The sequence below is a fragment of the Panicum hallii genome, chromosome 1, assembly GCF_002211085.1.
Source record: "Panicum hallii strain FIL2 chromosome 1, PHallii_v3.1, whole genome shotgun sequence".
NCBI lineage: Eukaryota > Viridiplantae > Streptophyta > Magnoliopsida > Poales > Poaceae > Panicum > Panicum hallii.
The window spans coordinates 6,562,013-6,626,785 of NC_038042.1; the positions used below are offsets into that span (position 1 = coordinate 6,562,013).

The 64,773-nt window shown below is 46.9% G+C and overlaps 5 protein-coding genes, 1 long non-coding RNA gene and 1 pseudogene across 9 annotated transcripts in view; 3 read left to right on the forward strand and 4 right to left on the reverse strand.

The window, feature by feature from the left end:
- Positions 1 to 2,557: 2,557 nt before the first annotated feature.
- Positions 2,558 to 7,006, forward strand: LOC112878743 (protein NDL1-like). The gene is made up of 11 exons (XM_025942956.1): positions 2,558 to 2,880; positions 4,902 to 5,001; positions 5,101 to 5,198; positions 5,319 to 5,407; positions 5,498 to 5,558; positions 5,642 to 5,728; positions 5,814 to 5,891; positions 5,975 to 6,031; positions 6,119 to 6,174; positions 6,287 to 6,422; positions 6,510 to 7,006. The coding sequence occupies exons 1-11, from the start codon at positions 2,818 to 2,820 to the stop codon at positions 6,729 to 6,731; spliced, it is 1,047 nt and encodes a 348-aa protein (XP_025798741.1). The 5' UTR covers positions 2,558 to 2,817; the 3' UTR covers positions 6,732 to 7,006.
- A 1,950-nt stretch (positions 7,007 to 8,956) lies between these two features.
- Positions 8,957 to 10,232, reverse strand: LOC112895277 (annotated as a pseudogene).
- A 6,291-nt stretch (positions 10,233 to 16,523) lies between these two features.
- Positions 16,524 to 18,083, reverse strand: LOC112903420 (probable F-box protein At4g22030). Its single transcript, XM_025972685.1, has one exon. It carries the CDS (start codon positions 17,939 to 17,941, stop codon positions 16,658 to 16,660), a length of 1,284 nt encoding a protein of 427 aa, XP_025828470.1. The 5' UTR covers positions 17,942 to 18,083; the 3' UTR covers positions 16,524 to 16,657.
- A 20,623-nt stretch (positions 18,084 to 38,706) lies between these two features.
- Positions 38,707 to 40,286, forward strand: LOC112902123 (probable F-box protein At4g22030). Its single transcript, XM_025971057.1, has one exon. It carries the CDS (start codon positions 38,812 to 38,814, stop codon positions 40,111 to 40,113), a length of 1,302 nt encoding a protein of 433 aa, XP_025826842.1. The 5' UTR covers positions 38,707 to 38,811; the 3' UTR covers positions 40,114 to 40,286.
- A 1,400-nt stretch (positions 40,287 to 41,686) lies between these two features.
- On the reverse strand, positions 41,687 to 44,917 carry LOC112891773 (peroxisomal membrane protein PMP22). Its single transcript, XM_025959110.1, has 7 exons — positions 44,506 to 44,917; positions 44,316 to 44,414; positions 43,259 to 43,360; positions 42,643 to 42,718; positions 42,268 to 42,338; positions 42,101 to 42,186; positions 41,687 to 42,003 (listed from the first exon to the last, which is right to left on the reverse strand). Exons 1-7 carry the CDS (start codon positions 44,632 to 44,634, stop codon positions 41,952 to 41,954), a joined length of 615 nt encoding a protein of 204 aa, XP_025814895.1. The 5' UTR covers positions 44,635 to 44,917; the 3' UTR covers positions 41,687 to 41,951.
- Positions 44,918 to 60,692: 15,775 nt separating this feature from the next.
- On the forward strand, positions 60,693 to 62,170 carry LOC112900389 (inorganic pyrophosphatase 2-like). The gene is made up of 3 exons (XM_025969223.1): positions 60,693 to 60,981; positions 61,089 to 61,424; positions 61,534 to 62,170. Exons 1-3 carry the CDS (start codon positions 60,829 to 60,831, stop codon positions 61,939 to 61,941), a joined length of 897 nt encoding a protein of 298 aa, XP_025825008.1. The 5' UTR covers positions 60,693 to 60,828; the 3' UTR covers positions 61,942 to 62,170.
- A 1,513-nt stretch (positions 62,171 to 63,683) lies between these two features.
- Positions 63,684 to 64,773, reverse strand: part of LOC112874428 — a 3,012-nt gene continuing 1,922 nt past the window's right edge. For 2 of the 4 annotated variants that reach the window (XR_003224976.1, XR_003224975.1), the window contains 2 exons: positions 64,227 to 64,394; positions 63,684 to 63,868 (listed from right to left, as the gene is read on the reverse strand). This is a non-coding gene — a long non-coding RNA (uncharacterized LOC112874428). Of the gene's footprint in view, positions 63,869 to 64,226 lie in introns of all 4 variants that reach the window. The other 2 variants (XR_003224974.1, XR_003224973.1) reach the window with 1 other exon arrangement.

A 64,773-nucleotide genomic window follows, 5' to 3' on the forward strand; every position in this document is an offset into this window, starting at 1 on the left:
TTGGGGAGCCGACTTGAATGGAACGGCTCCATTCCAATTTTTGAGAACGGAGCCATTCCATTCTACGTTTGGTAGGCGGAACAGAGCCACTCCATTTTTTGTTTGGTTGGAGAGCGCGGTGGAGCGGAACCATTCCGTTCTGCGTTTGGTTGGAGAACCATCTCATTCAACGTTCCGCGAAGGGTGGCTTCGAGATCCTCCGGCGGCCCGGGCGGCCTGAGTTCCTCCGACGGGCAGGGGGGGGTGCGGGGGCGCTGGGCTCCTTCCGGCGGGGAGCGGCCGTGGGCGCCTGGACGGGGGGCGGCGGCGGCCCTGGGCTCCTCCCGGCGGCGGCCGCGGGCGCCTGGATGGGGGCGGGGTGGGGGGCGGTGGCGCCTGGCCGCCTGGGCTCGGGCGCCTGGATCCCGTCCGCCGGCGGGGGGCCGGGGGCGCGGGCGGCGGCGCCTGTGCCGCCTGGGCTCCTTGGCGCCTGGATCCCGTCCGCGGCGGGGGGCGGCGGCGGCCCAAGGCTGGGCTCCTTCCGGCGGGGGCGCGGGCGCCTGGATTCCGCCCGCCGGGGGGGGGGGCGGGGGGCGGCAGCGCCTGGCCGCCTGCGCTCCTTCTGATCCCGTCCGTGGGGGGGCGGCGCCTGTGCTCCTTCCGGCGGCGAGGAGCGGCCGTGGATGCCGCCCAGCGGGGGGGGGGGGGGGTTGAGGCGGCAGCGAACGAGAGCGCTTGCGTCCGGTCGTTTCGGGCAAGCGCGATCGTTCCGCATCTCACGCGAATATTCCGCACCGGAGCCACTCCGCTCTTCGTTGCTTCCAACCAAACGCGCAGAAAAAGAGCTCCGCTCCCGCTCGCTTCCCAACCAAACACACGGTTAGTTATTATAGCTAGAGATACAGCGTAAAAAAATTACCGGTGCTCGTAATTTTTTAAAACTTGATGGAACTTTGGCGCGAGGTTATTTTTGATAAAAAAAAGGAAGTATGAGAAAAGCAAAAGTGTCTACAATAGTTTCGCGCCCACCATAGGAAGAAGACAACATTAACCTCCACTTGAGCCGAATTGTACAAAACCCCTCCTCAAATGGTCCCTAAACAAAAGCCATTTTGAAACACTCGTGCGCAAAAAATCTTTTTCACCAATCAGCTCTACCCTCTACTAAAAATTCCTCCCTCTTGCACTGCCCCAAATTAATGCACCCGCGACTCGCGGGGGGGACCCTGGGCCCAGAGCAGCCACGCGTACACCAGTGTCCCGCAGACAAGTGGGTCCCACGTCCCGCAGCCCCCCCCCGACCGGGCCTGCCCCACGTGTCTCCGCAGCTGCTCCCTACCGACACCTTGGCGTGGGGCCGTACGCGTGTACCAGCGAATGGGAGGCCGCCACGTGTCCGGAAGCGACACCTAAGCCAACGGTCGTCTGGTGGGCCGGCCGTGGGAAATGCGAGCGCTGTCCGCACGCGGTGCCTCGGTGACATGTGGGGCAGCGGGTACAGGGTCCCACCGGCCACTGCTCCCGAGCGACGAGGAGGAACACGCGGCGAGATCACAGCCGTCGAAGGGGAGCTCCCAACGGTCGGAACCCTCTTTGCATCGGCGCCGCGTGGCGAGGAGACGAGACGAGACCGTCGGTGCCCGTGCCTCCGCTGGCGTCTGGACTGCCTGATGACCTCCCGGTGGATTAGAGAATTTACTTGTGGCCCCCCTGTAGTTTCTTCGAATTGCCACACAGCTTTTAGGGCTTGTAGTTGTAGCTTGTTTTGGTCTCCAATCTCCCCGCTAATCCTGGGTGGTTAGGCCCCGGACCAACACTGAGTCAACAGCAGTGACATTGCCGGGATACCGCCAATGGAGTCGGATTTCACCAGCACTGCTTATCAGTTATCAATATTTTGAGCGGAAAGAGGGTAATCGTAATAACAAAACACACAAGCTTAGATCACACTTATTTTAGCTACGTGCGGTTGTAGAAGCTGGACATGTTTTTTTCTTTCTTCTAAAAAAAGATCACGCTCATCTTTATATTTCTGGGACCATCATGTCTCACCATGACATCGTTGATCCTAAACTACTACATGACATTCTGTGCAACTCAAATGCAATAAATTAGGTTCCCATGCTTGTGTTAACAATGGATATTCGACCGGTAGCTTTCCTGCTAGGTTTCGACTATGATACTTTTACTGGACTCGACTTTTTTTTTATTTTAAGTATTTATTATGTATCTATATATCGTATCCTCCGATATTTTTTTTCCTTTTAGTTGATTTTTCAACATACACAGAGAATAAAATATTCCAGGTGTCATTTAGCTTTTCACCATTTATTTTCATTCTAATATACAGATTTTGTAATAACTGATTTCCAAACGAGGTTAAGACTTTTGTAGCTTCGTATTCTATATTCGGTTACAGAGTCCGCTGACACTCCATGGACTGGCTAGTCATAGGGTTGGACTGCTTTTACACTTCCGGTAACATGCCAAATGGAGCGAGTAATCAAAGATGAACTGGGGGCCGCGCTGCAATTATAGGAAAGTGCAGGAGCAGCGGAGCGAATATAGGGCGGCGAAAGTCGTCCGCCCCCAAAGGCTGGAAGAGAAGAGGGAGGGGAGAGAGAAGGGGCCGCCGAGGAGAGAGAAACCGTGCGCCTGCTCCGCCCTCCTTCCTTTCGTCGTTTATAAGCGACGCCGAGGCAGGCGAGGAAGGCGGGGTAGAGAGAGAAAGCTCGCACGAGGCGATTTATAGGGAGGGGAGAGGAGGGGCCGGGCCTCCTTGAGTAGCCCCGGCCAGCCAATCTCTCGCCTGCGGCGTCGAGCGGGGCGGCGCCAGGGATGGGGGACTCCGGCGGCTCCGTCGTGTCCGTCGACGTCGAGCGCATCTCCTTCGGCGGCAAGGTGCGGGCAACCACCACCCTCCTCCCCCGCTTCTTTCTTTCTTTCTTTCTTCCTCGGCTGTTTGAGCGCTACCTGTGGATTTCCCCCCTTGTTCTTGTTCGCGTGGGTTCTCGGGGTGTTGAAAAGATGCCAGCTTGGTGGTATCTGGAGGTGGTTTTGGGGGAGAAGGGATTGGGTTCTCGAAATTTCTTGGCCCCTGGTTGGATTTGGTGGGGTTGCATTGCGTCTGCGTTCATGTCGCGGCATTTGGCCAGTTCAATCACTTGTCGGTTCGCACTTCACAGTGTTCTTGCTCACCCGTCCGATTCCCTGCCCTCCACTTTACCCCACTCGAATTTGAAGTCCAAACAGAATCCCTCTCAAGTTTCCCAAAGCCCTAATAATCAGCAACCCCCCTCCGTGAAATCCATGGCATGTTGTTTCCACCACTTGCTTTTGCAACCTGCGATTCTTGAAGCTGCATTTTGCCGGCTGCTCAAGCAGTAGCCATCCTTTGGGCTGCTGGATGGGGGACTTCTCGCCGCCGCGTCTCCTGGGGGCGTCGTCTGCCTACGTGCGCCCTTCCATGACATTTTTCTTTAATTTTTCGTTGGAGCTCACGGTTGTTGTCTGGCCGTTTGGTGCTTTGCCCAACCTGGCTGGCTTGGCTAGTTAATTCACGTAATCTATAGCTCATCGATTGCCTGTATTTGTGTATGCCTATGCCCTTCGTCACGCAATTTTAGCCCTAAAGATTCCGGTCTGACGCTCTGCTGTTGCGTGCTGCTTCGGTGTACTAACCACCCTTTTTTTTTCTTGTATCTCCTGTTTGAGCAGGGGTTCTTAAATTGTCTAGTTCTTTGTTTGCTTGGTTTGGCTCGTTTGGTTCTCCATGGAGTACTTCTCTAACTAATTGCTTACTCGGGGAATGACTTGGTGCTTTTGGAAATTGGACGGTTATTTCTCAAAAGCAAAGGGCGTGAATTTTGTTTTCCTTTTTGTTCAATTTAGAGTTTTTACATGCAACTTGTTTGGCATTAGGGACCTTCATGTGGTTCAGATGTTTCAGTTTGACTGTGGACTAGTGTTTGAGTAAACGGGTGAAAAAAATATTAGTGTAGTTTAGAAGTCCCTTTCCATGTGAATTTCTTTAACTTTCAATGGTATGCCTGTGAGCTGGCAGTCAAATCATTCCTCTGCACAATATTTATGTGGCAATCACTCTTCCTGTGACAGAAAGGAACTATAATTTGTGTTGTTCCTGGCATATTCTTTGCTTGAGAAGTATAGTTATAGCTATTGCTTGTGTAATGGTGGAGGAATCATCTGTCGCTCGAATTATGTTCTGTATCACTTCTCTTTGTTGTCCTCGAAGCAAGGTTGTGGAACCATCACTTTAGCACCACTTCATCATAATGAAACTATTATATTCTCCTCCTCTTTTTTGCTAGCATCTTGTCAGCCTTGAGTATTCTATACAGAAAACAAAGATCCTTCAATCATGAAGTCATCACCTTTGCGTCATTTGGGAGAAATCCTTGCCTTGAAGCGTCAGGGGAGGACTCCAAAGTTTTCTCCCCTGAAAGACATAGTCACCTAATTTCTTTCTTGACCGGGTTTAAAGGACCATTTCTCTTTGCATGGTGTTTCTGGGCTGTACCACGGCTACTGCTGACAGCTTAGTTGAGGTATGGAGACACAGAAAGTGCATGACAGCCTAACTGTTAAGCATTAGGTTGGCTTAAATAGCTTTGCTTGATTAACACTGCTGATAATTCTATAATCTACATCCCCATCTCCACCTGACTTGCCATATGGTACATGCGCTAGCCTCAAACAATGGTTGATTTGGTACTCACATGTCTTCTGCCATCATCAGCAGATGCATGGCTTCAACTGTAAATATTAGTTGGTTCTTATTTTCTAGCAAAATTGCAACATGTGAAAATCAAGATTCCTCGTGTTGAGATTTTCTTTAGGAATTCTGACTATCTTTTTCCCATATTATTTGACACGTTCTTTCTCTTTCCTTGTTTATTCAGGAACACCATATACAAACGAATTACGGACCTGTATCTGTTGCGGTGTATGGTGACCATGACAAGCCTGCTCTTGTTACTTACCCAGATATTGCTCTAAACCGTAAGTACTACCCACATGTCTAGAAAGATACTAGTTTTTCCCTGCTAATTATTCCTGCAATGACATGTATTCAATTGCCTCCTTGGTATAACTTGTCAGATATGTCTTGCTTCCAAGGATTATTATTCTGCCCTGAAGCTGCTTCACTGCTGCTTCACAATTTTTGCATTTACCATATTAGCCCCCCAGGACATGAGGTTAGTAGTTTACAATTTACTACTAGAAAATAAAGCTTGCCTTTGACCAACGTGATGCACCTGTTTGTTGTTTGGTGGCCTCACTATTTGCCTTTTCATTTATATATGACAATCATGCAGTTAGGAGCTGCTCCAATTTCGCCAAATGCTCCTATACCATCTGTTGATGACTTGGCAGATCAGGTTGCAGATGTCCTTGATTTCTTTGGGTAATGCTCTATCAAATTGTCTCATAAATCTAAAACTCAAATGATTGTGGGAATAATCTTGTGCTGTCTGGTTTAATTTTCTCCTTCCAGATTAGGATCTGTCATGTGCTTTGGTGTCACTGCGGGTGCCTATATTCTAACTCTGTTTGCAGTATGTGCTTCTTCGAAATAATTTGTTATATCTACTGCTTGTTCACCATGACTTTTTATTGAATGATGTTTTCTTTGTTGCAGTCAAAGTATAGGGAGCGTGTATTAGGTCTTATCCTTGTTTCACCTCTATGTAAAGGCCCCACTTGGACTGAGTGGTTATACAGTAAGGTAGCTTTTGTGCCAATGGCTCTATGCTCCCTGATTTACATATTTATCAAAACAACATGACTGTATTGACAAGTTATATTGTCAGGTGATGTCCAATTTGCTGTATTATTATGGGATGTGTGGGTTGGTGAAGGAATGCCTACTTCAGCGGTACTTCAGCAAGGTAGATGGTTCATTTTCATGTATCCATGTTGTATTTCCTTGGTTACTCTTTCAAATTTCCTTATGATATCTTGTAATCCTTAGGAAGTTCGAGGGTTCTCTGAATTACCCGAATCAGACATAGTGCAGGCTTGTAAAAGCGTAAGCACCACTGGGCTTCTACTTTGTTAATTATTCTGTTTTTATTTGAATATATTAAATGTTAACATCTTCCGTTGCATCTTGTAGTTGCTAGATCAACGGCAGAGCATGAACGTATGGCGCTTTGTACAGACAATGAATGAGTGCGCACACACATCTCACACTTGTTTATTTCAATGGTTATGCAGTGGAGTTTTACCCTGTACAAAATCTAGACAAAGTTACCATACCTAATTGCTTCCAAATGATTTTCAGGAGATACGACTTGACTGAACAGCTGAAGCAGCTTCAGTGTAGAACCCTGATTTTTGTTGGTGAGAATTCTCAGTTTCACACCGAGGCTGTTCACATGACATCAAAGCTCGATAGGAGATATTGTGCTCTAGTTGAGGTAACTAACAATCCCTGCATTGCTCTCTATCATATAAACTGTTGCTGGTTTCTGTATAATGAATCAGGCAATTGGCATGGATTGCAGGTTCAAGCATGCGGGTCACTCGTAACCGAGGAGCAACCACATGCAATGCTTATACCGATGGAGTACTTCTTCATGGGATACGGCTTGTACAGGCCGAGCCAGCTCGACTGCAGCCCGCGCAGCCCCCTGAGCCCATTCTGTATATCGCCGGAGCTCCTGTCACCTGAGAGTATGGGAGTAAAGCTAAAGCCGATCAAGACGCGAGTCAGGCTTGAAATGTAGGAAAAGTGAATAAGGGGTGGTGCATAGGGCTGACATGGTGAGAATTTAGGCTAACCCGTGGGCTGTCTTAATTTTTGGAGGTAAAGTGAAGTGAGATACCTGTTATACTGCCATGTATATATAGGAAATGCTAGGTTGGTGAGCTTTGGGTGGGTTGGGGGCGGTTCTTGTATTCTTTGATTTGTAGACTGATGAAACCTGTAAATTGGTATACATTATTTATCAAAGGAAAGCAAAGGAAATAATAATAGCGGAAGGTGAGTTGTTCCCAATCATTTGCTGTCTCTTCCCCTTTGCCTGTCTTGGGAAGAAGAATGTTCCTGTGAGCTGGACTTGTGAACTCCTAGATTCAGTGTACAGGTTTATGCCATCATTCTGGCTGAAGCTATTAGCATATGGTTGGCCTGTCGCATTGTTTTTCAACAAAGAATGTCCTGTTCAGATACTGGTTCCCAAAGAAGTATATATGCACGGAAGTGACCTGTATTTGTGCGGTTTGTTTGGTGTGGTGTTGATTCCTTTGCCTTGCTTAGGATTTGGACTAGGAATGCATGTACAGGAGGTGCCAATTGGCTTGCAGTTCTGTCATGTTGATGTGTCCTGCTGTAAGGATATGTGCCCAACTATCGGCTAAGTGCACCTGTCAAATTGCTCGGCAGATCACGTCTGTCAAATAGATGCCAAATAAATTCTCAGCCTGTGTTGTTGGAAACTAGCTTGTTCATATATTGAGCATCTTGCAATGTGTCCTGTTGGAAGCTGTTGGTCCACAGAAACAGTTTGTTTTTGTTGGGTCTTATGATGTATAGCCACCATGCCTCCCCATGGCATTACATTGTTGTCCCCAATTCCCCATGATCTGGACCAGATGGCTCCCTCGACGCAAGGCTACTACATGTCCTTGCATGCATGACTGCTGGTGTAACCACCGAAATGCTGCACGCGTGATAAATCGTTGATGCCGCCGAGTGGTGTCACATCGGCTCCAACCTCTTTCTGCAAAGCTGGGCCCTCTGCTCAATCGTGGGATGGTTGCAGGAGCAGCCTCGTCAGCCTCTTTCTCCAACCAGCAGTGTTTGCTAGCCGGCCGGCCTGTTGTTGCTTGGGTTGCCATGTTTGAGACACCATGATTTCAAAGCGTTTGCTGACCTGACCTGTTCTTGATTCCGGGTGGATCACTGCAAGATCTGGTACGGGCATTTGTTGCTCCTAGGAGTAGATACGCCCTATCTAGTGCTTAGGCACCTCCGGATGGCAACACAGTCAGTTCCCAGACTGCATGCATGTTCTTATGTGGCTCATTTATCAGATCCATCTTTTTATGGATAATAGAGATACATCTCCCGGTCTCTGCACTAATTAAAAAGTAGCGTACACAGTACTTTTTTATTTTTTATAAAATGTAGGCACCAGAAGTTGAACATGTTCTGTGGATCCATCTGCCAATTGATTCTTCACATTTTATTTAGAACCCAGGAATTCAGCAGCAATGAATGGGGGTAAGAAAGTGCACATTGCAGAAGCTAAGATCCATTGAAGTATGGATATGACTTTAGATTGACAAATGATGAATGGTGTCATGAGAGACGAATGGCTGACTTATATCACTTCTCATCTATAATATTGTTGTGCTGCCTGATTATATTAGGCTCTAGTAGCATGGTGTTGCATACTTACTTACAATTGGAATCAGAATCATATGATGTGAATTAACCATAGTTTTGAATAGCCGGCTAAGTCGTTTAGCGGCAGGGCTGCCGTTACGATATTTAGGGGGCTATAGCCGGCTTTGGCAGACTAAATGCCATAGCGGCTGCCCTTCCTAGCAGCTATAGCTAACTATAGCCGGCTATTTAAAACCTTAGAATTATCTTTTTTAACTTCATAAGCGGTGTCCATTATGGTTCACGTGTTACTCATAGCAGGGTACCATGGTTATCCGAATCTGTGTGTCCATTATGGTTCATGTGTTACTCATAGCAGGGTACCATGGTTATCCGAATCTCTACTGGTTGTGCAATCGGCTGGGATACTGAATTTCTACAACACAATTAGGTACAACAGTCATGCCCTATCCATGTCGGTTTTTTCCTATTGATAAGAAAACCGGCACTGAAAGGAGTTATGAACCTACTGAATCATCCCTAATAATGCAAATGTTCACGCACCACCATTTTTTTCTGATAGATTGCATTCATTTTCACATGAGTTCAAATTGTTCAACATCACATCTTATTCCAGACAGCACAAAGGGAGAACACCCTAAAAAAACACACAAAGGGAGAATGGCCGTGGAAGCAGCCGCCTTCATAACTAGGCTGCTGGTGGAATGAGGAATTCGGACGCATCGGTGCCTGGTGCTGACAAGAGCCATGTGGGTGATCAGGTCCAGGATCCGGTTGCTGGATCAAAGCAGATCGAGAAAGCGCAGGAAACTTGAGGCCGGCCAGTTGAAGATTTAACCTTCAACAAACAATGCGACAAGTAGCAGCAAGGTCTCTCTCACCTGTAGGCCCACTCGTTGTCGTCGTACCATGACACAAGCTTCATGAAGGAGGAGCTCAGTCCGGCACCAGCCTTGGCGTCAAAGATGCTCGACCTGATCGGTATCCGAAAACAGAGGCGATTTAAACCACCTTAATTAGGTTATGTACCTGGATTATTCAAGTAATGATCACCTGGAATCTCCAGCAAAGTCACTGGAAACAACGTCCTCATCTGTGTATCCTAGAATACCTTTCAGAGCGCCCTCTGATGCCGCCCTGAAGCAAAGATATGAGAGATGTGTAAGATTTGTTACAGAGTCTGGAATCAAGCAGAAGTAACATGCAGTGAACAAATGAGAGTTGCAGATAGCATACCTGATGGCTGCTTTCACATCATCATATGAAGCACTTTTCTGGATCCGGCACGTCCAGTCCACAACACAGACATTTGGTATTGGAACCCGAAAGAGCATGCTGGCAGTAAGTTTCCCGTTCAGCTCAGGTAGGACTTCTCCAACAGCCTTACAGTATTTTTTTTTGTTTTCTTTGAAAAGAACAGCCTTACAGTAGAGAAGAATCAATCAGCTAAAGGTAGAAGTTTTTTTCTAAAAAAAATAAACATACACACACTGACACACAGTGACAGTGTGCCTTTTACCTTAAGAATTGTTGATGCGTTACATTTTGGCCAGCACCACGTCCTTTTCTCCAATCTTTCATCCAAGGACTGTCAACGGTGTTCTGGCGACCTGGACATGGTGAACAATTGTCATGAGGCCCTCAACGATGCCAAATTCCTCATGACCAACCTGCACGCCGTGGTCTACAAATGAGTGTCATTGGGATGCTGGTAGAAAATGTGAACCACAAGAACCGTTTATCGTCGTTGTCATGTACCGTTGCTCAACAAAAGGCAGTGCTAACTGACCTTGGCAAGTGGAGCAAGAGAGTTGTTCTTTTTTTTTTGAGATTTACAAGAGAGTTGGGGGGTGAGCAGGAGAGCCACCTTGCTCATGGAGCTTTTTTTTTTAAAAAAAAGGATAAAAAAATAAAATTAGGAAAAGGGGTGCCGGTGGGGAAAATTTTGAAAAATGGGTACCTCCCGTCCGCTGATTGGGCGGGAGGCGTGGGGCCGGGGACCTCCCGCCCATCCAGTGGGCGGGACGTTCTCCGAGGGTCTCTTCGCGAATTTTTTATTTGCGAAGAGATCCCTGCCGGGGCAGGCGGGGGCATCTCGCCCATCCAAAGGGCGAGATGTTGTCCTGAGGGGCATCCCGTCCTTTGGTCGGGCGGGATGTCCCCCCGGCTATATAAGCCCGAACCAGCCCCAAAAATTTCATTTTATTCAGCAAAAATCAGAAAAAAAGAAAGAAAGGAGAGGAAGAGAGAAGAGGAAGCGGCGAAGCCCTGTTCACACGTCGATTTGGAGGTATATTCTCATTCTAGCTGTATAATTACTTGAAAATAACTATAATCTAGGAAATATTTCTTAGAATAATTATGTTTTGAATAGTTTTTAGTATTTTCATTTGTTTTTAGTATAATTGATATTCTGAATAGTTTAGAATTTGTAAAATATAATCTGAGAATCGCTGAAACTTAGGGTCGTCGTTGTGTATTAATATGTAGTATAACTAGTTAATTCAACTGTGCGGTATTTTCAGATATGTCTTCCGAGAAGGGTATTTTCAGTATATATTACGGAGAAGGAAATGTGATTTATGGGCCAAATGGGGTAGATTTAAGTGAATTCAACTGTGCCGTCAGAGGAATTACCAGACCGCACGAGAGGACATTTGAATCCCTATGCAACTGGTTAATGAGGGGATTAAGAATTAATCAGGAGACACACACCGTGAGTGTTCAATGCGTCATTAATCGTACCACTCACGCTTTGATCTGGGAGTTGATGCCACTTGCAAGCAACGAGGACTGGTTAAATTATCTGCAAAATGCAAGTCATTGGCAATGGCCACTAGTACTCCCTGTCAGTGTGCACCAGAACCCTTTGATAAATATTGAAGGGATGAAAATATTGATGAAGAAGTTGAGGGGGCAAACATTAAGGCAGATGGGACCGCAGCACCTCAATGCGTGGCTGATGAGGGGGAGAACATACCTTTCATTGTTGAACAGCTGCAAGACGAAGAACGTGAATTGGACGAAGCAATGAATGCCGATTCGTCTGATGATGACGATGATGTGCCTCAAGATTGGGTAAGCAGCGACTTCAGTCATCTTGTCGTAGATGACGGATCTAGCTGGCCTTCGGATTGCAGGGAGAATAAAATTATCCAGGGTGCGAGGTACCACTCAATTGAAGAGGTGAAGGAAGCTGTTAAGTGCTGGTCTCTATCTCTTATGCGAGAGTTTAAAACAGTCGAGTGCAAATCTAGTAAGTACAATATGGTATGTGTGAAGGAGGGCTATCCATGGCGGGTGCATGCCTATAAGGGTAAATGGAAAGATTATTGGGAATGCTCCATTGTCACTCAGCACACTTGTCATTTGCCTGGGGTGCAGAAGACCCATCGCAACCTCACGTTGCAATACATCGCAAATGAGATGTACGGGACGATAGTAGACAACTTGTCATATGAACCAAAGTCTATTATCAGGTACATTCAGGAAAAGTACAAGTATACCATCTCGTACAGCAAAGCGTGGAGTGCAAAACAAAAGGTGTTGGAGATGACGTTTGGTACGTTCGAGGCTGCATATGATAATGTTCCTCGATTGCTGGCCGTCCTATATCAGAGAAATTCTGAAAGCTATTATGACCTGAAAACTCTAGACAGAGGAGAAGGTCCGCCCTACACATTGCAGCGGGTCTTTTTCAGCTTGAGTCCATGCATTAACGCATTCCATCACTGCCGGCCTCTCCTGTGCATCGATGGGACTTTTCTCACAGGAAAGTATAGATTGCAAATGCTGACAGCTATTGGAGTAGATGGAAACAATCAATTGCTGTTGCTTTTGCTTTTGTTGAGAGTGAGAACACGGACAGTTGGTACTGGTTCCTGGAACGGGTTAAGCTTGCAGTCGTTCGGGATAGGGAAGATGTCTGCCTGATTCATGATCGTCACGCCGGAATACTGAGGGCAATACTAGATTTGCAGCAGGGGTGTGTGGAGACCGGAGAGCCGCCCAAGTGGCGTGATGTTCGCAGTAGGTGGTGCATGAGACATATCGGTGCAAACTTTTTCAGGCAATTCAAGAACAAGCACCTTATGGATATGTTCAAGAGGCTATGCAAGGAAACGAATCAGCAAAAATTTAACAAGCAGTGGCAGAAACTTGATGAACTGACCGGGAAGAAAAGAGCCGAGGACACATCAAAAAACATAACTGCACATGATGAAGCAGAGGCTTTGTGCCCTTTGGCAACAGATACTGCACGTACTCGCAGAAGGTCTGGCTCAGTGGTGAAAAACTTTTCTGAATGGATTGAGAATGAATCCAAGGAGAAGTGGGCGTTACTTTATGATACCAATGGTGCAAGGTACGGCATAATGACCACCAACTTCGCCGAGGTTTACAATTGGGTGCTGCAAGGTGTTCGTGGGCTTCCACTGGTTGCAATTGTGGAATTCATCGTTCGGGGGTGTACCGATTACTTTAGGGACCGGTTCACTAAAAATCAGGTATTCATGCGAGATCCTGACAGAAATTTTGGATTCATGGTAACACAATATATGACTAAGAAGGCAGAAAGCGCCTGGTTACACCACGTACGGCAACGTGGAACACAGGAGCTCAAGTTTGAGGTATCTCCTAAAGACAGGGCGCGACATGGCATGAGACGTCAAACTGCTGTAAAGGAGTGCATTCTCAAGTTTGATGGAACTTGTTGTTGCTCATGCATGAGGCCCAAGTTGCTGCACTTACCTTGTTCTCATGTAATGGCTGCTTGTGCGGATATTCGACATCCTGTCGATATATATGTTTCCCATTACTTCAGAAAGGAGACAATTGCCAGCACCTGGCAGTATGAGATCTATGGGTTCCGTTTGGTTGGATCGTTCACTGAGACAGCGAATCCTGTTATATATATTCCAGACCTAAGATCATCACGGGTTCAGAGAGGGCGCCGTCAGACACGGCGTATTCGTAATGATATGGATGAGTCAGAGCTCCGTCCGAGGATACAGCGCTGCAGTGCATGTAATCAGATTGGACACACGTATAAACATTGTCCAAACAATGATGCTGGCCCCAGTTCTGCTGAAGCTGGCCCTACAGGTCATGCTACAGATGGAAAACCTCCGGTTGCATCAAGGAGTGGGAGACGTCGCCGATCGAGTGCTAGTACGTCATCAGGCATCATTTAGTTGCAATTTTATTTGAACGTTGTTTGCTCATGTATAATATTTGCCACGTTGAGATTGTATCACACCTGAATGTGTATTTGTAATATTTGCCGCATTGACTGAAGACAGAATATTTGGATTCTACGTTGCAAAACGTTATCGTTTAACTATCTTCGTACGAGTTTTAGATACCGTAATCTTCTTCGTAAAATTGAATTAAAATTTTATATGCATACATAAGAGTATTGCGAATAAATCTTGTATTTGAAAAAAATCTGAATTTAAAATAGTTTGTGAAACATAAATTCTAAGAAAATATAACAAAAATTATTACCAGGGGACCTCCCGCCCGCTGCCCGGGCGAGAAGCATCCCGCCCACTGGTCGGGCGGGAGGCCTCCCGCCCACTGGCCGGGCGGGATGCCTGCTTCAGGGACCTCTTCGCGAATAAGAAACTTTTCTTATTCGCGAAGAGGCCCCTGAAAATTTTTTTTCGAACCTCCCGCCCATTTCTCAAAATTTTCCCAACTGGAACCCCTTTTACGAATTTTAATTTTTTTTAATTCCCTTTTTTAAAAAAACTCGTTGCTCATGTATATGCTTGCTGGGCCGTCCGGTTGAAGAACCAGTCGGTCTGTGCCATGGAAACAAGCTGCTGATGGACGACGATTTGAAAGATGGAACTGATTGGTTTTGGCCCATAAGCTGACTTAAAGGCCCATCAGTCGGAACTCAACTGGGCTGCATTTGTTTCTTATGCCACGCTAATTCCACTGAAAAGAAGAAGAAAAATGATGTCACCATAAAAGAAGTGAATGATTATGGAGCGTTTAAAATTTGAATTTTTTGAGGAACTGTTTGAGAGTATGGCCACCAACAGCACATTCCCAACTTAAACTAGGGTCTTGCAGGAGAGCGAAACAGAATTAATGCCGCAGGAAAAAAAATGAAAAAGAAGAGCTGATGGGGCATATGCCACATAGCCTTTTTTTTTTTCCTTTTGGAAACGAAATCTGTGGCTAGAACTTGCCATGGTCTAACGGACCAAGCCCAGTCTTTGTTATGCGTTTGGTGACCACTGACCAGAGGTTTGGCTGGGTCTTGGGTCTACCGAAATTTGAGTGTTTCCAAAGAGCAATTTGACTTAAACCCCTCATATCATGGAGGTGTATTTGCCATGAGATGGCATGAGAAACAGGTGTTAGGTACAACAGATAGTGTACGATCTTCATCTATTTTTGTCTCTACTAGGAGTACATGATGATCCATCTATTTATCTAAACATGAAGGCTTTGTCCTTTGTATATTTAGCTTGACTTCTTCAGCATGGTTGCATAGATCTCTAGGATGATAATAACATTATTTTCCTTTTCTTTTCAATCAATGCTTTGCAAGATAGTATTTTTTACGGTTATCCACTCCAATAAATATGCAATTCACATCTTAATTTGGGTGTCTGATATGAAAGTTTACCTTATATCTTAGATTGATGGGTCCACCATATATATGACTATATGAGCCTGTGGCAACCATTGTATGATTTTGGTGTGGCATGTCACTAGAGTGCTTGTTTTTATGCCACATTTATACTTGTTAGGGGCAAATCATTAATGCATCAACCATTCTATACACATACTGTATCAAACTAGTGGGCACAATTAATTCGTGATTAGGCTCGTCCAATCATGTCTTCTCAGATTATTAATCATGTACAGCTGTACGTACAAGGACGAGTCCTTCCATTCCATGCCACCAAAAGTTTGCGTCACTCGTCTTTTAAGTGACAAACTATTAATAGGAATTAGGTGTGACTGTACTGCCAAATTGGATGTAGGTTTAGGATGAAAACGGTTTGCAACTTATCATGGCTTACATAGTAGTATATGTACTTAAGGTTATCCACTAAATATGCACATTTTGGGGTTTCATTTTCAGTTACATCTATGTATATGCAGTGTGGTTTGGTCCATCATAGAATCACCCCATGATTTTAGTGTAATGATAACGCAATTCCATATTGTGTTTATAATAGTGTTATAAATTTACAGATATTCGGTGAAATGGATTAGTTCTAAAAACAATGAAACGATGGGTTTGAGCTTTGTTCTATGCCCTTTATTACTTCCTTCATTCAAAAAAGTTAGTCGTTTTAGTTTTGTCCTTATTTAAACTTACCTAACTTTAATCCAATTTATAAAAAAATACACCAATGTTGTCAATTTATAGAAAAATACACCAACATCTATAACATCAAATTAGTTTCATTAAGTCCATCATGAAAGCATTTATTTGGTATTATATATGGATGTTAATATATTTTTCTATAACTTGATCCTAGTTAAAGATGTTTAGCTTAGAATAAAACTAAAATGACCAATATTTTGGAATGGATGGAGTATTGACCAATAAATGTGTCGCCTTTAAATGACAATAAAACCCCTACACAATGGATATGAACATCTCAGCATTGTAGATCTAGATTTGATGAACCAATTCTATACCCAAAGCAAACAAGTGGATAGGGTTCATAATTAGGGTGGTCCAATCATGACCTGTTCTCAGATATATTAATCATGTCCTCATCTCTGAAGTACATGCCAAACTATATGTCTACAACCGCCAAGTAACCTTTAATTTTTCACATTTTATTTGAGGAAAATAAATATCCACATCTTGTTATATGTTTGCTTTTAGATGCTATGATGGATTGCTCAATCATAGTAGATTTTGCTAAGTAACTTTAGTTCGCGGTTTTATACTACCATCTAAGCATCAAGGATGATTCAGAGCTTGTTTGGAGGAGCTAAAGTTGAATGCTAAATTTTAGCACATATTAGCATTCATACACATGCTAAAGTTCTCCGTTAGCACTTCTATTTGGATAAGCTAGTGCTAAAGTTTAGCACTTTCATCCATTAGCACTTGGATCCAAACGGGATCCTAGTGAGGAATTGTACAAAAATTCAGAGACACATGTCAAGTGAATTATAACACTGATAGGCTAAAACTTTGCTCTATGTTGTTAAATAACCAATGAATTTTGTCATCGTTACATCTACAAAACAAGATCTATACACAGTATATATGAACACTGCTTACTGTGTAATACAGCTAGATTTGGTCAGAATAATCTAAAACAGTTTCCCCGCGAAATCCTTGATGTCCTCGTCCTTGATCGACGGCGACGCCATCTCCCTGAACAGCCTGAGGTCCGACGTGCTCCGGCCGAGCAGCAGCGCCACCTTGGTCTCGAACACCTCGCCGTTCTCCCTCCGGTCGACGTCGGCCTCGTCCAGGCACGCCTCGATGTCCTCCTGGACCTTGCGGTAGAACCCGGCGACGTTGCGGCACAGCTCGAACAGCATGCCGAACTGGCCGCCGTGCTCCACCGTGTTCACCGCCGCCGCCAGCGCGCCGCAGAGGACTGCCGCGCCTGAGGCCCAGGATCCGACCTCGCCGGCGCCGACGAAGGCCGCGGCGACGGCCGCCGTCCCCGCGAGCGCCGGCCCGGCCACGGCGAGGCCACGGTTCAGGGTGAGCACCCGCTTGCCGGCCGTCACGTACTCCTGCTCGTCCTTGGCCCTGAGCACCCTCACGATGCCGCGCATCTCGTCCTCTAGGTCTTGCGTCCAGCCGTTGCCGGCCGTGGCGCCTCGCCGGGCGCCGTTGACGGCCTTAGTCTGAGCCGGCTTGTTCTTCATCTGCCGTTTTGGCCACCACCGGGTGGGCTCGAGGGTCTTGGGGAACTTCTCCAACATCCCGGGGAGCAGCGGCAGCGGGTACGCGGCGTCCAGCGCGAGCACCCGGTCCATGGCCTCCTGCACGTCGGCGTCGGTGACAACCGGCGCCGCAGCCGTGTACCGGACGTCGCGCTCCAGCTGCCTCCAGAGGCGCGTGGCGTTGCGCTGCTCCTCCGCGAGCTGCGACGGCTGGATCTTGTTGACGGCGGCCATTGTGACGGCCGCCGTGGCAAAGAGCGCCCCCGCCGAGGCCTTGAGCGCCACCACGCTAGGCGCGGCGGGCGCGAGCGCAGCCATGACGGAGGCAGCGAGCGTGAGGGAGTTGGTGGAGTGGAGCAGCAGGTGGTTCCAGTTGTCCCGCTGGCGCCCGATGATGTCGTGCATCTCGGCGCGGTCCGCCGCGGCATCCGCCACCGCGCGGAGCTTCTCGGCTGCCCTGTCCTCCTGCGGAGCGACGGCGGCGCCTCGCCCGCTGGCGGCGTGGCCGTCGGCGCCGCCGCCCGCGACGACCGCGTCCCGAGCGAGCCTCAGGTCGTCGATGCTGACCGCCAGCTGCCGGACGCCGCCGCGCACGCTCGCCCGGGCGCGCAGCCGGTTCCCCCCGCGGCGCCGATGCGGGCGCGCGGCCGGGAGCAGCGCGGCGCCGCCTAGCGACTGGAGACGAAGTCCCTCCATCGACGATCGACCGCCGGCGTCTGTGTATACTATTGTGTAGAAACCTGTAGCGTGCACAATTACTACTCTCCCCGACGAGCTCGCGCACACTTGTTGCTTCCTATTGCAGTCTCTGGTGAAATTGATGATCAAGCCGTTGTCTCTTCTTAGTTGCTGGTAGCTGGAGGAGTGAGATGTGTGGGCATATATAGGCGTCGAGGTGAGAGAGAGAGAGCCATGTTGACGAGGGCAAGCAAGGCCAGGCCAGGCCATGCAACTGGTCTCAGCCTCTCAGGCACGGTCTGGCTGGGCTGGGTCTCCGGTCCGGTCCGTGCGCTATTCAGATCATCGAATACGGTTTGAGCGAGCGAGGCTGTTGTCGTGTTGAACGGCTCCAACCGCCGGGTGAAGCAGTCAAGGCCATTGATCAACTGATGTTGACGAGACCCGGCCTCTCTCGCTCTCGCTCTCTCTCTCTCTCTCCCTCCCTCCCTCCCTCCCTCCCTAGCAACGACCATGAAAAGTAAAACCAAGCAAGTGTTCTTGACTCTTGCGCCACAAGGCGGGTAGAAAGTACGATCTTTACCACTACCGCTCACCATTTTACCGGGAGTGGCACGGCAATTCTTCAGTGTTCCACTGCGTTCTGAACTGAGCTGTGCTAGTCTGCCAAGTGCGCGCAGGCGAGCTCGATCTGTGGGTGACAACCAGCTCGCTCCCACAGGTTTGAAGCAGCTTCGATTGGTGGCGAGGATTCCACTTTACCCAGGATTTTCCTTTCGATTGCAGCAATCTATGGCGGCTAAAGCTGATCACCGCGCCGATCTCGATCTCAACGATAGATGAAGATCTCTCTTCTCGGATCCTTCGTCAAAAATAATGACTGAGTGCCAGATCGAACTAGATCCAAACTAGAAGGAACTAGAGGCTTTTATGGAGGAAAAAAAAGCTTTAGAACGAGAGTTTTTTATGGACGAAAAAAAGTTAGATATTCGATATCATACCCGAATAGAAGATGGCTGGAATCTTGATGGTGCCTGGCCCAACCCAGGCGCTGCCCATGGAAGACTCCCCCACTGACAGGTGGGCCTGAGGTAGCCGGACCCACATGCCAGTGGTAGCAGTCCCTCTCCGGTTATCGCAGAGGAACCGCTTCCGATAAGTCTATACGGTTAGTTTTCCATTTAAACAAATAGAAAAATACTACTTCAGAGGGACTTTGGAAATGGTTGGATTCCTGCATGAGAATGGATCTAACTAGAAAAATACTCTCATGTTTCCAAATCAGTTAGTTTAGCAATAAACAAACATTGCTCTCTCAATAACTACTACAGCATCAAGTTGCGCTACCACTACCAATCGATTACAAATCCTAACACATCCCAAGAAAATAAAAATCAAGTTAATTGGACCCCTTCCTTGGCCATGCATCCTTAGTCAAAGCGTTTGCATCTGGTCAAGTTGATGCTGCCATGCATGCACCTTTTCGCACTGAAGATCGCAAGTTGATCGATCGTGCTCGGTCGATCAAACTCAACAACCAGCGTCCAAACGACCACCTCTCCTCCTTGTTGCTGCATGCCTTCGTTTGGACGTCGCCTTGGCACATCAGCTAGCCCTTGGGCGCACGGCGACCATCCAAAGCTAGCCGCACACACGGATGGGATCCGATCCATGGATAACCGGCCGGGTTCCCGGCCGGAGACATGCATTTTGTGATGCATAGACGAAGAGATGGTTACCCCTCTGCCGCGGCAACGTTTTGGAGCACAAGTTACCAACCATTTGTATGTCCGTGCCCTAAGGTCATCATCATCTCTAGCTACCTTCACTGTCCTCGGCACCTGCGGGCCAGCTTCAATATTTCTTGTACGTTTTCCTTGTAGTTTCAGCTATCTATTCGTTTTGTGATCACTGTCGATTTGCTAATCCACCAAATGAGCTAAATTTGTCCTTTTATAGTTGGATGTTGAAAATCGGACTATTGTACTATTTCAATATTGTACTATTTCAAGAGTGAAAATTGGACTTTTCCACAAAAGAAATTCAAGCCAACATATTTCTCTTGGCAAACATCCGGCTTATTGAGCATATAGTTGTTCCGTTTATATTTACATATACATATACATATACATATACATATATGTATATATATATGAAAAATCTATTCTACACTTGTTTGTAGCTACTCCTACATATATATCTCATGATGTAGGACGTATTTGATGATATGAAAGGTATGTACGAGGTGTATGTGATCATACTAGACCATGATATATACGTTGGGTACATCATACACCTCGTACATATCTTTCCGTGTAGAATGAATTTTTCATATATATATATAATACTTAAAACAAACCAACAATTTGTTTTAAAATGACAGTAAACTATTTTTTCTCTTCATTTCCCTTGGAGGAATAATAATCCACACACGACGCCGATCAGCAATCGATCGCGTTGCTGGCTTTCATGCTTTTTGGTGGGTCACGCTAGCTCCTATACAAGTTATAGGTAATAAAGATGATCGATGGCATAATAATAAGCACAAGGTTCTGCTACCTAGTATATGGTTGACTTTGATCGTTGCATTATAGAATTACTTACCAGTAAAAAGTGCTTAATTACATCCACTGGCGTCGGCTTTACACCTAATACCACACACTAATATATATGTTGCGCATTGCGGTGATCTCTGCACCACCAGTAGGCGGTGTTTGACCTTTTGCCGGCTCATGTACAAGTAGGGTAAAGTGGTGTGGGAGCTGCACAGACGAACGTTGACATTGCCCACGGAATCGTCGGGTGGATCCGGCCATCTTTTAGTAGAGATCTCCGACGAGATCGAGCGAGAGACAGGCCGAAAGCAGGGTCTCGGCTGATCCAACTTTGCAGGTCAACGGGAGGCAGGCAGATGCATGCAGTCCGCGCTGGCAATGGCGTTGCCATCGTCAGGCATGGCGTGCTCGATCAGAGAAGTCAACAAAGACAGCGCATCCGTGCTGTGTCGCGACGCAGCGATGCGTTCAGAGATGGGGATTATTCGGGGCCACATTGCAGGCACATGCTTGCCGCGTTGAAGATTATGCTTGGTGAGCAAGGAGAGCTGCGGCGTCGTTGACACACGGCAGTTTCTCCCTGCAGAAATGGGGGCAGCGGCATGTCCCTGGACAGCCAGTCAGAGTTGATTTTTAGTAGCCTTGAATGAGTTGATGAGCAGCCAGATCCCAACATGAACACGTACGCAGGAGACTTTCAAATAAACGGCCGGGGGCCGAAATTTCGCGCGGATCGGACGGTGCGCAGATGTCCAATGAGCATGGTAGTAAAATCTTTAATTTCGCCGTTCTTGTTTAATCTTGCAGCCCCATGGAAGAATTGATGAACAAGCTAGTTCTTTTTTCCTCCCTTCAAGTTCATGTCTAGAGAACATACTTTCACTGTGCACCCAAACCAAGCAAATGGGAAAAAATATCATATATCATATTCAGGTAACATATTCAGGTACTCTTAAAATTTTCCTTCCCTCACGTCATGGCACAATCTTCTCCTCCATGCATCCCGACGAACCTGGGTTAGCGTCACAGTGGATCTAAACTTAGGTGCCGGATCTGGAGGTGGAAAGCCACCTAAAACAAACAAAGAGGATAGGATGATGGAGGGATGAGCACATGGGATATAAGTTTATCAAAGGTGGTGATTAATGGTTAGCACAAAATGGTCGGTTGGATACAGATTAAGAGGACAGGACGGTGGAGGGATGAGGACGCGACTAAGGTGGTGATCAGTGGTGAGCTCAAAATGATTGATCGGATAGAAATAAAGAGGATAGGACGGTGGAGGAACGAGGACGCAATATATAAGTTTGTCAAAGGTGCTAATCAGTGGTGAGCTCAAAATGATTGATCAGATAGAAATAAAGAGGATAGGACCGTGGAGAAATGAGGACGCAAGATATAAGTTTGTCAAAGGTGCTAGTGATGAGCTCAAAATGATCGATCGGATGCAAATAAAGAGGATAGGATGGTGGAGGGATGAGGATGAGAGATATAAGTTCGTTAAAGATGGTGATTAGTGGTGAGCTGGTTGATCGGATACAAATAAAGAGGATAGACTGGTGGAGGGACGAGAACGCGAGACATAAGTTTGTCAAAGGTGGTGATCGGTGGTGATCTCAAAATGGTCGATTGGATACAAATAAAGAGGATAGGACGATGGAGGGATGAGGACAGGAGATATAAGTTTGTCAAGGTAGTGATAAGTGGTAAGCTCAAAATGGTCGACCGGATATAGATAAAGACGATAGGACGGTGGAGGGACGAGGACGCGTCACATAAGTTTGTTAAGGGTGGTGATCAATGGTGAGCTCAAAATGGTCGACCACATACAAACAAAGAGGGTAGGACGGTGGAGGGATGAGAACGCGAGATATAAATTTGTCAAAGATGGTGATCGGTGGTGAACTTAAAATGGCGATCGAATACAAATAAAGTAGGATGATGGATGGACGAGGATGCGAGATAGAAATTTGTCAAAGATTGTGATCATTTGTAGGTCTGGGCATTCGATTCTAACTGAACCGATCAGTTAGGTTTCTCGGTTCCCACACAAGTTCGGTTCTCAAGAATCAGGGACCGATCGGTTCTTTTCAGAAATAGGAACCGAGAAAATTCGGTTTTGGTTATTTCAGTTTGGTTCCGGTTATAACTAAACTAACTAAGTTCCTGTACAGGTTTACCAAGCTAAGAAAAAAAAAGAAAGAAGAAAGAATAAAAAAGGAAAAATAGCCGCGATGCTGTTGGGCTGCGCGCCGTCGATGCGCCGCCACCGTCGCCGCACCCTCCCACAGCCGCACGCTGCTCCCGCTGCCCCATCCCGTGGCCGCGCGCTGCCGCTATCGCCCCGCCGGGAGGAAGGGAGGGAGACGGCGGCCGGGCGTGGCGCCGACTCGCCGGGAGGGAGGGAGGGAGGGAGACGGCGGCCGGGCGTGACGCCGCCGCTTCAGGAGAGACGAAGGTGGGCTGCTGGGTGCCTCTGCGCCGTCCTTTCCCGCAGCCGCGGGCTGCCCCCACCCACCCCCCCCCCCCCCCGGAGGAAGACGGCGGCCGGGCGTGGCACCGCCGCTCCAGGAGAGATGGAGTCCAACCACGCAGGTGGGTTGCTGGGCATTGCCGCCCGCCGGTGGCCAGGTGGGTAGCCAGGTGGGTGGAGGGGGGAGGCCGGGAGGGTGAAGCAGGGGAGCAGAGCGCGCTGGAACATGAGGGTGGGGTGCGGAGTAAGGGGAGGGAGGGGAAATTTAAGGTTTGGTATATTATTAGGCTCGGGCCAAATGTGCTATTGGGCTTCTTTGATATTTCGGTTAGTTAGGTTAACCGAGATCATGAACCGAAATTTAGGGTTATTACCTAGAGGTCTTATTTAGTCATTAGCTCAGGGCACAAAGATTGGTTTGAGAGGTTATTTTAGGTTTTTTATTGGCGAAGTTACTTATTCAACCATTTTTTTAGGGAATTCATCCCGAAAAAAGAGGTTTTCAAATTTACTAAACCGATTTGCCCATGTTCACCATCAAATCTTTACCGTCATATATTGCATTGCATGATTCTTTGGAACCTTTATTTCAAACCTTGGGGATTCGAATTCAAGGCTCAGGGGCTGCGGAGCACGTATCATTAGTGATTTATTTTTTAAATCTGCTGGAAGATAAGGGCAGAAGACTCAAGATTAAATTGACCATCAGCCTGATTCTACGAGTCAACCTAAGGCTCGGAGGCTACTCCATATGGAGTACGAGTTTAATCACACCCCATATAAAAAGAAGATTTGACAACTGCTCGGGGCATGAGCACCTCACAGCCTCCACGCAGCCAAGAAAGTACTCGGAGGATACCTTTAGGATGAAGTTCAGGAAAACTTGAAGATGCCTTCAAAAGTACTCGGATGCCTGCAGTACTCGGCTACGAAGAGCTCGGGGGCTTGTCAAACCCGGGCACATGGGACTGTCCACGTCGCGTACTTCTCCTAGGATGCGGGATGGGATATGGCCACGCCCTACATCTGTTGTAACTACTCGTATAGTAGTGAAGCTAGTCGGACACGGTAGGAAACTACCCGAGAAGTACTCGGGTAGGACTCCTAGGATTGTACCTGACTAGAACTTTCATATAAAACTGTCCCCAAAGACTATATAAGGGCCGACAAGGACCCCCTCGGAGACAATCACCATCAAAGGCAATACAAACCACACAAGACGTAGGGTATTACGCTTCTGGCGGTCCGAACCTATCTAAATCTTGTGTTCCTTGCACCATCGAGTTTCTGATCTCGGCGACACCCTACCTACAAACTCACCACCTGGAGGGTATCTCTCGGTGGGCGTGGCAGTAAAATACTGACACCGCCGCCCGCCGGTGGCCTGGTGGGTGGCCAGGTGGGCGGAGGGGGAGGGGGAGGCCGGGAGGGTGAGGCAGGGGCGCGGGACAGGAGGGTGGGATGCGGGGTGAGGGTAGGGGAGGGAAAATTTAGGGTTTGGCATATTATTAGGTTTGGGCTAAATGTGCTATTGGGCTTCTTGGATATTTTGGTTAGTTCGGTTAACCGAGATCAAGAACTAAAATAACCGGACTAATTGTGGTTCTTAGAAACTGGGAACCGAACAGGAACCAAAATACTACGGTTTCGGCTACTTCGGTTTCGGTTCTGATTGTTTCGTTTTGATTTTCAGTTCTCGGTTAAATTTGCCCAATCTGAATCATTTGTGAGTTTAAAATGGTCAGATAAGTTAGATGGGCAAACCGTTATGCATGTGCTGATCGCTCGTGAGCACCAACAAAACTAGAGGGAAACCGGCGGTGCCCTGGATCGGCGAAAGCTCCGGGAAGCCGGCGACGAGGAGGCCAACCCGCGCCAGAGCACGCGCGGCGCGGTCACCTCACCTGCGGCGTACGCGTACGGCGGCGTCCTGCTGGCGCTGCGTACGTGCGTACAGTAGAGGACACGTCCATGTTGTCGGGGGAGCGGTGTGTGTTCGATCGGCCAGCCAGCCAGCGATGCCACCCTCTATGGCTACTGGCATTTGGACAGTGGACAAGGCATCTGTCGGCGGCAACCTCCGGCAACCACCGTGCCGGCGCAACCCAGCACCCATCTGGCTTGGCGCTCCAGCTAGCCGGAACCACCGGTGGGTTGCATTGCTGCTGAGCTGCCGCCGGCGCTAGATGCCGCTGCATGTTTGTTTCTCGCCTTCTTCACATGACGTCTCGCGTCATGCGCGCCGCCGAAAAAGACCAAGGAAACGGCGTGCGTGTGTCTGCACAGAACAGATGCACAGATCTCAACACATTAACGCCGCCGTCAAGTGCCACGAATATATAATCTTTCCTTAGAAACAAATATAAATATCTTTTCATTGAAAAAAGCGTAAAAGAGTAGATACAATAATCTTTTATGTTTCGAAATAGATACGATCTTTCTGACTGGGACACCATGCATCCTTTAGTAGGAACAAAGAAAGCGTCGATGACAGGACGAAGTGAGACGTTAACCAGCTCCTATGCAGCTACGACGTTGAAATAAACTGAAGCTACGCACGTCCTAGAACGAAAAGTGCTCAGGTGACGCTTTGATCTTCGATCCTTCGCCTTGATACAAATTAGCCTCCATCCGTACAATTAGCTTAAATTTAATATTTCTAATAAGTAAATATTCGATGTAATAGAGACTAAACTTTAATCCTTGGAATCAAACACCCTCGGGTAACCATAGCAAGCAAATAAAGAAACACACAAACGACAAAGAAAAGCGGCGAGCAAGGCCACAGAAAGCAAATAAAGAAAAGCGTGTAGATTGGCTCTGTTTCCTTTAGCCCCTCCCGTTTAGCACACAAGTGGCTGGATTGTTTCACTGACCTCCTTAGATCCACTCCGATTCAGGCTAGATTCAGAGGCCATCTTTCCTTTTTGTGTCGGAGAAACTCTGCAAGAGAAAAAAAAAAGGTCCTTGTTTCCTGTTGGAATATTTGGGCCTAGCCCATGTAAACCCAAATAATTCATGTAAAATCTCAAAAACCCATTAGTGCATAGGTGCATGGCAACAAGTTAGTCCCACCTTGCTAGTGGAGGTGGAGGGAACCTAACTTAAATAGTTGGATGCTCTCCATGCTCTTGCAAGTGTGGGTGAGAGGAAGAAGAAGGAAGAACACGCGTGCGCTCGCTCACCTCGCCGGGCATTGGGCGCGCACACGCACGCACGCACGTGCGCGTGAATGGTCCGCCAAAATCAGGGTCCAACCCTTGCGGGCATGCAGCTTCTTTTTGCCGATCCGGTAATCGGGCGTTCTTCGGTCTCGGGCGAACTGCTAATTTTTGGGACCGTAACCGACTAGCTTTTGGGACACCAAAACCCTAGCAGTTCTCCTGATAAATACGCGCGGGTGCCGGCACAGATGAGGAGAACAACGTAGAGAAAAACCTACAACGCACAATACGCCTCAACCCGCCTGTTGCGCCGCCGTGTACGCTACTTCATCCCGTTCGTCGGCGTGCACCGGCGATCGGGAGAGCAGGTCTCAGGAACCTCGTCCTCAGCGATCCTGCACCGGGAGAGAGCGAATAAGGTTTTTGGGAAGCGCTCTGCGCGACTGTTTGAACGCTTCCACATCGCCGTCCTCTACGTCCTCGTCACCACGGCTCGTCTACCTCCTCGTCAGTGGGGCGCGACTCTGCGTCGTCAAGCGCGCGGAGGTGCTGTCCATCGCTGTCGTCATCTTTGCCTGGTTATTCCAATCACGCAAGACACGTACGACTCTCTGTCCCTAACTATGCTTTTCATACCTAGTATGATCTGGTTAGGCTTGATATTGCTGCTGCAATATTTTATCTTAAATTGCGTTATGAGCATATTTAGATTTATTCGTTTTCTGTACACAACTTTCATCATGGTCATGATTTATCTTTGGATTAATTTAAAACTGAAATTTCTAATTTTTCCAACAATCCAAAAACCTTATTGTAGGAATTTCAGTTTCATGGCTGGATTTGTTGATGCTCTGAGGCCCGAGAAATTCTCTGGCGAGCATTTTAAGAGATGGCAAACGAGAGTGATTCTGTGGCTCTCTGCCATGAACGTGCTGTGGGTGTCCAAAGGCAAACCTGAGGGACCTCTTACCCCTGAACAGGAGAAGGCCTTTACCGAGGCCAACACACTTTTTGTGGGCGCTGTGATCGGTACACTTGTAGATCGCCTACAGGATGTGTACCTTCAGACGCTAAAATGTTGTGGGACGCCCTGGAAGCCGATTATGGCGGCACAGATGCTGGCGCTGAGCTGTACATCATGGAGCAGTACCATGACTACAAGATGACCGATGGGAAATCTGTAGTCGTGCAGGCTCATGAGATACAGTGCATGGCCAAGGAGCTTGAGCACCTCAAGATCAACCTACCCGACAAGTTTGTGGCTGGTGGCATTATTGCCAAGTTGCCTTCTTCATGGAGGGATTTTGCCACTACTCTCAAACACAAGAGAATGGAGATATCAGTGTCTGATCTGATAGCATCTCTTGATGTTGAGGAGAAAGCTCGGGCCAAGGATGGGCGATCTAAGGCTGCTGAGGGCCAGACTAGTGCCAATATGGTGCAAAAGTCTCACGGCAAAGGCAAGGGCAAGGGAAAGAAGACCAAGCCGCAGCCTACTACTACTTTTAAGAAGGAAAAGTTCAAGGAAGGTCAAGACTGTTTTGTGTGTGGATCTACTGATCATTGGGCAAAGAAGTGCCCACACCGTAAAGGAAGAAAGCCTTCACCTGAGCAGAAGAATGTGAACATAGTCACCATGGCTGGAGTGGAAACCAGTGGGTATAATTCTTTACCCTCGGTTTTTTCAGTATTTCAATCTACTAGTTGGTGGCTTGATACTGGTGCAAATGTTCATGTGTGTTCTGATGCTACCTTGTTTTCTTCTTACCAGACCGCTCGGGATTCTACCATGATGATGGGCAATGGGTCGCATGCTACTGTTCGTGGTGTTGGCACGGTCGATCTGAAACTTACTTCAGGAAAGATCGTGCAGCTGAAGAACGTGCAGCATGTCCCTACTATCAGCAAGAATCTAGTTAGTGGATCCCTTCTGTGTAGGGATGGTTTTAAAGTAGTGTTTGAGTCCAATAAATTTGTCGTGTCTAAGTGTGGACAATTTATCGGCAAAGGCTATGAGTGCGGAGGCTTGTTCCGTTTTTCAGTCTCAGATTACTGCAATAAGTCTGTGAACTTAATTTTAGATGGCATAAATGAGAGCGATGCATCTGTTTGGCACTCGCGTTTATGTCATCTGAATTTTGGCTCTATGTTTCGACTTTCCACCATGAGTTTAATTCCAAATTTTTCCATAGTTAAAAGTTCTAAGTGCCATAGTTGTGTGCAGTCTAAGCAACCTCGAAAACCTCACAAGGTAGCAGAGGAGAGACATTTGGCACCTCTAGAACTCGTCCATTCAGATACCTGTGAGATAAATGGCGTGTTAACAGAAGGTGGAAAAAGATATTTCATGACCTTGATTGATGATGCAACTAGATTTTGCTATGTGTACTTGCTAAAAACGAAAGATGAGGCTCTTAACTGCTTTAAAATCTATAAGGCTGAAGTAGAAACCCAACTTGAGAAAAAGATCAAACGACTTAGGTCCGATCGAGAAGGTGAATATTTCTCTAATGATTTTGACCTTTTCTGTGCGGAACATGGCATTATTCATGAGAGGACGCCTCCCTATTCACCCGAATCAAACGGGGTTGCCGAAAGGAAGAATTGCACGTTGTCTGACTTGGTTAACGCCATGTTAGACACCGCTGGATTAACTAAGGCATGGTGGGGGGAGGCGGTATTGACTGCATGTCATGTCCTGAATAGAGTTCCCATGAAGAATAAGAAAAAGACTCCTTACGAGGAGTGGATTGGGAGAAGACCTTCACTCTTTTACTTGCGCACTTGGGGTTGTTTGGCCAAGGTGAATGTACCGATCAACAAGAAGCGCAAGTTGGGACCTAAAACTGTGGATTGTATCTTTTTGGGTTATGCACATCATAGCATTGCTTATAGATTTCTAGTAGTTAAATCTGAGGTGCCTGATATGCATGTAAATACACTGTTCGAGTCACGTGATACTACTTTCTTTGAGAATATTTTTCTTATGAAAGACTCGCATGTTATGAATGGAACAGTGAATACAACTCCTGAATCTGTTGAATTTTCTGAGCATGATGAACACACACTTGAATCAAATCATGAGGAGATTCACAGTGATGCTCCTAGGAGGAGCAAGAGGCCAAAGACCGCAAAGTCTTTTGGTGATGATTTCACTGTCTATCTCATAGATGATTCTCCCAAAACAATCACTGAGGCATTCTCATCTCCTGATGCGGATGATTGGAAAGAAGCTATCCGTAGCGAGATGGACTCCATTCTCTCCAATGGAACTTGGGAGCTGGTCGAAAGACCGTATGGTTGCAAACCGGTGGGTTGCAAGTGGGTGTTCAAGAAGAAGCTTAAGCCTGATGGTACTATTGACAAGTACAAGGCTCGTCTTGTGGCTAAAGGTTACACTCAGAAAGAAGGCGAAGATTTCTTTGATACTTACTCACCTGTTGCGAGATTGACCACTATTCGTGTTCTACTCTCCCTGGCTGCCTCGCATGGTCTTCTGATCCATCAGATGGATGTTAAGACAGTTTTCCTCAACGGAGAGCTGGAAGAGGAAATCTACATGACACAGCCTGATGGGTTTGTAGTAGAGGGTCATGAGAACAAGGTGTGCAAGTTGTATAAATCTTTGTATGGCCTAAAGCAAGCACCTAAGCAGTGGCATGAGAAATTCAACTTGACACTCATATCAGCAGGCTTTAGTGTCAATGAGGCTGATCGATGTGTGTATTACCGCTATGGTGGGGGTCAAGGAGTTATATGGTGTTTGTATGTCGATGACATACTAATCTTTGGCACTAGTCTTGATATGATCAACGAGGTCAAGATATTCTTGTGTCGAAACTTTGATATGAAAGATCTTGGTGAGGCTGATATTATTCTCAACATCAAGCTGATCAAGGGAGAGAATGGGATTACTCTTTCGCAATCCCATTATGTGGAGAAAATGTTGAATCATTTTGGCTATAAGGATAGCAAATCTAGTCCAACTCCCTATGATCCGAGCTTGATCCTTCGAAAGAACAAAAGAATTGGCAGAGACCAATTGAGATATTCACAGATAATTGGCTCACTCATGTATCTTGCGAGTGCAACGAGGCCTGATATCTCTTTTGCCGTTAGCAAGTTGAGCCGGTTTACTAGTAATCCGGGAGATGATCATTGGCGTGCGCTTGAGCGCGTAATGCACTACTTGGTGGGTACTGTGGAATACGGGATTCACTATTCCGGTTTTCCTGCAGTACTGGAAGGATATAGTGATGCTAATTGGATATCGGATCTAGATGAGCTGTATGCCACCAGTGAATACGTTTTCACTCTTGGCGGTGCTGCTGTTTCATGGAGATCATGCAAATAGACGATTCTGACGAGATCTACTATGGAGGCAGAACTCACAGCACTAGATACAGCTACAGTGGAAAACGATTGGCTTCGTGAGCTCTTGATGGACTTACCTATTGTCGAGAAACCATTGCCGGCAATAATGATGAACTGTGATAATCAAACTGTGATTGTCAAGGTAGACAGTTCAAAGGACAATATGAAGTCCTGAAGACATATCAAGAGACGGTTAAAATCAGTCAGAAAAATGAGAAACTCCGGAGTCCTCAAATCTAAGCTGTGTGTTAGGGGCCCGTGGTCCTGTCACTTGAGATTGAGTCCTATACTGCATTGGGGCTTGAGATCTTGGTGCAGTGTAGCTGAAGTTCCTCAGCTTTTGGAAACGGTCCTGTTGGCGGGCCTTACTTTCCAGGAATTTGCGTTTGTTATCCTTCCTCTCTTCGGTTTTGGCCCTTTCCGTAAGGATAGCCTTGTTCATCAGGGTATTGAAGTCAGGATAGATTTGAGGGGTAAGCAAGGTTCGGAGTTCTGGGTTTAGTCCCTTCTTGAACATGTCTTATTTCTTGTCATCGTCATTCACTTCCTCCGGTGCATATCGGGCCAACTCCATGAACCGGTGGGTGTACTCTTGCACCGTCATGCTTCGTTGCTGTAGTGCGCAGAACTCATCCGCCTTGCGCTTCATGGTGGCCGAAGGGATGTGATAACGGCGGAACTCCCTCATGAATTCCTCCCAAGTGACGGTAGAGGCATCCTCGGCTGCGGCACAATAATTCTCCCACCAGGCTAATGCGGTTCCGGTGAGTTGGTGGGCTGCCAGAAGAACTTTGTCTCGGTCCTGGCATTCAAACGGTTCGAGATTCCTCTGAATTACTTGTAACCAGTCATCTGCATCCAAAGGATTGCAGGATCCAGCAAAGGTGGGCGGCTTGGTCCTTAGAAAGGCTGTCAGCTTGTCATTCATGTTCTGCACTCGTGGTTGCCGGTTAACGAGGGCATTGACCAGTGTTTCCAGTATAAGAGTCTGGTTGTGGATTATCTGTGCCAGGTCTCTGAGGGGTGGGGTGGTGGTAGTTGCTCTCCTCCTTGATTCTCTCCTCGGTTCTGGCTTACTTCCAGTTCTCCCTGAGAAAGATCTTGTCCAACAGGCTGTGCTCCGGCACCAGCGGCTGCGGGGTTCCGGCTACGGGAGGCCCTCGTGACGTTTCGGGGAGCCACCTGTTGATTAGGTAGATTGGGGTTATGATTACGTGATGTTTAAGTTGTTTAATTCGTATATAAGGCAGAATCTACCTCCTGCCGGTAGTCACACAAACAAACAGCAAACCAGAACACAACGTCACAAACAACAAGCACAAACAACTTCATTACTGCAAGAGGGTACAGCTTGGGGGTAAAACCAGATCTCGTACTACTCGTCCGGGGTCATGCCTAAGGGCACGACTTAAGCAAAAGAGGCTGGGGGGGTACATCACTAGGGCGGCGTCGGTTATTTTACTCGCGGGGCGTGCCTTCTTCCGGGGCGGGGAGTGTGAGTAATCCTTGCTCGCCGTTTTCTGGATTTCCATTTGCCAAGGGTTGTGCAGCACCATCTCTTCCAATGGCGGTAGCAGAACTTTCTGGGTTCTCAGATGGGGCTTGTGAATTTCCAAGGAGTGGTCCCCATCCTATGACGGGTGTCCCGAGTAAAACATGGTCTTCTCCAATTGCCGGGACTGGTGTTCCACTTCGGGCCCATTCTTGCATACGCCGGTCTCGGGCCTGCCTGAGGCTCTCTTGGGCGACTGCTTCGCTGCTGACCGCAGCTGCGGCTCTTGCCTCGGCTTGGGCTGCTCGGATCTGCTGCAGTCTTACTGCGAGCTCTGCTTGCTCAGCTCGATGGGTCTGCTCTCTCAGAAGGTTGGCTTGCTCATCAAAGAGTTGGACCAAGGCGGCTAGATAAGTGGCCACCTGGTACAGAGGGCCTTCTTGATGGCAACGTCGTTCCAGACTTCTCATGCGTGCTTCCCAAACTGGGGTTCTAATGGCCGGCGGGAAGAACCTCATTGGTGTGGGGGCGAGGTGTCTTTCAAAAATCCGGCATAAATAACGAAGTGCTTTTCTGACGGTCAAAGGGTAGGTGTCCTGGTACCTAAACCCTGTGGCAGTCACTCGCCATGGCTGGATGTCGGGGTAGCGGTTGCTCCTGGCGATGACCAGGATCATCCTACAGCGGAGGGTACCATGGTGTTCGTACTCTCTGCTGTAGTACCTTGGGCGTTCCGTAACGCCAAGGCTTTCCAGGGCGTTGATAAAAAGGCTGGGAAAGCCAGGTGCAGCTTGGCAATTGCCCTGGGTCCATCCTTCCTCAGCCATCTGAAATAAGGACAGGTTAAATAATCTTGCACAGGTACAAAAAGGGAGTAGGTAACATTTATTATTGCAACATGGGGTACTGTTTCCATGGTTACGTGGTTATTAGGGTAGGGTTCTAGCTCGGAGTGCTACTCCTATCATGGGGATTGTTCCCCGATTCTGATAGGGCGCTTCTTTAATGGGAGGCACAGATCCATCACCTCGTCTTCGGTCTGAGTACCTTTATCCCAATGGGTTTCCTCTTCTTCCTCTATCCATCCACTTATTCCTCTGCGGTTTTCGTATTCCTGCATCTGGGCTTGGAGGGCGGCTAAGGAATACTCGGCGCGTGCGGCTCTTATCTGTTGTTCTTCTAGTTCCTAGGTTGCCTTTTCTGCCCTATGGATTAGCTGCTTCAGTTGTGCCGCCTGTTCGCGGTAGAGTTCATCCAAGCCGGTAAGGTAGATGGATAGGTGGGAGACCGTATCTTCTAAGTCTTCTTCTTCTCTTCCAAGTCCTCTCATCCGGGCAATCCAAGTGCGTCCTCTTCCTTCAGTAGGTGGGAAAAATCCCATAAGAGTCCGCTGAAGGTGGTGCTTGTAGATCACACGCAGTCATCACAGGGCTTTACGGGCGGCCTTTTGGTAGGTGTCGGGGAAGCGAAAGCCAGAGGTGGAGATGAACCAGGGGTCCACATCAGGGTAGCAGGTGCTTCTTCCCACAAAGACCATCATGTCGCACCGAAGGGTGCCCTTGGAGGTGTATTCTCGGTAGGCATACTCTGGTGGTTCCATAACTCCGATGCGTTCCAGGCTGAGTATTAATAACTTAGGAAGGCCGGGCTCTGCGTGGCAGATTCCGTCAACCCATCCGTTGTCAGCCATCTGGAACAGGACAAGGACCAGTGATGAGTGTTTGCGCAGGAAAAGAGCTAAGTCAGAACAAGTCCTGGGGCCTGAAAAAGGGTCTCGTTTCTAGGGTCACATCCTACGGCCAGCCTACGGCTCTGATACCACCTGAAGCGTCCCCCCATCAGGGAAGACTTAAAAGTGATGCTTTATCAGTCCCAGGAGGCTGATAACACTTTTATTACATCAGATGGTACATCACCGTACAACTCTACGCGGTAATGGGCAGTGAAGCGCCACTATCGCGAGGATCACAACTAAAACCCACACTACTACACTAGCTACGAAAAGAGGGTCATCAGAGTCTTGTGCCATGCGGAACTCCAGCGGTGGGCCTAACCACAGGCAAGACTGGGTGCAGGACGAAACCCTACTCGACGTCTTCGGGGAGGTAGTCTGGATCTTCTGCTGTAAAAAGTAAGAGTGGGGTGAGTACAAACGTACTCAGCAAGTCCAATCACACCAACGGGGGGGGGGGGGGTATAACAGAAATCAATGCACAGGACAGTCCAAGGATAAGGTTAGGGTTCATTTGCGGAAAACTCGGTTGTATGCAAAGGTTCGTTTAAAAACATTTTTCAAAACAAGTTTTTAAGTACCAAGTAGCACATGATATTGATCCACACAGGATCTAAATTTTAAGCTGCTACCGGACTCCCGTCCGCCGTAGCACACGGCACAACTGCCGGACACTTTCCAAACAACCCACACCAGTCCAACCATTCCCAGAGAGAAACACTAGTTATGTGACCACACCATAACTTGCCCAATACCGTGGGCACGGCTATTCGAATAGATTTTAACTCTGCAGAGGTGTGCAACTTTACCCACAGGTGGGGTATCACAGCACGATCACCTTAGTGTCGGTGCGGATCCCAACAAAGCCATTACCCACCTTAGCTAGACCTGACTAGCCACCACGGGATCCATCAAGGGGTCATTCGACCTATCTCCGAGGTTTAACCAGGGCATAAGTCACACAGAGCTTATCCCTTCTCCTTAATCACCCGTTGCTCTCAGCCCTCCTGATGACTATCAGACTAACTAGTGGGATTTATGCTAAGCCGTTGCCCATACAACGGTCAAGTGGTTTGCACGACAGGATGCAAGGTGAGATGACACATCAACTCGGTTCTTAGGGCTGACAAGATGGATATCTCCCTTCCTTGCTCAACCACACAGGTACGAGCACACCAACGGCAATTCGCACAGAAATGCCATCCATCCCATCTAACTCATCTTTCAAAACCATATTTTATCTCTTCCCACACACACACATATTTTTATTTATAAAACAGGTAGTCAAGGAATAGTCATCACAAAACAAGGGGTGGTTATCACAAAACAAGGGTGGCTATCCTACCATGTTTTCTCAAGCAAAACCATGCATTTTTATAAAACAGGCCAACGGGTTGTGTTCATAAAGACTAGGGCAGAAACATGCATCAAAGGGCGGGATTGAACTTGCCATCTTCAAATCCTTCTGGAAGGTCCTGATCGAAGCACTGTCCTTCGAGTTCGGGGTCGCGAAACTGGTCCTCGTTCGCTTGCTCACAGACGGATTCTCCCTCGTTCACACCGTGTTCTATGACGCATACAAACAAGCACACAATCAAGCGAATGAACTAGAAGCTTTTATCATTGCGCTCGAATCGGAAACAATTGAGTTATAAAGATAGGAGCAATATTCCTGGGCGGTTTCCTAATGACACGACCAAAACTATGCTAGAAAGGGCGTGGTAAAGTTTCATGTTGATCGGAGGTCGTTTGGCGCATGAAATAACGAGTTAAAGAGGGGTTCAGGGGTTGAACACGGGTCCAGGGGCTCATTTGAAAATAGATATGTAGTAGAAGGGTCTTGGTTGTAAATTCTAAAAAAAATATTTGGGGCATGTTAGAAAGGTGTAGGGGTTTATTTGATATTAGGTTTACATGATGGGGGTTGGTTTCCCTAAATAACTAGGAGCAGAAGGGCCTGCAGTTAAAAGTGGCACAAGGGGGGGTTCTTTTGGGGAAAAGAGATAGGACCAGGGTTTTTTTGGCAAACTGCCACCTTCTTCCTCCTCTCCCCACGGGAAACAGAGGGGGAGGTACCGGGCGGTGGCGGCGGTCAGTTCGGCCGGCCCGAGCCCCGGCGGTGGTCGTGGGGGGGGGGAAGAAGGAGGAAGGCGAGGGGGTTTGATTCCCGGCCTTACCTCGGGCCGGGACGGCGTGAGGATGCGGGGCGACGAAAGCGGGCGGCGGCGGTCTCGGGAGCACGGCGGGGCGGCGCTGGGGGCTCAGAGAGGGAGCTAGGAGCGGTGGTGGAGACTGTGGGGGAGATGAGCTGCGCGAGGGGCCGATTTATAGGGGAGTAAGGTGGTGGGAAGGAGGGGACCGAGCGGTGGCGGCCGGCGGGCAGTGCGGGGCGCCATTAATGGCGCTCCAGCTGCTTGCGGCCGTCGTGGAGGGGCGTGTGGGCGGTGGGGTCGGCACAGGGTAGGCGGCGCTGTGCGGCTTGTCGACGGGGGGTGCGGTGAGCAGTGCCGCTCACGTCACGCGTGGGCGCGCGCAGGTGTGGTCGGCGGCAAAGGCAGGGCGCGCACGTGGCGGCGAGGCGGCGAGAGGGATGCGGCGCGCGGCCGTCCTGTCAACGAGCGGCGCGGCGGGTGGTGCGGCACGCGGTGCACGCGGGGCGAGCGCGTGCGCGCGCGACACGGTAGAGAACGGCAAGCGGCGCGGCGGGGCGTGCGCGAGGGAAGGGGGCGACGTGGCTCGGAAGCCGGAGGCCGGGCGGCGCGGCCGTGTGGCGTTCGGGAGCAGAGGAAGGAGAGAGGAGAAGGGAGGAGAAGGGAGGAGGTGGGAAAAGGAAGGAAAAAAGAAAAGGGAGGGAAAGAAAAGGAAAAAGAAAAGGGGAGGAAAAGAAAAGAGAAGGAGAAAGAAAGGAAAATGGGGAAAAAGAAAAGGAAAAGAAGAAATGGTGGAAGGAAAAAGGGGAAGAGAGAAAGGGAGAAAAAGGGGGTGACGCGTGCTGGCGATATTCGCGGCGGCGACCGCGGCTGGTCGGCCACGCGCGCGCGACGTTCGCACGCTGCGCGAGGAGAAAGGGGGGGTGACAGCGGTCGGATTCGGGTGTCGGTTCGGGGTTCCGGGGAATTAGGGCTTCGACAAAAAGGTTTCTGAAAAAGATATTTTTAGCGTATGATTTCTTTGGTAAATTTTTCCGGGATGTCATAGGGAGTACGACCGATATGCTCCAACCGCGAAGTAGCCTACTGGAGCTCAAGTATCGGTTTGACTGTAAGTGAAACTCATTTGCACAAAACTTGCAATTCAAGGCTTAGTCCATTGTTCAAGTTGTGAATGAGTGTAACTTGCTGTTCTAGATGGAAGTTCAACTTAACAGTCTCCATTGAAACACTGGTATATCAAACAACAGTGGGTTGAGGAAAAATCATAATGAGACTTTGAGATCTGGTGGGGGATTGTTGGAATATTTGGGCCTAGCCCATGTAAACCCAAATAATTCCTGTAAAATCTCAAAGGCCCATTAGTGCATAGGTGCATGGCAACAAGTTAGTCCGACCTTGCTAGTGGAGGTGGAGGGACCTAACTTAAATAGTTGGATGCTCTCCATGCTCTTGCAAGTGTGGGTGAGAGGAAGAAGAAGGAAGAACACACGCGCGCGCTCGCCTCGCCTCGCCTCGCCGGGCCGGGTTCGGGCGACGTGCGCGTGAATGGTCCACCAAAATCCGGGTCCAACCCTTGCGGGCATGCAGCTTCTTTTTGCCGATCCGGTAAAGAGCCGATCGGCTCTCTCCGGTCTCGGCGGGCGAAAGAGCCGATTGTTCTTCGGTCTCGGGCGAACTGCGTTCTTCGGTCTCGGGCGAACTGCTACGGCTGTAAAAGAACCGATCGTTTCCATGTTCGGCTCTTCAGACTCGAGCGTAAGAGCCGATTGTTTCCTAAGAATCGGCTCTCCGGTCTCGGGTAAAGGCTGTAGAAAGCCCGGCGGCTTCCTTTCTTTTGCCACTTTGAATCTGTTACGGATTTCATGCGCGGATTTTTGGGACTGTAACCGACTAGGTTTTGGGACGCCAAAACCCTAGCAATTCTCCTGATAAATACGCGCGGGTGCCGGCACAGATGAGGAGAACAACGTAGAGAAAAACCTACAACGCACAATACGCCTCAACCCGCCTGTTGCGCCGCCGTGTACGCTACTTCATCCCGTTCGTCGGCGTGCACCGGCGATCGGGAGAGCAGGTCTCCGGAACCTCGTCCTCAGCGATCCTGCACCGGGAGAGAGCGAATAAGGTTTTTGGGAAGCGCTCTGCGCGACTGCTCGAACGCTTCCACATCGCCGTCCTCTACGTCCTCGTCACCACGGCTCGTCTACCTCCTCGTCAGTGGGGCGCGACTCGGCGTCGTCAAGCGCGCGGAGGTGCTATCCATCGCCGTCGTCATCTTTGTCTGGTTATTCCAATCACGCAACACACGTACGACTCTCTGTCCCTAACTATACTTTTCATACCTAGTATGATCTGGTTAGGGTTGATATTGCTGCTGGAATATTTTATCTTAAATTGCGTTATGAGCATATTTAGATTTATTCATTTTCTATACACAACTTTCATCATGATCATGATTTATCTTTGGATTAATTTAAAACTGAAACTCCTAATTTTTCCAACATTTCCTTGGCATCGGACACGGTGCGAGCCCCCACAGGATCATCCAGTGGAAAGTGCGTGAGAACGAGCCAGGGGCGCGCGTTCACTTGCTGCTCCGGTCAGTGAGGAAACGCGGTGGCACGGGCGGGCGTACGGACCAGCCAGCCTGCTCACCTCCCAGGAAGGCCAGAAATGGTCTCCAGGCTTGGACGCGATCTCGGGCAAAGCGGCCTTCCCCCCCACCCGATCCCGCCCGGTCAAACCCAACACCCACCATTCCCGAGTCCCCGTCCCGCCCCCCCTCTCGTATAAATACCCCTCGCCCCCTCCCCCAGCAATCCATCCTCATCATCACCCAACGCCACTCCGCCTCCCAAATCGACTTCAGTGGACGAGCGATCGCGATCCGCAAAGCCAAGAATTTTTAATCCTCACGCGCGCAGCGACAGCCGATCCCTCCCACCATGGCGGCGGCTCTCCAGGCGCAGCGCCTCTTCCTGACGGCCTCCACCTCCTCCTCCTCCCCCTCCTCATCCTGCACCGCGCGCCGGCCGCGGCGGAGCACCGCGGCTCCCTGCCGCGCCGCGCTGCGCATGCCCAGCGGCCTGCAGGCGTCGCCGGCCGCCACCGCCCCCGCGGACCTCGCCCTGAAGCTGGACTGGATCGACGCGCCTGCAGGAGCCCCGACTGCGGCGGCGGCGCAGGGCGGCACGGCGGGCGAGAGGCTCCGCGCGGTGGCGGACGCCGCGGCGGACCGCGCGGAGATGCATGACATCATCGGGCGGCAGCGGGACAACTGGAACCACCTGCTGCTCCACTCCACCAACTCCCTCGCGCTCGCGGCCTCCGCCATGGCCGCGCTCGCGCCGGTCGCTCCTCCGACCGTGGCCGCGCTCAAGGCCTCCGCGGGGGCGCTACTCGCCACCGCGGCGGTCACCATGGCCGCGGTCAACAGGATCCAGCCCTCGCAGCTCGCCGAGGAGCAGCGCAACGCCACGCGCCTCTGGAGGCAGCTGGAGCGCGACGTCAGCTACAGGGCGGCGGCGGGGGCCGTCGTCACCGACGCCGACGTGCAGGAGGCCATGGACCGGGTGCTCGCGCTCGACGCCGCGTACCCGCTGCCCCTGCTCCCCGGGATGCTGGAGAAGTTCCCCAAGACCGTCGAGCCCGCCCGGTGGTGGCCGCGCCGCCGCCCGCAGCCGCAGCCGCTCAAGAGCAGGAGGTCCAAGAGCTTCGGCCGCCGCGCCGGGAGCAGCAGCAACGGGTGGACGCCGGAGCTGGAGGAGGAGATGCGCGGCCTCCTCCGCGTGCTCCGGGCCAAGGACGAGCACCAATACCTGACGGTGGGCAGGCTGGTCCTCACCCTCAACCGCGGCCTCGCCGTCGCGGGCCCGGCGCTGGCCGGCGTCGGCGCCGTGGCCGCGGCCTTCATCGGCGGCGGCGACGCCGGCGGCTGGGCGTCCGGCGCGGCCGTCCTCTGCGGCGCGCTGGCGGCGGCGGCGAACACGGTGGAGCACGGGGGCCAGCTGGGCATGCTGTTCGAGCTGCTGCGCAACTGCGCGGGGTTTTACCGGAAGGTGCAGGAGGACATCGAGGCGGCGCTCGGGGAGGCCGACCCGGAGCGGCGGGAGAACGGGGAGGTGTTCGAGACCAAGGTGGCGCTGCTGCTCGGCCGGAGCGCGGCCGACCTCAGGCAGTTCAGGGAGATGGCGTCGCCGTCGTTCAGGGACGAGGACATCAAGGACTACGCCGGCAAGCTCTTCTGATCGATCACCGGCGGCAGAGATGAAGACCGATTGAGCCCACGAGAAATGTGCATAGATGCGAACTGTACTAATTATTAGAATTTGGAACGAATGTTCCTAGCTAGGAATTCAATTCAATTCATTCTTTTGTAACAAGTCGAGGAACCGAAATGACAATTCTTTGATTCATCCAATTCCAGCCCATAGTTTGGCAGCCATGATCTGAATTCTGAAACAAGTTTACAGCTCCGTCGCAAACAGCCCCGATGATCTGCCAAGAACATGATCGGAACGGGCTACGAGTTGTCACCGGATACAAGCTGCTGCACACGCGGCGCCGATGGCGCGCGCCACCTACCATGCCATGCCAATGATGCCTTGGCAGCGCGGCATCACCCGGAACGCCGCGGCGGGCGCGCATGGCGGACGGGGACGCGCAGGTCGTCGCAGCGGATAGAGCGGAGACAAAAAGAAAAAAAGGGTTTTGGGGGCAGCGCGTACGTGATCGATGCGACGCGATGGGAGCAGCACCACCGCACCACGAGCCCGTCCAGTCGAGCTGGGTTCGTGACAGTTTCAGATGCAACATTTTTTTTAAAAAAAGGTTCGTTCTCGGCGAGGAGCTCGCCATGGAGCTTTGTTTTCGCGAGCACATTTCACATGGCCTTTGTCTCTTTCTGGGTCTGCTTGCCCTTTGACAGCGTCGTTCGTTCCACACCTGTTTTGGTGCGAGACGAGACAAAACGGGGCTTTTAGTCTTTGACTGACCGCCCCAGCTCCTGCCCTCACACTCTGCGAAACGCGGCCGACGGAATGAATCCTTCAGAGAGAGAGAGAGACGGCAGAGTGGTCAGTCCAACCTTTCATCAAGGTAGTGGTAAGTGGTAACGCTGAGAGATTTTGTGACCGGCCAGCACCAACCCTGACGGTACGCACGAGCCACGGAGCTAATTTCGTGTGTTTCGGCAACGATTTTCAGGCGGTTCTTGTACGGCGAGACAGACTGACCGCCATCGCTAGCAGTGTGCCGGTCCTCAGCGAGATCCTGAATACTTGGTCGACGGTCATAGCGAAGTAATCATGGACCTGTCAAGCTTCTACGCTTGCCAATTACGAGCCTGATACGATCAACCAGCCGGGCAAGGAATTGTTCAGACTACGACCGAGAGACGGCGCGGTCAATTCAAGGTAACGGTATCGACACGACCGCAAAAACGGAAAGACATGACGACGGCACGCCGGGTCGCCGCCGCTCGCTGTCGTGAGAGAAGGCGCGCGATGTCAAAGCTCAAAAGCACATGCCTGAAAATTCAGTGCGTAGATGGTTTCGTCTGCCCTGACGAAACGTTGATTTTTCAGGCGAGTTTTGAAACTCGCTTTGAGTTTCAGGCGGTTCTTGCGCGTAGATTGGCGCGGTAGCCCGGGACTGCAGCAGCGACTGGGAATAGCTAATGTCCCAAGCCAGTCACCCGGCGTGAGATTCTGAATAGTTGGGGTAATTTCTAGCGTCTGAATAGAGCTGAGAGGAGCATCCGGTCAGGTTTGGTTACCAGCAACAGCAGTTGACACTGGAACAATATCATAAGACAGAATGGGCTGTTCTCAAAGGCAGGAAAACTCGTCATACTTCGGTTCCATTACGATTCACAAAAGCTTAATCTGTCTTCACGTGTTGACAATCAAATAAACCGACTACTACTGGATATATAGTCGAAATCTTCAACTACTTGCATGGCTTCAAGAAGAATTTTCCCCCCAGAACAGTATAGGTCGACAGGGTATAGCGTCCAGCATCCTTGTTCTTTGGCAGGTTAGTAGCTGGGTTGATGCTGTGCTGCTATTTGTTCCTTCCATACCATCTAAGCCTGCTTCAGAGACATAGCCCTTGCGCGAAGGTTGAGAAATATCCCCCTGAGGAAGGAATAGAATGGAATGACCAGATAAAAAGTGAGATTTGCCAAGTCGTGTAAACAGGTCTTGTAGAATGTTCAGTGCAAGAGAGCATTACCAACAACACGCAACAAGGCTGTGGAAGATCACACGGAATTGCAAAGGCATGTACTGATGGTTTATCCAGCCAACAATCGGCCAAAACTGCAGAGCAATCGGATTTTATGAATGGTCCATGGTGGGAAATTGAAGGACAAGTACCAGCGCCAAAAGAAAAATACATACCATCCAAGCACTCAATTGCACAGAAGGATACTGTTTCTTCACCCTGATCGTCACCTCCTTCAAAGGCCTCCCTAAATTACAAGATGGAATAAGTACCCATGGACTGACAACATATAGTATAAGATATATGGAAGCAACAATGGTATTATATTTCAGTAGATGGGCATATCATTCAAGATGCACTACTCTGACCTCATATTTCTGCTTATGTAGACATGATATAGTCATATTTTGGGAGACTGGCAATGGGAACGATGCAATATATATAAATGGAAAGAGGATGGAAGGGGTGAATTTTGAGATTGTAACTGGCAATAGTTTAGTATAGCATGATGACAACACTTCATTAATCACAAAAAACCATAACACACTTACTCTCAACAACATATCCATAATAGAACAAGAACAACAAATTGTTCCAGGGAGAAGATGTCACTTGCTCCAGCAAAACCTGAAAAGTGTATCATACATGAAACATTGCATAATACCGATTAAAGGTTGTTGACAAGTATTAGCTTCACCTCAACCCAGAGTTCCAATCCAGCCATTAAATAAAAGGTTGTTATAATTTGGTAGTAGTTTGAACAAGTTAACCAATCTAGAACTATGTCAGTGTCATGCTAGCAATATGAGAAATGAAAAAACTGAACAAGTTAACCAATCTAGAACTATTTCAATGGCAAGCTAGCAATACAAATTGACAAAAATGAAAATAAAACACATTGCCAGAATCCATCAGTAAAGCATATCTTTACTGGCATCAGCAAAAAGAATGTTGCCCCAATCAAGACTTTGGACAATTTGCAAGCAGTACTTCAAGATTATTGCAGTCCAGTTTTCCTTGTCAACTATTAGGCTACTGAAGTCAAAACATTTATTTGACGTTATGTTTGATTTTTACAGTTCCAGGAGAAGCATAAACTATTTAAACATAGCCTGCACGGAAAGAAATGAAAGATATGGTGAAAATTGTCAGTTACAAACAGTATACCTTCTTAGCTATAGTTTTGGTATCCTTCTTCCCTTTGAAGATATAATCCAGAATTTTGTGCAAAAAATGTCCAAATGGGCCACCATGTGCAAAACCAAAGAGCTGCAGCACGACATCAGTAGGTTGTTTCAGACGAGTACATGCAAGTGAGCATGATAAATAGAAGAGCAGAGGCAAATATAGAAAACACCAGTTGGTGAATTCATTATTTTGGGTTACAGACACAATGTATTGGATCAAAGTACGTGGACTAGTAAGACGTACAGAAGCATAGCTTAAGTCAACTGCCAAATCTCTCTAAGTTTCGTTTGGATTCAACTACTGAATGCCCTCATAGAATTTTTATGAAGGCTATACAATGTTACACAAACAACGGCTAGGACAACGGAGACTTGAGAACTCAAGTTTGTAGAACAATAGAAACCAGTGAGCAGCTCTCCTCTCAAAAGAAAAGAGAAGCATCCCAATGCAAGAGATCCTATTAAATAATTGCAATGCACAATTTTTCTGACAGAAGAAAGCAGGCAAACCACCAAACATACAAAGCAAAAGTTTAATTGGTACCCTTATTTTGAGAAACAATCTGACATAGCTCTGAAAACTAGCAACACCTTGATTTGGCAACATACACTAGCAATTCATGTTTGTACTCAACATAAAGAGTCCATAAAGTCCCATCATTCTCTAAAAAATTTACTTGCAACCCCAACATATGGCAACATAAATCACCGAAAATTAATACCAAGCAGAAGCAGACCACATCCACATTGCCATAATTCAACAATGGACTGAAACTACTTTCTAGTAAATGACTTGAATTGAAGCAACACATCTTTCAACTGCAACCCCACATCCTACCAAGTACCAAGAATTTCCCTTAAAACCAGTTGATAGAGAACTATTCACACTCCTACAGAAAGGAAACTACAGTTCAGCTGATGCGACAGCACATTGCATATCAGTATATTATCATCCATTGATCTATACGATTCCACAGCAACTACACTTGCTGTCCGTACCAGAAATGATGAAACTAAATACAAGGCAGCATCCTTACCATCTTGAGGAACAGCCTGCGCTTCTCAATCTTCTGGTACCCGGAGAGCTTCTGCGCCACGGAGTCGCTGACGCCGGCGAGGCACCCCGCCGTGATCATCTGCATCAGCCAGTCAAACCAACTCAGTTCAAGAACTCCCCCTCTTCCGAAAGAGAGAACAAAACCCCAGAACAAGAACGAAAGATGGGACCTTTGTGCGAAGCGGGTGCTGCTGGAGCTGGAGCAGGTACAGCCTCCACGCCCTGTACGCCAGCGACCCCTCCCCCTTCCCTCCTCCTCCTTTCCCTCCTCCCCGTCCCGCTCCTCCCGCTGCTGCCATGGCGGCCGGCCTCCGACCCCTACCGAACCGCTCCGATCGATCTGCCCACCTACTCCTCCTCCGACACCCGCGCACCGCGCACGCGCCCTTTGTACGCTCGCTTGCTTTCTTTTCAGGGGGGCGGCGGATTCCGCGATGCTCGGGTTGTTGGGTCAGCGTCTCGGCGAGAGGGTGGAATCGCGTGGGAAGTGATTCCGGAACCGTGCGCCGGCGGGTCCGCGGGTGGGTGCCGCCGTGGTCCCTCGCCGGCCGGACGATGCACGTGGTGGCCCACGTGTGGGCCAGAGGCAGTTAATTCTCTCTGACCTGACAGCCTGATGGGGTAGCTGCAGCTTTTATTAGGCCCAGCCGACGCTCTTGTGTGGGCCGGGGTTTTGATGGGCCAGTTGAGATACCAGGCTTTCGTTTCTTGGAAAACCAATTGGGCCGGGTTTCAGAAAAAAATAATTTCAGCTGAAAATGAAATTTAAATCAGTGGTTAATGGGAGATCTCAACACGTGTATAAAGTTAGGGATTAGGATTCAGAGATTGTTGGAAAGCAAACCCAACCTCCGTGGCCATAGAAAAAGCGACCGCCCAACCCATGGCAATCGGAACCAAAAGGCCTAATATATTTATGAAGAAGTATGTATCAACCCTTTTCTTAGCATATCACGTTACTGGTACTAATATGATTATATCCCACTAGATCAAGGGCAATGGTGCATTTTTATAGGCCGCACATTTTTTAGGGAGAAGCAGTTTTCTTTACTTGTTGCACATTGTTTGGGACAAAGTTTTCAAAATTGGCACATGAAGATGCCACTTAGGGACCTTTTCCAACTAAGCCAGATAGAGTGGTATTTTCTTCTCTAAAATGTGTCAAGTTCTTATTAAAAAGCTTAAGAAACCCACCTTGGTACTTTCCCTTCCGCCCTTATGTACCGATTCCTCCATAGTCATAGCCATCTCAATCTCTAATTCACCAACTTATAAGGGTGTGTTATTTAGGTCCACGAACTCCAAAAGTGCATTTTTAGATCCATCAACTTGTAATTTGTATCATTAGGTCCATAGACTTTGAAAATATAGGTCCATAAATTCTGAAAGTGCATTTTTAGGTCCATAAACTTATAATTTGTATCACTTAGGTCCATAAACTCTGAAAGTGCATTTTTAGGTCCATGAACCTCATCCACGAGCAGTCGTGTGGCTACAGACGCGCCCACAAAGGTTACCCCGATATCGCTGTCCATGAATATCTTTAATCCCTCACCGAGAACCACTCTGGGTTGACATAAGTCTAACGTCGTCATAAAATTTTTTGCCACAACATCTAGCGCCACTATATCTGGCCACCCGCGCCGCGAGGGACATAATATCCTCTACCACAGTATACATGTTATTGAGTCCCTCCGTGACCTCCTCCACCTTTTCCAAGCCATCACCCCCTCCTCTCCACCCATATTATGAGGTCATATCTAGATCTAAGCTCCAAAACTCACCAATAGCAGTCCGTAAACCCCCCCCTTTTGTATCCTAATACATGTCAATAACCTCCAAGATAAGTGTTTCATCCCTCCTCTCTCCTCTCCCTATGCACTTGATTCGAAATCAAGGCTTAAATTTGACCCTTCCGGTGAAACTCCAGCAGCGTGCGGGCACCTTGTAGATTTATGTTGGTGCGATATCAGTGCATGAAGGTTGCACGGCGGCGTATGGACCTAGGTGACATAAATTATAAGTTTATAGATTTAGGAATGGACTTTCACAGTTTATGGATCTAAGTGACACAAATTACAAGTTTATGAATCTAGAAATGCAATTTCGAAGTTGATGGACCTAAGTGACAGCCTCTTGCAAGTTGATGCACCTCTATATTTTACTCTATTTTATTTTACTTAAGTAATTGAGTAAGTAAATATAATGATTAAAATTTGAGGAAAAAAATTCAATATTATCATATATTTAAGAACACAGGTAGTATATGTGTGACTCTATAGCTCTTGCAAATATTTTACGTACGAATAAAAATATATAAAATTACCCCACCTCAAGGCAACATTCTGGCGGCTCCACCACTACATGCTGCCGTCAGTGTTACCTTTGGCGTCTACGTCGTCGTGGTTTCACGGCAGGTGCCCTTCTGGTTTGGTAACCACCATCAGCGTTCACCAACACCATTGTCACACACACCGGAAAAATGGAAGGGAAAAAACAGCATTGACCAGTGCACGAAGGAGGTGGATGACTTGCCAAGAAGGTGTGTAAGCTCAGCTCTAGATCCCCTGCCGCATGGTGCGTGGCATTGTTAAACCAAAGGTTTGTTAAAGCAGCTCCATATTGATAGGTTGCCTCTTTATCGCGGGACGAAAAGGAGACACACCAAATCTTCGCTCCACTTGTGCTCTATTGCTTCGCCACATGGACGTATCCATGGTGCTCCATCTTTTAGCTAGCTAGCTCTTTGTTTGAATGAAAAAAAAAGAAGAGGATGGAATGGGAGCGTAAATATCAGGATACCAAAGCGAATAATCATGCAATGGCCAATGGACGGGCTGTTCATTTTTATGTGCTAGCTAGTAATATGGTGCATCCAGTGGTGAATCCAGCAGCCAAATGGAGAGGGGGCTCATCTTTCTTGTTTTCTTCTTCCTCCCCTTCTCTTCTTCTTCTTCCCCTCTTTTTCTTCATTCTTTGTTCCAAAATATGGAGGAGGGACTTAGACAAGTATCCATTGATTTGGGGAGGTAGGGGGGCTTGATTCCCCTAGCCTCACTTTAGATCTGCCCCTGGATGCATCATGAGAATCAAGTTACATATATGATATTAAAATCAGCTACCAATTAATTTCTCTTTTACCGTGTATTATTATTTGAATGACGGAACTCCAAAAAGGATCTTTCTTCGGTTATCAGATACAAATAGTTTTTTTCAATATAATGGTGTGGGGGAGTGATTTTGTTGGTCTAAAAATATTGATCTTGGACTCGACTTAATTTTAATATCAACTTTAATTTGTGGTAGCTGATTGAGACACTGAAAGAATGGCATCCTAACCACCCCTTAACGCACTCAACATCAGGCCCTTATTATTATTACATACTTTCTAGGTCAGGTCATGAAATCGATCAAATGACACACAAAGTGCAAAACGCCTCAACATATATGTAGTCACTGTCTCCAGAAAGAGGTTCACTAACTAATGCCGGGAGATCTTCTGCCTGCTTTCTTTGTTATTTCTGGATGGTAAAAAAGTAAACAAACGTCTGTCAACTGCGCTGGCGATATAGCATCGTTGTGCTGTCCGACCTCACTGGACGGAAGAGCAATCATGTTAAATAAGCCTATCGATATCAGCAGACATTTTCCTCTCCTTTACATCTTGATAGCTTAACAAAGGTGTGAGGGGGCTGTGAGGGGGGCTTTCTAGCTTAAAAGATGTTCCAATATTCAATGGTGGTAGCAGCAGCCTCCAAGCCGCTGAACAGGCACTGAGTATAGAAATGGTCTTTGGTCCTGCACATTTGTCTCGCCCGTCATTAGATCCGGGATCAATGAAAGCTTTAGACCCGGATCCAACGGCTAGGGGCCGGGCGAAGGAGGAGGGGCGACATTTAGTTCCAGTTGGAGCCACTAACCGGGACCAAAGGCTCCTCATCTATCCCGGTTGGTGTCTCCAACCGGGACTAATGGCCGTAGGGCTCATTGGTCCCGATTGGAGCCACCAACTAGGATAAATTGGAGGCTTCCGGTCCCGGTTGGTAGCTCCAACCGGGACCAACGTCCCTAGCTCCTTTATCACCTTCTTCCTCACCCTGCCCGAGCCATTTAGCTCCTTTATTTTGGCTATTCTTGGCTCGGGTGGGGGAACTCATGCCCATCTTCTGCATGTTTTGTGAAGGATTTTGATTCCTCCATCCATCCAACAGTTCCAAAGGTTAGAAACTTCATCTTCTCATCTTACATTGTTAGGGTAGCTCCTTTCATGGTTTAGAAATAGATAAATTTGAGATTTTTCTAGATTGGGAAAATGTTGGAGTTTTTTTATTTATACACCATTTCAGCTCAAGTTTACTTAAGGTTTGCATACCTACATGTGATTTACTTGTATTAGTTGATCAAAATGAGTATATAGAGTAGAATATTATTTTTTGAATGGGAGGATATATATAGAGAGAGAGAGGAATAGTATTTAGAAAAAATATGGATATGAAAATGAGTATAGTAGAAATTTTTTATTTTAAGAATGAGAGTATGTGAATTTGAATGTGAAATGTGAATATTTAAATGTGAAATTTCAAATTGAATATTTATGTGAAATGTCAAATTGCATAATTATTGAAAGTGAAAGAAAGATGTATACTTGGTATTTATTTTCTATTATGAATGAATTATTTTGATACTCTGATCTAATAATGTATTTATTCAGGCTCAAATGAAACCATCGAGAAGTAAAAAAAATTTTTGTTTCCGAACACGTATTTGTCCTTAACCTTGACCATGCGGTGATGACACTGCCATTCGGGCCAACATGAAATCGGCGGCACGATATGGTATAAGGACGTGATGAAAGAGTATGGCCTTGGTCCCAATGAAGAAATCCTCACCTTTGAGCGTGGTGAGGATGCCACCATTCGGACCAAGACCGTACTCCTTCACCAAGTTCTTATACCGTACTGTGTCGCGGAATATCAATGATTTCTCCGAATGACAGTGTCATCGCCGCATGGTCAACATTAACGACAGATACATGTTTCATAAAATATTTTTTTACTTCTCGATGGTTTTAGCATATTTCACCTGAAATAAAATTGTGAATCTTGATTGTATCCCATATGACATTGGACGACGAGTGTTCGCCTCAAACTGAAGAGTGTCAAAATAATTAGGGTTTAGAAATAGTGAATGCGAAATGTGAAGTTAAATGTGAATGCAAAGATGTAATTTGAATATAGCCAGTGATTATGAGTATATTTTCATTGTAATTCTAAGAATTTATTCAGTTTTTGATAAGTGTAGTGTTGCGGGAGTTAGTTCTTTTTTATTGTAGTTATATCCATTTTCAATTTATTTGATAAGTGAGTGTGAGTATATTTTCATTCTAATTATTAGGATTATTCAATTTTGTACATTTATTTAATAAGTGTAGGGAAATAACTATGAATATGGTTCCGTAGAAATGACTTTGCAACATGATGCATTGGAGTGTCGTGCGTCCGCTCGGGCGTTGGTGCGCAACTATTTGAAATGCACCGGACATTCCCTTGAATTCCGCCGTGAAGAGCGTCTTGGACTTGTTAGCGGTCGTATTCGTAGTTGGATTAATAAAGCATTTGATTGCCTCGCGCTAGGTAATGTGGATGTCTTGTAAGGGACCACATCCTGATCAGCTATAGGTTATGAAAATCTAACAATACTGATGAGCAAAGGGATGTGGTACCTGAAAGAGAAAAGGAAATGCTTTGGCGAGACCTAACAAAACACTTCACATTTCCAGCAGGATCAGAAGCATTAGTTAAAGATTGGATCATGAAGGAGACGGCTACACAACTGCAGACATTTAAGAAAAATTTGGCGAAGAATTATATCAAGAAAGGAAAAATGCCAGTATTTACTAGAGAGCTAGAAAAGCAGAAGGATCACTGGAATACATTTGTATAATACAAGTGTTCGGAGCTTGGGATTCAGTGGGTGGAAAGGAACAAAGAAAATGCATCGAAGAAAAATTATCATCACACTCTAGGGCAAGGTGGCTATAAGCTCGCAATCCCGAAATGGCAGAAGATGGAGCAAGATTTGATGGCAAAAGGTATCAGACCTACGACCATCGACTGGCCTAAACGTTCAAGGACATGGTATTATGCTCATTGCGGAAGCTTGAACCTAGAGGATGGCAATCTGATCTTTGGTGAAAGAGTTTAGCAAGCAGCTATTAGACTACAGAAGGTAGGGCTGGGCATTCGGGAGGAACCGAACCGATCGGTTCGGTTCCTCGGTTCCTACAGAACTTCGGTTCCCAGATAATTGGTACCAATCGGTTATTTTTAGAGGTAGGAACCGACCAACTTCGGTTCCGAATAGTTCGGTTCGGTTCCGGTACTTACCGAAGGAACCGAAGTTTCAAGATGCATAAAAATAGCTCATTCAATAGCAAATTTTGACAGCACCTCCTCTAATTTTAGCACCAATCCAAATATCAATTCAAACAAGCAACAGTAGCATTATAGTAGCAGCATTACATCAATTCAAATAAGCAACGGTAGCATTATAGTAGCAGCAAGCATTACAATACAACACAAACACATAGATATTTTTGTTGTCTCAAATTCAAATGACCAACTTAGTAGCAAGCAATCAAGCATTACATAGAATTCAAGTCTCCAACTCAGTAGCTCTCAGCAGTCAGCACCAAGACCATTAGACCAACAGGCAACAGCAAACTTCGGTTCTTCGGTACTTCGGGAGAACCGAGCCCAAGTATCGAATATCCCGAGAAACTTCGGTTCCTTAGAGCATGGAACCGAACAGAAACCGAACTTCTTCGGTTCCGGTTCCTTCGGTACCGGTTCTCAGTAACTTCGGGTCGGTTCTCGGTTCTCGGGTTTTTTTGCCCAGCCCTAACAGAAGGCCATACAAGCAGTTGCCCAGGGAACATTCGAGCTTGATAGAGAAAAAACATGAGTTGACATATGCGCTTCAGAATCCAGAACATCCAAGTCGAACAAGAGGCAAAGGCGCCATTCCGTGGAAATATGGGTTCAGCGAGTACATCGAGTCCTACTGAAGTCGGCAAAGAAGGAAGGACGAGCAGCGAGAGCACTTGAGAAGGCTTGAGGAACAACTGTTATCACAGGATGCAAGAATGGCAGATGAGGTTAAACGGCAAGTGGCCTTAGCAATGAGCTAGCAGTAGCAACCATAAGCGGCTCCAGAGTCTACTGTCAGCGCGGATCTGTCTCAACGGAAAAGTAGATCCGCTTCCATGGGCCTCCTTGTCGAAATGGCTATCCCCGTAGTTGAAATGACACAGCGCTATCCAGTCGATGACATCACTCAACGGACACCTTGTGAGCTGCAAAGTCGGCATAAGAACTTAATCTTCACAGTTGCCTTTGGTATCACCTAGCCAGGCAACGTCTACCATGGACAGTAGATTCCGGCTGGATACGCTAAAGTTGGCATGGAGGAGGTGTGCAAGGATTATGAGATGCTCGAGCTCGATATTTCTGGAGGTGATGGGGAGAAGACACTAGCAGAGGCCATTCATGATTTCATCCTATGGGATAAGCGGTACATCATCCTCAAGACTTCAGATCAGGCATCAAGGTCGGCATCTCCTGCAAGGGCACCTACCATGAGTCCATGGTCATCGCCGCTAGCTGCACCACATTACTCTCCTTCACCGTCATCTCCTGGGCAGCCGTCGGCTCCTAGTTCACCTGCATCTCCTACTTCACCTCCTTCGCCGCCAACAAAGAAGCAAAAGCAACCGCCGAAGAAGCATGCATCAGTTAAATAGACTCTGAAGAAAAAGAAGCAACCTCCGAAGAAAGCTAAGGAGGTTCCTATGAAACCGTGGGACAAATCTTATGAAGAATGCAAGAAGCAGAGTATGGCCGAGGTTGAAGAGCACTTGAAACCGAAAGAGCCAGAGTCGGTCTTTTTTTATTGGAATGACCGATGCAAATAGGAAGAGATTCATTCCTCTTTTAGACTATGACCGCTCGATTACCAAGTCATTCGAGAAGAAGAAATTGGGGTCGTCGTCTGATGTTCCACAGCTCGTAATGCTACCAGCAGAACAACAAGGGCTAATTACTTTTATAAAAGAGTCAGGTCTCACGCCGGCTGAGGTTGCAGGGCGTCAACAATTTCCAAAAGCCCAAGTGGTCGCTAGATGGCCATATGAGGAGGGCGAGAGTCTTGTTCCCTCTAAGGTCGTGCCTAAGCTTCCAACGCAAATCCGCCGCCTACATCAATGGTACATGGATGTGGTTTCCCGTGGTGAGTTCATACAGGGCGCAAAGTTTAAAAATGATTATTTCTTTCATGGAGAGAGCGTGATATGGTTGAATTGGGAAGAATTGTACCAACTACACCATCAAGATGCTCTCGAATCTCTCTCGTCAGTTTGTGGCTTCTGTAAGTGGTGTTCTTTAATATTCATTAACATATATAAGTAACCAATCTTATTACATGCCCTCAATCTATTAATTCCTTATTTTATATTGTATCATGTAGAATGGAGATATAAACTTGTAGGAAGAAAGGGTACTTCCACGTGGGCTTCATCGACCCAACCGTTGTGAATTGCGTTAATCTACTAGAGAAACCTAAAGAAACATTTACAAACTTATACAAGTTCTTAGACTTTCAGCATTACAAGCAGAACATATTGTTTCCATACAACTTCCGGTGAGTGTTTTTGGCCGTGTAACCCTTTTACTTTTCTACAATTAATTTTTTTAACCCTGACAACAAGTGGCTCCGATAATCTTGCAGAAATCACTGGATACTAATTGTGATAATTCAGGATATGGGTTTAGCGATAGTTATGGACTCATTGAGGAAAGATCCAAAACTATACATAAACAGGATTGATATGTTGAAAAAGTAATTCCAGTCATACCGCCTCCATCACCATTACTTTGAAATCATGCGACAATAAATATATTTATTCGTTCTCGATCATCCATAGGGTTTGGAAAAAGCTTATTCAAAAGCATCCATGTAATAATTTTAGCGCCGAACTTAAATTGAAAACAGACTTTTCGATGCGTACTGGGTGTTGCTTTGCACGTTTCATTTATTTTATTATATATTCATATGGATATCTGATGACTTCTTTTCTCTTAAAGTGTATGAGGCAGGCCCACAGCGATAATTTATGCGCATACTATGTTTACGAGAACCTCCATGGTCTAGCAGGTCCTTCCAAGTCGTATCCTGCTTGGGAGCTAGAAGTAAGTAAAAAAACTTTTATCAATGTTTCAACTCATTTTGTAAATTGTCGTAATTAATATTTTTACTTTTCCATAGATCGGTAGGATGCGAGATCAGCTCGTACTAGAGGAAAGGATTTAGCAGTTCAAGAAGTCCTGTGCGGATTTATTATGAGCAGGTTGTCAGCAAAGAGGGTGAATTCTATTATGATGGCATCTTGAACATAGATCCCAGGAGTAAATATGATGATATTTACTAAAACTTTGTTGCACTTTGTATGTAATTAAGTATATGTATATATATCGATGTAATCCATTTTGTATGTAATTAGGTATATGTATATATCTATGTATATCTATATATGTGTATGTAAATATATGAACTCCAATAACATATATATAGAGATTCATTTATATAATATTTTCCCTAGTATTTTCCATGTATATAGGAATTCACATATACATATGGAAAATATTAAGGATAAATATTTTATAAATAAATTTCTATATATATATGTTAATGGAGTTCATACTCAGCTTGAATATTAATACAATAATATAATCGAAATGAATAAAAAAGGAAAAAGATCCCCATTTGTCCTGGTTATTTGACCCGACCTTTAGTTCTGGATTGGCGGTTCCAGTTAGAAAACCGGGATAACAAGGGTTTCCCAACCGGGATAAATCAACAATTCTATACTAGTGAGGTAGCATATAGCACAGAGTACCGATCGAAAACTAGTAGTTATAAATGCTGAGACGCCCTATAAACTCGTTGAAAATCCATTAGTCATTAGACTTCAGTGTGGTCTACATGATGAGTACAAGGGTCCCGGGTTTAGGTAAGTGAAATATTTGGAGCCAGATCTTAGGAGCTGGTTGAAGCGTGCTAAGGATAATTAGGGAGGGAATCTGGAATCTGCATGGATATGGAGGGTCCCTATTTGCGGATACTGGGAGCCAAATTTGGGGGGTCGTCTGCAGATGTGTTTGGGGGAGGAAACATTGCGATAACTGCACTTTTAAGTTTTTTTAACGGACAAACATTGTAAAATGCGCTTCATTCGGCCGCTTGAAACTACAATTTACAAGACATATTTAATTTTGTTCCATTCGGATAAATGATGACTGATCCCAGAACGTAATAAGGTACAAAAAAAAGCTTTTCCATTCCACACGTCCCATATCTGATTTGGATGCTCTTAATTACCAAGTCGATCTCAAGGCACACAGTTCGGACATACTGGGCAAAACGGAGGTTCTGCACCAGGCCGTCTAGTGGCATCACATCACATCTATCTCGTCACGGAGGCCGAATAAGCAGCTGTTGGTAAGAAATATGGTCCAATTAATTTATAATTGTAATTTTGGTGATTGCGTGATAATATAGTTAATAGGACTAATAATTTTATAAGCTCAAATTTGTAGGATTTCTAGATCCTATCCATGGAGTCCAATCTATAATTAAAAGGTATCAAAATCTCTGTCAAGGTGTCCAAATGACTGCAGTGACGATTTGAATAAATGCAGCATGATTACATGCATCCCTTAAACCGAAGGCATAAAATTTGAACTAATCGGTGCATTAAAAATTGCAAGGGCGATCAAGTGCAGGAAAACTCAGTACCACCGGTAAACCGACACTATGGAAAGTAAGCATCAGTGCAATATCAGATTGCTCTGCGGTGCAATATCAGATTGCTCTGGTGACGTGCACAGAAGCTCCAGAAGGATTTGGACAAAAGTGCTTTCAGCACCGGTTGAACTGACGATAAAAATAAAAGGCATCGGTGCATTGGTACTTCAATGTTGCAGAACAGTTTTTGGAGTTGGAGATGGTTGCTTCAATAAAAGTCATCAGTACTGGTTGAACCGACGCTTAAACCGATGGTGTGTCGGTTGAAGGCGTCGATCCAATAACGCAAGCAATACAAGATATGGTACAAAGGAGGTAAACGGCTAGCATGCAACCTCAGTTAGTTAAACCAACGCATGTGACCGGTTTAACCGACGCTTGAAGCTTTTCATGGAAAAAACATGCAACGACTAGGAGTGGATCTCTAGCCTATATAAAGTCTCACCCTGAGTCATTTGGGGCTGCTGGAGTTCGTGAGAAGCAACTAAACTCTGAAGAAGTTCTCCAAGCCACCCAAGTGCTTATTGATCATATCCATAGACTTTAGCACATGCTATGAGAGTATTAGTGCTAGGTTAGCTTTGGAGAGAGTGAAAGAGTAAGGTGTTGCTACCTTGTGTTTGGTTCTATAGTGAACCACCGCTGTAATTTTGGTGTGTCAGCCGCTTAGAGTCTTTGTGGCTCGTCGGCAAATCTTCTCCCCTCCAGCTTGGTGTGGAGCGGCAATGATGGCTTTGTGCAGGGGATGAGGAGATCCATCCTTCATGGAAAACTCCGTAGTGAAGGCGGCATCAAGGTGATCGGAGAGCTTGGCTTGAGCCTTAGTGGCCGAGCCTTTGTGGCAAGTCAAGAGGAGTTCTGAAAGAGACTTGGTGATCGAGAAGCAATATTCTTTGTGAGTGCTTCAACAATATAGATTAGGGATGGCTTAGTGATACCATTGGATAAATTCTTGCGTCAAGAGTTTGCTTCCTTTCATCCACTTCTTTACGTTTCCGCATTACTCTTGCAATTTGTGTGCCTTTACTTTCTTATGTATACTATAAAAAATATTTTAAGAGGCGATAAAAAAATATTTGTAGGGGCGGACGCAATACCCATCCCTACTTCTCGCAGCTACAAATGCTGTTTGCAGGACGGGTAACGTGCCCACCTCTGAAAACATATTTCCAGGGGCGGGTCACGCCTTCCCTCGCCCCTAAAAATGGACTTTCAGAGAACCTTAACACTCCTCAGTTTGTTTGGACCTTCAAAGAATCTTAATTGTCAAAGGATAATGGACGAATTTAGAATGTGAAGCACATAAATTCATTCTAAATTAATCTCTTATTCTCGAAAAGTCAAGTTTCACAAGTTTGCAAGGGTCCTTATATACATCATTAGAGTGTCTCGATTTGTTTTACCATTCAAACAACACTTTACCATTCATAAATTGAAAAAAAAAGAAACTAACTATTTTGACACTTCTCAGTTTGTCTAGACATCTAGGGAACCTTGACTGTCAAAGGATAAGGTACGAATTTAGAACGTGAAGCACATAAATTCATTCTGAATTAATCCTTTATCCTCGAACAGTCAAGGTTCACAAGTTTGCAAGGGGTCCCTTATATACATCACTAGAGTGTCTCGGTTTGTTTTACCATTCAAATAAACACCTTACCATTCAAATGAAAAAAGAACTTACTATTTTGACACTCGTCAATTCATTTGGTTGGACTTTCTAAGAACCTTGATTATCAAAGGATAAGGGACGAATTCAGAATGTGAAGCCCATACATTCATTTTGAATTAATTCTTTATTCTCGAATAGTCAAGATTCACAAGTTTGCAAGGGATCCATTATATACATCATTAGAGTATCAAAATATTTGAATAAAACTACGGTTTTTCTAATAAAAAGTAAGGAGATATGCAATTTCACTATTAAAGTTCTCATACTCTTTTTTTTCAAATCAAGGACTACTATTACACTCACTAATCAAATGAATTCATATTTATATTTTCAAAATGACAATGCATCCACATGAAAATGCATCCATTTTCAGAGGCAGGTGATGGCGTCACCCGCCCCTAAAGATGCATTTACAGAGGCGGTTCAACTGCTATAGTAACCCACTTCTTTTGTAGGAACGGGTTACATTCTGGCCCGTCCCTGGAAAAAAGGAGATGCTGCTACAAATCGTTTTTATAGTGGTAGTATTTTATTAGGATTAGGTATACATTGCAAAATTTATTTGGGATGGGAGTTTCACACTAGATGAAACGTAGTTGCACATATAAATAACATATTCTAGATTATATTTTGTGCAAGTTTGAGCCATAGGTTAAGTTTTTAATTTATCTAATTCATCCTCTTTCCTCTTAAACTACGAGCACCGATTTACTCCCTTAGAAAATCTCAATGGCAGAGCGTAGTTACGATTAACGGGAGCATCATATGCATGAGGCACGGGCTAGCTAGAATAATGCATAGGTGTCAATCTGTTATCTTCCGACTGACACTGCCATCCGAAAGAAGTGCAAATGTAGACGTGTACGCTCTCTTGGGAAGCCAGGCGAGAAGGATTAACGACCCCGTATCCCCTGCAAAACGAACTGTATTAGTACGTCCATCTCATTCCCTGTATGATCATCCCTTTCTTGCATTGGCACATATTCCCCTACGGCACATCGTCAATCGTCGGACATGGATAACGATTTATGAAGCGACTGTTGCCAGCATATCCATCCATGGCTCCATGCCAAATGATCCGCGCTACGTTCTCAAGTCTCCACATCGCAGGGGCCGCATCAGAAACCCTGATCTCGAACCACCTGTCCCGTACGGCATCAGTTCCATCCCCACGAGTCATCATCCGGGCGACGGAACAGACTGTCGAGACGCAGAATCGATGCAGGCATGTATGCGTGCTCGACGGAGCCTTGGTATATATGCTTGCAGCCAAGGGGTTATTTGCAGGCTGCGGACTGCTAATAAACTCAGGTTACAATTGTCGTTTTGTTCGCCCCTTAATCAACCCTGCTTTTACACACTCTTAATTTTAAGGGACCTGTTGTTAGAATTTATGAACAAGAGTAAAGTACACCAACATCTTCAAACTTGTCACGTTGTAGCATTCCGATCTCCAAACACGTAAAAAGCATAAACTTAGCTTAGATGTCATTCCGGTCCTCAAACTCGCAAATTGCATATTTGACTTTCTAAACTCAAACTCTTATGAATAATCATCCACTAGATGCTATTAAAAGTCTTAATAGTACCCATTTTTTTAAAAAAAATCTGAGTTTTCTAGTCAAATCTGAACATTTTCCGAGAGGGAAAACAATTTAGCAACCAAGAATCCTCAACCAACCTATCCAACTAGAAAACCTGCCCGCCACTTCATAAATAACTCTCATGGATTACCTTTATTAAGCTAAAAAGGCCTTGGCTCTATGAAAAAATATATAAAGAAGACTTGAAAAAAAATACTCAAGGAATCAGTGAAAGCTTCTAATGCAAGGGACGCACATCAAAATACTTCTCTCACACGCACACACATTTGTTCATATGTTAACACAATACTATAAATATACTTTAGTCACCAATTAATCTATATATGTTTTTTCATCCCTATTTGTAGTTTCTACTCTTTGCATCGCGCCTTCACGTATGTTTAACAAGTGTTTGGTTGAACCCTTAACTTGGTATATTTGCTTAACATGGAAATAAATATGCTCCAATGTTTTGCATAGATTTATTGTGTGTAGCTCATCATGCATATATTATATATACCTTGAGTTAGCTTTTTGCTAGAATAACAGTGATAGAGGTAAGTAATTCAGATACATATTTAGAGGTTGCAGTATTCTAATAGAGGTAGATAATTTACATGCAAAACTAAAGTGGTTACTTTAAATTATTTTCTTTTTAATAATTCCAAAGGCAAATTTAGATGAAGATAAGAAGAGCTACTCTACTTTTATTTCCATACTGGTATAATAAGTGGTAATTTAGATATAGATTTAGGATATTTTAAAATTATTTACAATCGCAGATGCATATAATTTAGATATAAATTTAGAAGTTTACTTATATTATTTTCATAATAGTAAAGGTCGGTGATTTTTTTTTAAAAGATAACATAGATCCGGTACCGTTATTATCATTAGGCTATATCCAGCAGCGTTCTCTAAATTTCGTTCTCTAAAGAAATATTCCCTATCCTTTAAAGATTCCCCTAAAAAAGATTTCGTTCTCTGTATCTCGTACTCTGCAGCAGCGTTCTCTAAATCTCGTTCACTGTATCTTACCATCCTCAAAAAGTCATCCAAGTCCCAGTTGCTTGCGGTTCACAATTTGGATCTGCCTCTCTTTTCGGAACAGGGGCATACGAAGGCGCCTCGTGCCTCGTGCCCGGACCGCGCCAGCGACGCCGTGGAGACCGGAGGCGGCGCACGCGTGGCGGCCGGCCGGCAGGTGCCCGGTGCAGCCGATCGAGCTCCTGCCGTCGGACACGTCATGAGATGATAAACGCCACGGAGTGGCTAGCAGCCTATAGCAGCAGCCACGGCTGTTACGAGCATTGCCGGCATGGCATCCATGGACGATCCATCCGTGGCCGCGCCCGACCGTGCGTGCTGGGGCTTGTACAAAGTTCCAGACTGCTCTGTGCGTGGACGACGACACTGCACGGTAGGCAAATCCCTCATGGTTCCTTGGAGTTGGAGGTCCTTCTTGCTTCCCCGTTCTTCTTTTCTTTTCTTTTCTTTTTCTCTCTCTCTTTTACCCCTTTATTATATCGTGTTCGAGTCCATACGAATTGAAAAACCTTTGTAAAAGTAGCTGCTCACCGGTTCACGCATGGCCGTTCTGTTTCAAAACGCAAGGCCTTTACTTCTGTCCTACACCAATCCTCTTTCTCTACCAAGTTTATAGGAAAAACCTCTGTAAAACATCTAGCGTGCTCGAGTCCATGAAAATCCTCTGCAAAAGTAGCGGTTTGTAAATAGCAAAGTTTGCAGGGTTGTCCTTGCAACAATGCACCACCCCCACCACGCCACCAGACCAGGCCCTGCCTGGAATCTGGGGCTGCCACGCACGGGGCCGTTGTAACCGCCTGCGCTGCGAGTAAGAACTAAGAAGCGGTGGCGGGAAAGCTTAGCGCACGGAGTAATTGCAGAGCCGGGAACCGCCGCGAACGCTAACCAAATCCCCAAATTACAAACGAGAATATTCCCGGGAACAAATCCTCGATCGCGGGCCGCGCGCGGATTAATCTGGCGCCAGAATTAATCGGGCGATCGAAAAAGGGTTCTAGCCCGGCCCTGTGGACGACGTACGCCGCGCGGTAATGCGGACGCCATCAGCGCGCATTAGCGGCGAGCGAGCGATGCCGTCCGCATTGCTTGCTCCTCCTCCCAACTCCCGTCCCACGGCCATGGCGGCCGTGAGCTACGTCGCGGCGTTTAGCTTCCACCTCCCTTCCTCCCCCCACTCTATAAATACCGTCGCGCGCCAATGGCGGTCGCCACCATTCAATTCCATTCCAGCCAGCGCAAGGCAGCTGCTAGCTAGTGTTGGCTACGTCCTCTGCTCTCATCTCACTCGGAAGCTGAGGTGAAGGTAGTGCGGCAGCTAGCGAGCAGCGACAATGGCGGCGAGCAACGGCGGCGCGCCCCTGGTGGTGTTCGACTTCGACAAGACCATCGTCGACTGCGACAGCGACAACTGGGTCGTCGACGCGCTCGGCGCCACCGACCGCTTCGACGAACTCCTGCGCCACCTCCCCTGGAACCACGCCATCGTAAGCCCGCACGCATGCATCTTCAGTTCGTCCGTGTGCTCCCTCCCTAATAATCTCGCCGATCGCGATGTGTCGATCCGTTCGCTGAACAACCACCATGGCCGCAGGACGCGATGATGGGGGAGCTGCACGCGGAGGGCAGGATGGCGGAGGACGTCCGGGCCTGCCTCCGGGCGGCGCCGCTGTCCCCGCACGTCGCGGCCGCCATCAGGTCCGCGCACGCGCGCGGGTGCGAGCTGCGGGTCCTCAGCGACGCCAACGCCTTCTTCATCGACGCCGTCCTCGCGCACCACGGCCTCGCCGGCTACTTCGCCGGCACCGACACCAACCCAGCCCACGTCGACCCCGCCGGGCGCCTCAGGATCCGCCCCTACCACGAGTTCGCCGCCCCAGCCCCCGGCCACGGGTGCGCGCTCCCCTCCTGCCCGCCCAACATGTGCAAGGTACGGTGCCCGGCCGATCATCAGTTGCTGCCGGCCTCTTGATCCTTCATCGCCGGACCGCTGGAGCTCCGTTCGTCATTGACGCCGACCGTTGATCGATTGATTTCAGGGCAAGGTGATGGAGCGGATCCTCCTCCAAGAAGAGGAAGCGGCGGCCGCGGCGAGGAGGCGGCGGAGGGCCGTGGTGTACCTCGGCGACGGCCGGGGCGACTACTGCCCGTCCCTGAAGCTGCGCGAGGGCGACTACGTGATGCCGAGGGCAGGGTACCCCGTCTGCGACCTCATCGCGGCCTCGCCGCCGGCCGCCGCCGTGCGCGGGTGGGACGGCTTCGAGGACCTCGCCAGGGTGCTGCTCGGCATCGTCGACGCCGAGATTGCCCGCGCCGTGGCGGAGCAGGGTGATGCCGCCGCCGCCACGACGAACGTCGTCGTGCCGGACTGCCGCGCGCTGCCGCTGCCGCTGCCGGCGCGTCAGGAGGCGGCGCTCCTCCCGCAGGCGGTCCGCGTGCCCAACTGATCGGTGGCGCGAAGGCGTGCCAGCAAATAACTCCATCCTCCATTGATGATTTACTAGGAGATGACGCAGGGATTCTGCCTGCAGCATCTGCTGCTTCGCCTCAAACTGAAAGTCTTTCAGTGTGTACCATGATATATACTGTACCATCCGGAGCCAACATGTTCTCATGTTGTTCGTTTCTAAAGGGCATGTCTATTGAATAAGTAAGCAGGTGTTTTTGTTCCTCTCAGCACACGAATTTTGTGGCCGGTAGATCAAACATCGATGGCTTTGATGAAATCTCTCTCTCCCTTCTCTCTTCGGAAATGCTAAATGCTTCTGGTACATTCAAGTTTAAATGTTCCAAGTAACTCATGTTTTCATCTAACTGCAGTTTTGAGTGAGATAATCTGACAAAATGGATGCCTTGCTGCTAGCAACAAGTCGCATATGCTGGTGTTTAAACAGCACAGACTATCTGTTTGATCTGTGTCTTCCAAAAGAAACACCTGCTTATTCAACACGAATTATTCTAGTATTTGTGATCAGAAAATTCCTTAGTTTGTGTGTCCCGTGCATAATCAATTGGATATTTTCAAAGTTCTTATAAAGTCGCTAAATGAATTAGCTTTCATTATGTCCAATCATAGCTTCCATTATGGAAATGATCTGATCATTTTAACTGTAAAACGTTCTTCCTTTTACGTATCAGCAAATGAGGAGAGAGCAGGACCAGCTTGTACAAACGGATGCTGACTGCCGAAAGATGAAAGAGGTGGCTGAGTTCAAACTACGGAGGGAGGAGTCTGAACTCTGAAAGCAGACGAGGAGCGGACAGCCAGGAGCACCTGAAACGCCAAAAGTAGCGGAAGAAAGAGAAGCGAATGCTGCGTTTTGGTTCACCTTTCTCAACTTGCTTCTGCTTTGGATTCAGCCTTTTTACAGCTGATTTTAAAAAACTGTTTTTCTGTAGTACAAATTTTAAAAACAGATTGTACCCTATTTTTGCAGCTTTTCCCAATTTATGAAAACTACACATCTACCATTGGTCACATACATACCCTTTCAATTCTTTTTTATATATAAAAAAATAAAAATTTTCATATATAGAAAAATAAAAATAAAAAAGAATAAAAAAAAGTTAACTCCAAATATTTTCATATATATAAAAATAAAGATTTAAAGGAAAAAAATTTGGTCATTAAAAAAATATTGTATACTGTCAATTTGCATAAAAATAATATATAACTTTTTCAAGTTGACAACTCACAACAGTTTGAACCAAACGACTTTCAACTTTATCACAGCAGGCATCTCATAGTAGCTTTTTCACAGCAGACATCTTACAGCAGTTTTTTCACAGCCAAACGCACCCTGCTGAAGAACCGAACCTAACAGAGTGGAGTCATCTGATACTCGCGATTTCTCGCGTCAGGCCGCCCTCTCTCTCTCCCCCTCCCATCTCTCTCTCTTCTCGCTCTCCCCACATCCCTGTTCATATGACACATACTTTCACGTGTCATTTGCAGAAAAGCCTATATCTGCCAAAACTTTTCTTTGCTGTTTTTTTTATAAGCTCTCCTTTGCTGTTGATTTTCTCAATCAAGTGATGGGAGTGAAAACAAAATGTTGTTTAAGGTAAATATTTATACATCAATTAATTTGAAACTTCACGATTATGATATATGCATTTACTACTTCATTAGTATATCCCTAGTACACTACATACAAAGTACAATATATATGCTATAGAAACTTGTCCATCCAAACAAGACGCTTATTGATCTGTATAGCATGTGTAACGAAGCTTATAGTCTTCTCTACATAAAAAAATAAGATGGCTACCATATGTAGTTAAGTATATATCGTTCTTGACACCAGAATCAAAATGGCTGATTGTTACAAGATGAAGATTGAATCGGTGGGACCATCTTGAGACTTCATGGAGCTGAAAAGAGAAGAAAAACAGTTAATTACTGCATTGAGCTAGTAAATAAATTCAAGAATGGCTTAAAATTGACAAAAAAAAATATGTGTCCAATATCTACAGACTAAACGAACATGAACGCTAGCAGATTGAGTTGCTAGGGAGAAAATTAATTGAAGCGATACTCTAATATTTTTCAAGCTTGGATTACAATACTTACTTCAACTTATCAAAACACGTTCATGAGAGAAAATGCAACCTAGTATATATTAGAACCATGGTACTATCAACATTTTAAAATTAACCTATATGTCAGCATTGAGACACATTACAACTCTTTGTACAATCGTTCTACATAACAGCAGTTCATAGAGTTTACCTCCATATGAAAAAGTAGATTATAATGATATGCTTTAGGTCCATAAATCCTCCATGTAGCTGGTTTCTCTTTTCCACAGCAATTGACAACAGTGGAAGATGGATAGATTTGGTGAAGCACCATATGGTGTACTACAACAGCTCAGTATGTGTATCGGAGCCATATGTACTACAACAGTGGAAGATAGTCATGAGATGAGCGCATGTCCATAAAGGTTACTCGAGGCACAAAATACCAAAAAGATAAAAATTAACCACATCTGGACCATATAACTTTTTTTTGTAGTATACAACCAAAAGGTGGAAACAGCAGGCAAAAGAAATTACAAGTGTGAGTAAGTTCTTAGTCCAATGGCTGTGCATATAGTATACTACTAAGCAAGCTTATAGAATACATGAACAATATTCTTAAACCATAGTTTCTTATATTGTGCCAGCACTTGTGCAGGAACTAGTGATGATAACTCACAGAGTAGTCTTGCTAAAGCAGAATTAGAGTTGCTAGGCAGAATAAGTGAAGAAAAAAAAAGAGATGTTTTGCTAGGCAC

Coding starts and splice junctions, on each gene's coding strand:
- LOC112900389 (XM_025969223.1), top strand. CDS start 60,829: ATGGCGGCGAGCAACGGCGGCGCGCCCCTGGTGGTGTTCGACTTCGAC. Junction 60,982..61,088: donor TCCCCTGGAACCACGCCATC/GTAAGCCCGCAC, acceptor CCATGGCCGCAG/GACGCGATGATGGGGGAGCT. Junction 61,425..61,533: donor GCCCGCCCAACATGTGCAAG/GTACGGTGCCCG, acceptor GATTGATTTCAG/GGCAAGGTGATGGAGCGGAT.
- LOC112891773 (XM_025959110.1), bottom strand. CDS start 44,634: ATGGCAGCAGCGGGAGGAGCGGGACGGGGAGGAGGGAAAGGAGGAGGA. Junction 42,719..43,258: donor CCAAAACTATAGCTAAGAAG/GTATACTGTTTG, acceptor TACACTTTTCAG/GTTTTGCTGGAGCAAGTGAC. Junction 42,004..42,100: donor AGCCTTGTTGCGTGTTGTTG/GTAATGCTCTCT, acceptor TTCCTTCCTCAG/GGGGATATTTCTCAACCTTC.
- LOC112902123 (XM_025971057.1), top strand. CDS start 38,812: ATGGCGGCGGCTCTCCAGGCGCAGCGCCTCTTCCTGACGGCCTCCACC.
- LOC112878743 (XM_025942956.1), top strand. CDS start 2,818: ATGGGGGACTCCGGCGGCTCCGTCGTGTCCGTCGACGTCGAGCGCATC. Junction 5,199..5,318: donor TTAGCCCCCCAGGACATGAG/GTTAGTAGTTTA, acceptor ACAATCATGCAG/TTAGGAGCTGCTCCAATTTC. Junction 6,175..6,286: donor TTTGTACAGACAATGAATGA/GTGCGCACACAC, acceptor AATGATTTTCAG/GAGATACGACTTGACTGAAC.
- LOC112903420 (XM_025972685.1), bottom strand. CDS start 17,941: ATGGAGGGACTTCGTCTCCAGTCGCTAGGCGGCGCCGCGCTGCTCCCG.